The 69850-nt window shown below is 34.3% G+C and overlaps 10 protein-coding genes and 1 pseudogene across 13 annotated transcripts in view; 3 read left to right on the top strand and 8 right to left on the bottom strand.

The window, feature by feature from the left end:
* The window catches only part of LOC123199394 (protein NARROW LEAF 1-like), a 9691-nt gene extending 4995 nt beyond the window's left edge, over window positions 1-4696 (bottom strand). Inside the window, exons 1-3 of the mRNA XM_044614365.1 lie at window positions 4429-4696; window positions 2970-3476; window positions 2510-2653 (exon numbers count right to left, since the gene is read on the bottom strand). Of these exons, the coding sequence (XP_044470300.1) occupies window positions 2510-2653; window positions 2970-3464 (639 nt within the window). The 5' untranslated portion in view covers window positions 3465-3476; window positions 4429-4696. The remainder of the gene's footprint in view (window positions 1-2509; window positions 2654-2969; window positions 3477-4428) is intronic.
* Window positions 4697-6454: 1758 nt separating this feature from the next.
* LOC123199030 lies at window positions 6455-14862 on the bottom strand (annotated as a pseudogene).
* Window positions 14863-15584: 722 nt separating this feature from the next.
* Window positions 15585-16805, bottom strand: LOC123199785 (glutathionyl-hydroquinone reductase YqjG-like). The gene is made up of 2 exons (XM_044614841.1): window positions 16031-16805; window positions 15585-15950 (listed from the first exon to the last, which is right to left on the bottom strand). The coding sequence occupies exons 1-2, from the start codon at window positions 16205-16207 to the stop codon at window positions 15717-15719; spliced, it is 411 nt and encodes a 136-aa protein (XP_044470776.1). The 5' UTR covers window positions 16208-16805; the 3' UTR covers window positions 15585-15716.
* A 13588-nt stretch (window positions 16806-30393) lies between these two features.
* On the bottom strand, window positions 30394-33137 carry LOC123199392 (glutathionyl-hydroquinone reductase YqjG-like). Its single transcript, XM_044614362.1, has 6 exons — window positions 32980-33137; window positions 32549-32773; window positions 32278-32454; window positions 31968-32192; window positions 31730-31858; window positions 30394-30807 (listed from the first exon to the last, which is right to left on the bottom strand). Exons 1-6 carry the CDS (start codon window positions 33049-33051, stop codon window positions 30574-30576), a joined length of 1062 nt encoding a protein of 353 aa, XP_044470297.1. The 5' UTR covers window positions 33052-33137; the 3' UTR covers window positions 30394-30573.
* A 2833-nt stretch (window positions 33138-35970) lies between these two features.
* On the bottom strand, window positions 35971-38662 carry LOC123199393 (glutathionyl-hydroquinone reductase YqjG-like). Its single transcript, XM_044614364.1, has 6 exons — window positions 38503-38662; window positions 38075-38299; window positions 37796-37972; window positions 37484-37708; window positions 37246-37374; window positions 35971-36401 (listed from the first exon to the last, which is right to left on the bottom strand). Exons 1-6 carry the CDS (start codon window positions 38566-38568, stop codon window positions 36168-36170), a joined length of 1056 nt encoding a protein of 351 aa, XP_044470299.1. The 5' UTR covers window positions 38569-38662; the 3' UTR covers window positions 35971-36167.
* Window positions 38663-42374: 3712 nt separating this feature from the next.
* LOC123198587 (protein EXORDIUM-like 7) lies at window positions 42375-43666 on the top strand. Its single transcript, XM_044613298.1, has one exon. It carries the CDS (start codon window positions 42403-42405, stop codon window positions 43414-43416), a length of 1014 nt encoding a protein of 337 aa, XP_044469233.1. The 5' UTR covers window positions 42375-42402; the 3' UTR covers window positions 43417-43666.
* On the bottom strand, window positions 43641-46984 carry LOC123198586 (uncharacterized protein At4g19900). Its single transcript, XM_044613297.1, has 5 exons — window positions 45547-46984; window positions 45313-45462; window positions 45025-45159; window positions 44455-44649; window positions 43641-44103 (listed from the first exon to the last, which is right to left on the bottom strand). The coding sequence occupies exons 1-5, from the start codon at window positions 46842-46844 to the stop codon at window positions 43917-43919; spliced, it is 1965 nt and encodes a 654-aa protein (XP_044469232.1). The 5' UTR covers window positions 46845-46984; the 3' UTR covers window positions 43641-43916.
* Window positions 46985-47074: 90 nt separating this feature from the next.
* Window positions 47075-52224, bottom strand: LOC123198585. Its single transcript, XM_044613296.1, has 5 exons — window positions 52031-52224; window positions 51790-51931; window positions 50595-50886; window positions 50377-50493; window positions 47075-50293 (listed from the first exon to the last, which is right to left on the bottom strand). The coding sequence occupies exons 3-5, from the start codon at window positions 50877-50879 to the stop codon at window positions 47336-47338; spliced, it is 3360 nt and encodes a 1119-aa protein (XP_044469231.1). The 5' UTR covers window positions 50880-50886; window positions 51790-51931; window positions 52031-52224; the 3' UTR covers window positions 47075-47335.
* Window positions 52225-53893: 1669 nt separating this feature from the next.
* LOC123198737 (pentatricopeptide repeat-containing protein At2g35130) lies at window positions 53894-57840 on the top strand. 2 transcript variants are annotated; one of them, XM_044613495.1, is made up of 8 exons: window positions 53894-54032; window positions 54528-54715; window positions 54822-55054; window positions 55255-55504; window positions 55749-55894; window positions 56270-56475; window positions 56636-56760; window positions 57119-57840. In XM_044613495.1, coding segments are annotated over exons 1-8 (1734 nt in total). In that variant the 5' UTR covers window positions 53894-54030; the 3' UTR covers window positions 57703-57840. The 2 variants fall into 2 exon arrangements, with proteins under 2 accessions (XP_044469430.1, XP_044469429.1); XM_044613494.1 differs by lacking the exon at window positions 53894-54032 and adding an exon at window positions 54065-54200.
* A 698-nt stretch (window positions 57841-58538) lies between these two features.
* LOC123198579 (glycine cleavage system H protein 2, mitochondrial-like) lies at window positions 58539-61029 on the bottom strand. 2 transcript variants are annotated; one of them, XM_044613288.1, is made up of 4 exons: window positions 60869-61029; window positions 59598-59648; window positions 59389-59522; window positions 58539-59005 (listed from the first exon to the last, which is right to left on the bottom strand). In XM_044613288.1, exons 1-4 carry the CDS (start codon window positions 60948-60950, stop codon window positions 58877-58879), a joined length of 396 nt encoding a protein of 131 aa, XP_044469223.1. In that variant the 5' UTR covers window positions 60951-61029; the 3' UTR covers window positions 58539-58876. The 2 variants fall into 2 exon arrangements, with proteins under 2 accessions (XP_044469223.1, XP_044469222.1); XM_044613287.1 differs by having other exon boundaries at window positions 59389-59648; window positions 60869-61027.
* Window positions 61030-64158: 3129 nt separating this feature from the next.
* The window catches only part of LOC123199059 (protein NAP1), an 11703-nt gene continuing 6011 nt past the window's right edge, over window positions 64159-69850 (top strand). Inside the window, exons 1-14 of one of the 2 annotated variants that reach the window (XM_044613873.1) lie at window positions 64159-64324; window positions 65039-65519; window positions 65623-65697; window positions 66013-66093; window positions 66367-66447; window positions 66539-66621; window positions 66939-67023; window positions 67736-67861; window positions 68002-68109; window positions 68304-68348; window positions 68433-68575; window positions 68688-68820; window positions 69358-69468; window positions 69571-69649. In XM_044613873.1, the coding sequence (XP_044469808.1) occupies window positions 65103-65519; window positions 65623-65697; window positions 66013-66093; window positions 66367-66447; window positions 66539-66621; window positions 66939-67023; window positions 67736-67861; window positions 68002-68109; window positions 68304-68348; window positions 68433-68575; window positions 68688-68820; window positions 69358-69468; window positions 69571-69649 (1567 nt within the window). In that variant the 5' untranslated portion in view covers window positions 64159-64324; window positions 65039-65102. Of the gene's footprint in view, window positions 64325-65038; window positions 65520-65622; window positions 65698-66012; window positions 66094-66356; window positions 66448-66538; window positions 66622-66938; window positions 67024-67735; window positions 67862-68001; window positions 68110-68303; window positions 68349-68432; window positions 68576-68687; window positions 68821-69357; window positions 69469-69570; window positions 69650-69850 lie in introns of those variants that run through there. The other variant, XM_044613874.1, reaches the window with a different exon arrangement.

Genomic DNA, 69850 nt, shown 5'->3' with positions numbered 1-69850 from the left:
GGCAAACCAATACGCAATTAATATTATTAAGAAAGCAACACTACAAACATTGCAGTTAAAACTTGATATATTAATTCTTACAGGTCATCTCACATAGATCTGGACAGGTCCTCAACAAATAAAAGATGAGATTACTATCCTGAATACAGTATGGTGCATGAAAGTGACAGTTATCTAAAACAATGCAGCTCCAACAGATCCAAATTGGATGAAGGAATTTCATAGTTAAGCAAAATGATGGTAATTTCCACCATTAACAAAAATCACTATGACAATGAGCAAGGATCGGAGTGCATGTTAGATGTGCGTATAGTCTTTTCAGTTCACATATACTCTCAATTTTACTGGGTATCTCCAGATAACATAAGCATAGGCTGCTCCTGAATATTAGAAAAGAGTGGAATACAAAATTTCCTTGGACTCTAAAATGATGGTCTGTATTATGTCAGCTTCAAAATTCAGAAACAAATTCAAATGATAAAAAAGTAGTAATGTAAACATGATTGCTGTCATAACCTAATAGTACTTCTTCAGAAATGCTTTAATGTTAGGTTAGATCATGGCCACAGTATTGCCGGAAAATTTTCACAAACCAACCACAACCACAAATAATGGTGTACAATGTACCACAAAACCATAACATATGTTGGTAACCACCAATAGAATAAGATTCACCAGAGGAAATAAGTTACTGATTTCATACTAAGAGAAGTAAACCAAAGAAATGAAAATATATGAAACAGAATCCAAAGAAGCCATCTGTCCAAACAGCACATGAAAAACAAAGCCTTTTGATGACACTATCGGATGTTTCAGCAATCTTAAGGCAGAGTAGCTTTTCGTCGTGCTTATAGCATGATAGTGCAGATGTCATAACAGCACAGTCCTACAATAAACCAGCCCTCCAGTTGCCTCTCACAGCGACTAGAGCCATACAACTAGAAGAGAGTACATCCAGGAGATATAAAACTCCCTTACCAGAATATTATACAATTGCCAAGCAAATGAGCAGTGCAGAGAAAACATGTACAGGACTTTTAATTAATTCTTACACAAAATGCACCTGTTTGGGAATAAGTACATAAAAAATGGTCTCCCATTTAAAAAATAGATAAAGCTCATGTCATGCCAACTACCATGTTAAACAATTAGTATCCTGACTTTTCACCAAACAATGCCCAAATCTGGATGCCATATCGCATGCATGCGGGCAAATCTTCTTCTATCCATAAACAAGATGTTCCAGAAGAGAAATTCCAAGCAATGTGACAAACAGTGCAGTATTACTAATATGTCAGTATTACACAAGGTATTAATTAATTCTGAATGACAAGTTTTACAAGGAATTGATCAATCTTATAAAACATTTTGCAAATAACTTTCCAGTTATTTCAAAAATCAAAAGATATATCTTTAATTTAGCCTGGATGCCTTTTGCTTTCCCACCACCAGAAAAATGCTGAGTTATTGTTTGTAAGAATAAAATTCGATCACTGATAGTAAATTTTAAAAAGCAGTGATTCACTTTTTTATGGATATATACTCACAGCCTCAAGGCTTCAACCACGGGAAATTATGAACACATTTTGACATTCAAGACATATTTCATATACACCCCTATTAAATGGTTCACTCTTTCTTAACCTATACGTACTTTCTAATAAAGGATGCTATTTTAATACTCTCTGGACAGATCTCCCAGCTAATTACCTTTTTTCTATCAAGAAATGCAATGCAAAACATGGAGTGCAAAAGCCCTGAAATAACATATTGACTGTCTTCAAACTCATACATCATTAGCAACAAAGACACAAGATTTCCAGAAAGATAAAAATCTTGAAGTAGATTTGGCCTCTAGTAGATTAGAGTTGTTTTTTCTCTTATTTTTACCTCCATAAACCCAAAAGATTAAATAATAAATGGATAAATTTTTTAACTATGTTAGACCTCCCATACACCAAGTCTACCAGAGTAGAGGTACGTGTGAGCACAGGGAAAATTCCCCATTGCTCCTTGATTATGTTACAGCTGATATGATTCTATGACAACTGAATAAATGGAAGAGATCACGGGACGTCTGCGGGAGGATTTTTGAAGGCATCTGGGAGGTCACTGGCTCCTCTAATTGCCCGGGGTCTGGTTGGTATTTACATATTCACTCTGCTATTTTTTATGCAATTTCTACGCAAGAGCTGCTGTTTTTCTGTTATCTGCATTTTCTGGGTTTGAGTCTCATCAAACTATCCCTGTAACAACACTTATTAATTATCCAAGTCGAAGCACCTCAAACTAGAAATTCAATTGCAAGGGAACATCCTCATAATTAGAATTATCAATTACCCAATTGTTAAATGGTACATCTGAAATTCAGCACTTACAAGACTGTTCTACGCTACAATTAACTTGCAATCAGAACACGGATAAAGTGTCCCTTTACAAATCGTGCAGACAATTCCCTACCATTCAGTCGGTATGCAACATATAAATATTGCTAGGAGAAGAGAGATACCTGAGAACCAGAACCAATACATAGGTCACTTCCCCTCAAGCCATCTACAAGCTCAGTATATAGTTCTTCCTTAGGAGTTGGAGCTGGTGCACCATAATATGAGAATTCCACAACATCTACATCACACCATACTCCTCCTGGGCCCTGCTCCAAATAATAAATACAAATTTTAACATCACATGCAAAACAAGGTCAGCCACAACAAAATACTACAAGAGAATAAATTTGAACTATCAACATCAAACTATGTTCATTTTCTTTATAAGTTTACAGGATTTCACCCAAAAAAATAACGCACCGTCCTTTCAAGATTTGAAAATTTTCCAACATTTGTAGAATTTAAAAATGAAAATTCAAACACCTTCCCCCCATCCATAAATGCAAAACACTGAAAAGATAGATATATATAACAAAATTCATGAAGAACAAGAAACTGTGCAGAAGCACTGTTATTACTCACCTCAAGGGCAGCAGGTAGACACTGTACAGGGCTAAGCCATTGCCTGTGAACTTTCCGAGCAACAAATACAAGAATAGCTGGTATGTCAGTCAAAACACCCCTTCGAATGCGAAACCCAACTGCTGTCCCAAGGCTAAACCGACGTAAGATTTTGCTATGAAATGCTCTAATAGTCATCAGTTCAAGCAATGTGGTAGCTTGCTGCCCTGTTGGCAACCGTCCATGAGTTTCAGGGAGAACTCCTTTTTGGAGGTTTCCAAAATAATTAGCTCTATCTTCTGCTGCGTCATGTAATCGACTTAATGTAGGCCAGGAGAAGTAGGCTGCATTACTCTCAGAATGCTGACCAGACGATGCAAAAGGTTGAAGCGGTGATGGACTCGATGAAGGCAGATTAGGAATATTACAATAGTTTCTTTCCAAATCTAAAACAGATTCCTCAGACTGGGATGATCCTGAGTGCTGAAATCTTAAATCCAATCTGGCCTTGTCCATCTTTCAGACCTCCTGCATGTTATAAATTTAATTGCTCTTAAATTTTCAACTTCATTAAAATTTCCAACTCTGTAATACAAACCAGAACATCAACATATCGTTACTTTCATACATCATAAGCGTCATTGGTGGGACCAGGATAACCTTGGAAGCAACTCAAAAGTTTTTTAATAGAATAGTAAGCAACAGATTGAAGATGAAAACTACAACCCAATAACATGGAAATGAAAACTTGATTACACAATCAAAACTAGAAGAAACTCACACATCAGACAAGAACGAATCACAATTACAGAATATTGACAAAATAAAAATTAAGAAGACAACATACAAAGCATCAGAGAAGCAAGCAGAGTCAATAAAATAACAGTAAAACAAATACTGTCTAATTCAAAAAGCCCAACAAATTGCACAGACATAAGAGCTAAATTTAGCCCCAAAAAAATGATTTCAAGTTTTATCTGATATTTTCAGTCAGATACAATACCAATTATTACAGTTTCATTGCAACCATTTATATAAAAAATTGACATAACTACTAAGCTCAAAACTCGAAAAGCAAAGAAGCAATTTGTTTCTCTAGAGAAGTGAAACAATTAAAGAAATGAAGTAAAAATGAAAACTTTAATACAAAGAGGCATAACAAAGACAGAAGAACAACACCGGCTTCACTGTGATGTTTGTTGAGGACAGATGGAACAGCTTAGAAGCGGAAAAGATAGAGAAAGAAAATAAAGTAAACCAAGTACGTACATACTGAATCTAGAATGTTGAAACGTGCTCCAAAATAATAACAAGCCAAAAACTTGAAATGGGAACTTAAAAACAGTCCAAAGAGACCAAACCCAGAAAGCCAAAACACATTAAATGAACAAAGCTACCGAAACCCAGATAGCAAATTGACAGAATAAGCAAAACCCAGCTACAAAAGTTAACAAAAATACAATCTTTGGTAAAAACTCACCGATCAGAAATGGTGGAGGCGTGTTGGAGGACTTAATGAAAAGTACTGAAGAGTTTCATTTATTAATTCATTCATACCCTGTTAAACTACCAGTATGTAAACTGAAAGACGATGATACCAGCAAGATTGCCAGCAACTTTGTAAAGAGATTAGAAAAAGAAAAAGATTATAATTAGAATAGAAAGTGAAAGCTAATAAATTTTCTAATCTGGTGAAAGAGAAAGAGAGAGAGGAGGCTACTAAATATCTGATGTTGTAGTGTTTTATGTGTTTGTATTATTAAATCAAATTAATAATAATACTACAAATTGTTATTTTGTATTTTAATTGTATATTCCTTTTCTTTGCAAAAACATTTTTTTTCTTTTTTTATGAGTTTAGTTGATCAAAATTATATGGTGGAAAGGAAAACAAGTGCAGGATGAAAGGAATGAGAAGAGATTTAATGGAGGAGATGAAATTGTTTCTTGGATCCCACCGATATTTTTATTTTGGTGGGGAAATTAGGGACCCATCCATATTTGCTCCCCAAAAGTAGCACACTCTTCACCCAAATAATTCAATTCCCACATATCCATTTTGGGTTTTTGTATCTTCAAATACAAATGTAGTATTTTATCATATAATTCTTGCTCTAAAAAATTAGAATAGTTATAATTATCATCTTATAAATGACATTATTAATTCAATATGTGAATAATTCTATTCTTTGAAATGAGCTTATAGTAGCACCAATGTTTACTATAAGTGTCACTAATTTAAGTTAAATTGGAAATCCGAAAGTGGAAATTGGTTTGTTGGTCATATATAAATACATGTGTTTGTCTAAATGAGATCGATTAGTACAGGAATTTGAGGCTCTGAATTAAAGTAGATTGAAAAGTAGGATAAAATAAGTAAAAAGTGGTCAATTAGATGTGGGGCATAAAGAAGTAAACATATTGGAGAAAGAAGGAAGAAGAAGCCCTCAATCATCTTTTAAATATCATTGCCACTTTTACTAGCTTCTTTCTTTTAATGGGTTTTATCTCAATAGTGAAATTTCAAGCCAAACTTTTTTTGTCTTTTTTATCTTCTCTCTCATCTCATGCATGAGGTCGCCTATACTGCATCTATTATTTATTTATTTTCATACAAAGCCTATCTCAATAATAATAATAATAATAATAATAGGCTTTTCTTTCTTTGCCCCTTCGTGCAAGTAGAAGTAAAATAAATAAATTTATTTCTCTCTCTCTCTCTCTCATTTCAACAATGACAAGTTATCCCTTACATTATCTTCACCTTATGTCACTCACATTATCTTCATCCACATTTCAATTATCCAATCATCATCAGTTGACTCTGTTTAATTATTTAATATTATGAAGCTATCTTATTCAATATGGCACTCACACCCTAATAACAATAGTTATAGTCCTTTAATTTTCTATATCAAACATTTCGAGTTCATAACTTCCTTCATCATCGTCCAATCTTATAATTCCCAATTCAATGATTGTTACTATTTGGTAGTATTCAGATTTTGAATGTGAAACCAAGAAGAACGACACAAAATTAAAAATCCTGCTTTAGAAAAAAGGAAAAAAGTTTCAACTATGCAATTATTGGAAGAGAATATCAAAAAATGGGTTCCACCATAAGCAAAAGGTCTTTCTTTAAAAGAAAATTGCAAAAATGTCACTCATAATTGATGCCCTTTTGATTTAAAATAAATATAGTAAGAAAGCAATACAAAGATGTGTAATCAAAAGCTATTTCAAATATTATCTCCAAATTGTAAACATATTCACATCTCTCCCAACTCCCATCTCCTCTATATTTGTCGGTTGAGAGTGCGGTTCAATTATGCAATTATTGGAAGAATGTTAAATATGAATAAATGGGTTCCACCACAATCAAGCTCATTTATAAGAGTTGTTCAAATTCAGTGATAGATATTGTATATTATGATGAGGGTGGTGGCTCCTGAGTTGATGTATGCGTTGACAATGGGTGGTTCCAGGTGAACAAAGGGGAATAGAGATGAAGAACAAACTGAGTCGTCATGGATTCTTAGAGAGATACATAAGATGATTTAATGAGAAAGACAGGCTAATTTGATGATTTATTTGGAAAACACATAAAAATAAAGTAATAATCATCTACCTTTTAAGCCACAGCATGATGCAATTCAATAGAAAACCTCGTTTTGTTATAAGGAGAAGAGTAATCAATGTTAGGGCCAACAGCAATAATCCCCAATGGATCCATTAAAGGATGGCTTCCATAATAATGCCTCTTGACTCAAGATTTTCCTGTTTGTTGTTTTGGTGCATCGGAGATTTACCTGTAAAACTGGGAATGAACTGATGTTCCACCTTGGGAGACGTTTCAATCCCATCTATATGAAAATGCCGGTTAATGAATGATGGGTGCTGAGTTTCACCATCAACCAAAACTGGCTGGATGTTTAAATTAAGAGGCTCAAAGTTTTCCTCATCTTTGGGTGGAACCCGTTCAGGGTGGGGTGACTCCCCAATAGTATAGTCAATAGCGTTTCTTTGATCTTGCACTGCAGCTACATTAAACAGAAAAAACCAGAAATAATCAGGAGTGCGGCGGATAGAGAAGCATGCGCTAAATTTCCAAACGCAGGCCTACTCAACACTAACGCACTAGGCCTTTAAAACCTTTATTGGCCTCAGATAATCTTCAGACAATTTAACATCAATATGAAAATATCCTAGATGCAAATAAAAATGACAAGTTGCGAGAAGACTCAAATTGTAATATTTTAAAGGCCACCCAAGGTTAGGTGCGTTCTCAAAGTCACATCTGTGAGATTTGAAAAGTCAAAAGTCTCATTCATCCGTTAAAAATCTCAGTTAGAGTTAAAGGTAAAACCGTCATTTAACAAAAAAACTAAAGTTTTTTTCTTTTACTCCCTACAATTCCCCTAACCTGAAATTTAAAAAATCAAAATTTTTCTTTTGGGGTTTGCAAATCGTCGTAGGAGACAGCGTCCCTCCCGGCTTAATTCTCTCTACTGATCACATTCTAACCACTAGCAAAGCCTATATTGGAGGTTTCAGACAACCACATCGTCATCGTCTGAGACCTCTAACGAACATCTTCGTCTCAAACGAAGACGATTTCATCTTCGTCGAAAGAAATAAGCTTCACCGGTGGTTGAGATGTGATCAATAGAGAAATCTAAGCCAAAAAGGAAAGCCAACGCTGCCGGAGACAACCCTCTCCGATGACGGTTTGCAAACCCTAAAAGAGAAATTTTGATTTTTCAAACTGAAGAAGACAAACGTAATAAAACCTTAACTTTTTAAAATTTTTTATTAAATAACGATTTTACCCCTGACCATAGCTAAAATTTTCAATAGATAGATAAAATTTTTAACTTTTCAAACCTCACAAGTGTGACTTTAAAACGCACCTAAACTTGAGTGGGAAATATTCCTTTGGCCTCTTTTAAACAACTGTTACAGCCTTTTGATCTTCTACTAGCATATAACAAGCCACTGCCATCCAAACATTAGCCAATGAAGGCTGACTGTCCAAACGTTCAATGTTTTATTTCGTTCAATGTAAAACTTCAGCTGGACAATAATTCATACGTATTGCCTGGACACTCTTGCTCTTTATAAAATTGACCAGAACACCATATGCTATGAAAAAGGTTTCTAATTTGATTCAAAAACACACCTTGAAACTTTCATTGGTGGTGATGAGATCAAGTTCAAGGTGGTCAAGAAGGCGCCCAAGATCAACTCCACTGGTCCAATTCACTGGAGGTTGACCAACTTTTAGTTTCAACAGACCACGATTAGCTGTCCCACCCCAAATGATCCCGACAGGCTGTGGCTTCTCTGCATTCTGACCCTTCAAGAGAATGAGACTTCCACTATCACCTTCAACGTCAAAAGTCTGCTGGTTCTCACCCACAAGGAGAAAATCCATGAAAAAATAAATCCTTCTCTCATCATTATATTCAAGAGCATAGGCCATTATTTGTCCCAGTTGTCAGACCAGAACTTCTTCCCACTTTGATCACTTTCTTGCCGATGAGACTGTTAATTGGAGATTGCAAATCTATGTTATGACCATCATTGATCTCACCCACAACTTTTATGGATGTAACTATGTTGCTGAGATTAAAATCATCCGCAAAAGGAATGAAGGCTCCATCTGCTCGGACAAATGTTTCAGCAGGGACACCAAACTGTAATGGGTATGTGTGGGGATCAGGACTTAATGTGTAGCACAAACATGAAGTTACAGATAGTCAATTTCAGTAAACCATCCAAAGAGAGAGAGAGAAACAACTATTTGACAACAAAGTTAACCAAGCCAACACATTATGAACCCTAAAATTGAGCGTACCTGCTTGAACTAAGCATTAAGCTCAATAACTGAAAGGATAGAAGGTTTACTCAAAATTTTATATTGGTAGCCAAAGGTTACGTTCCTCTTCAGTTTTTCAAATTTTAATCTACAAATAGTTTAACCTAGTATATTTTAATGATACATGAAGAGATAATTCTAGCCCCAACACTTTAAAAGTCCACACCCTCGTTCTGCAGTCTCAAGGAAATTAAAAAAAGTTCAAAAAGATTACACGGTTTGCCAATGTTAGAAAGGAAAAAGTCACCAAGTTTGGGTTGGTTTATAGACCAAGTTTACTGTAAGCACATAAGCTTCAGGTTGCAATTTGGGATTCCAGTTCGAGTAATGGATCCAAAAATGTCTTATATCAACATGACTGCTGCTACACTGTAGTATAAACCACATTACAGGCTATCATGAATATATTAATAGTAGATGGATTAGAAAAAGGGTTAAGTTCCTCTAAAAAACAGGAGAGTTTCTTTCCTTTTCTAGTCAGCACTTGGGCTATTTTTATAGGCAGCCAGATGACTTAAGTCTGTTTTGATCCCTGATCAATTTTAACTTGGAGAAAAAATGGCCCTTTCTCTTCCCACGACTGATTGAGCTATCAATGTGAAATTTATTAATGCTAGTCATAGTGCAAAGTACATTGTCCTAAATAGTTTCTAACATTATTTTTGTCATTTCTTTCTATTTCTAGGATATGATTCATGACATGAAAACAAGCAGACAAATGAGGAGCTGAGATGGTTTGCCATAATATCTGTTGTTAGTACATTAATGATGACTATTATCTGGAACTGCTTTACCTGGATTTGTTCCTGCAAAGATACCATGCCAAAGCTCATCTGTGATGAAGGACGTTGCCCTCTCCACAGCACCAAGATATACCCCAGGTCCAAGGCTGAGCGGCAAAGGATGAAACATTTTCTGATTTGGGTAGTCTAAATCAACAGCAACATGTCTATTTGTAAGAAAACTGACCTGTCGATTTTCTGTTCGGCTTCTAACAATAGCACCCATGGTTCCATATGTTTCTTGGCTAGCAACCTACAAATGGGACAAGCCGTGTGATTCCAAGGGAAACATAAAAATTGAACTAGTATTCAAATAAGATAAATAAACCTCATCTAAAACTATATCTAGGCGATAAAAAAGTACAAAGAACAAAAAAAAAAGCATGAGAAAAATTTCCAGAAAATAGTACACCTGCACATGCCCAAACAAAAATTCATGATAAAATAGAAAAGCAAAGAAAAAAATATAAAACTATATACTAGTAAAATATCCAAAATTTGAAATTGAATATTTACCCAACTGTAGCTAATGTTTTTAGAACTTTTTTTGGTATAAGGCTAATAAGAAATCTTTGACTGAAAACATGATGACAAGGAAACCAACTCTACAAAGTTAGTGCAACAGAGGCTTGCAAGCTAACAAAAAATACATGCCATAGATACTATCATCAACAATTAGATCCTGAACATTCTATGAACAGACTTGCTACACGGCAATATTATACAACATAAGTTAGACAGCTTCAAAAATATAAAGTAATAACAGTTCGCCTCCTAAAGAGAAGTACATATAACTCCAAAGTGCTGGCAATGGTGGGTTCGTTACACAGTGCTCGTAAGCATAGCAAGTGAGTATCCAAGCCCAAGATCTAAGTTATAACTGCCAAATGTTTGGAGGTAGAAACTCTGGTTGAACCCATCTGTTAGAGCCAAAGATTTAGGTGACCTGCAGGATAAGGGAACAGGGAGCACAAGTGGCACACAGGGCAGTCATGAAAGCATGAGCAGTTCTGAAAAATATGGAAACATAGATAGAATAAGAGTGGTGAGAGAAGCAAGGAAACATGAAACACAGTGAAAACATGCATGACAATTATGAAATGAGAAAGCATAAAATAGAGATTCAGGGAGGAAAGAAGGGAGAAGAAATTGGGTTTTGGTTGGGCAACCATTGGTTTATTGAGGCAGGAAGCTGGCCTCTCAAAAGCCAGTTGAAGTGGAGAGAGTCTAGCCTCTCAAATGCCAGACAAGTGCAGGGTCGTTTTCTGTATTTTGTTTTGGGCATTCTGCATTTCTGGTTTTTCATTTCTGTTGGTTGGTTTCATTTCTGTGTTGGCTGGGTGTGTGGATTCAATTGGTTATTGGTTTAAAATTAGGGGTTCCTAACACCACCAAATTTGCATTATCTTCATCCGCAAACACTAACATGTACAAAGAGTTCCCCACCTATGTTAAAAGAAAAAGTTTCAAGGAGAATGAGTAAAGTTTTAGAAAATATTGAAAAGATGGAGAAAAGACTATTATTTTCTCTCTATATATTCAACTGATATACAACACTTATATTTATAGGCGATACAAGCTATAAAATTAGGAATAAATAAATTATTTGTTATTCTATAAATTTTGAATTTACAACTAATATATCCCTAAAATCTTGATCATATCTCCAAGCTGGCTTGAAAATATCTTCCATTGCTAGCTTGCTAGTCAAGTAATCAAATTGCTTTTTGTGTAGTCCCTAGGTAAGTATATATGCAATCTACTCGGTGATTGGTAGATATGGCATGCGTATCAATCCCTTTTCAAGTTTTTCTTTAATAAAATACTTGTCAACTTCCACAGGTTTTGTTCGGTCATGAAGAACAGGATTATGAGCAATTGTAATAGCAACCTTTTTGTCACAATAAACCTTCATTGGCGAAGCACATAGAATTCTCAATCCTTCTAGCAGCCTTCTAATCCACAAAACTTCACAAATCTCATGAGCAATTACTGTGAACTCAGTTTCAGCACTACTTCTAGCCACCACGTTCTGTTTTTTACTCCACCAAGTGACTAAATTTCCTCCAACAAAAATATAGTAACCTGATGTAGATTTTCAATCAGTAATGCTCCCTGCCCAGTCTGCATCAGTATAGACTTCAACAAGTAGATTTCCATGTCTTTTAAACAACAAACTTTTACCAAGTGTTCCCTTTAGATATCTCAGGATTTTATACATTGCTTCAAAATGTTCTTACCCTGCTGAATGCATAAATTGGCTCACTCTACTTACAGCGAATGCTATGTAGGACGTGTATGAGACAAGTAAATTAGTCTCCCAACAAGCCTTTGAAACTTATCTATATAAACCACATTTTCAGTTTTAGAATGTCGTAAGTTTCAGGTTGGGTTCAACTAGAGTTTCAACTGCTTTACAATCAAGTAAACCTATTTCATTGAGCAAGTCAAGTACATATTTGCGTTGAAAAACAAAGATTCCTTTTTTAGAACTTGCAAGCTCCATTCCAGGGAAGTATTTTAGTGCTCCCAAATTTTTAATTTCAAAATCTTTGTCAAGTCATTTCTTCAATTTTTCTAGTTCAATATGATTATCACCTATCAAAATTATATCATCCACATAAACAATCAAGATAGTTATTTTCCCTTCTTTTGAATGTTTGTAAAACATAGCATAATCTGCTTGACTTTGGCAATAACCATAGCCTTTGACCGCCTTCCCAAAGCATTCAAACCAAGCACTTGGGGATTGTTTAAGACCATACATGGACTTCTTCATTTAAGAAGGGAAAATAACTAAAACAGATTAGGAATATTACAATAGTTTTTTTCCAAATCTAAAACAGATTCCTCAGACTGGGATAATCCTGAGTGCTGAAATCTTAAATCCAATCTGGCCTTGCCCATCTTTCAGACCTCCTACATGTTATTAATTTAATTGCTCTTAAATTTTCAACTTCTTTAAAATTTCCAACTCTGTAATAGACAAACCAGACCATCAATATATTGTTACTTTCATACATCATAAGCATCATTGGTGGGACCAAGATAACCTTGGAAGCAACTTGAAAGTTTTTTAATAGAATAATGAGCAACAGATTGAAGGTGAAAACCACAACCCAATAACATGGAAATGAAAACTTGATTACACAATCAAAACTGGATGAAAGTCGCACATCAGACAAGAACGAATCACAATTACAAAATACTGACAAATAAAAATTAATAAGACAACATACAAAGCATCAGAGAAGCAAGCAGAGTCAGTAAAGTACCAGTAAAACAAATACTGTCTAATTCAAAAAGCCCAACAAATTGCCCAAACATAAGAGCTAAATTTAGCCCCAAAAAAAAATGATTTCAAGTTTTATCTGATATTTTCAGTCAGATACTATACCAATTATAACAATTTCATTGCAACCATATATAGAAAAAATTGACATAACTACTAAGCTCAAAACTCGGATAGCAAAGAAGTAATTTGTTTCTCCAGAGAAATGAAGCAAAAATGAAAACTTTAATGCAGAGAGGCATAACAAAGACAGAAGAACAATACCGGCTTCACTCGGATGTTTGTAGAGGACAGATGGAACGGCTTAGAAGCGGAAAAGATAGAGAAAGAAGATAAAGTAAACCAAGTACATACATACTGAATCTAGAATGTTGAGAAGTGCTCCAAAATAATAACAAGCCAAAAACTTGACATGGGAACTTAAAAAACAGTCCAAAGAGACCAAACCCAGAAAGCCAAAACACATTAAATGAACAAAGCAACCGAAACCCAGATAGTAAATTGACAGAATAAGCAAAATCCAGATATAAAAGTTAACAAAAATACAATCTTTGTTAAAAACTCACCGATCAGAAATGGTGGAGGCGTGACGGAGGACTAAAAGTACAGAAGAGTTTCAGTTATTAATTCCAAAAGATGATGATACAAGTAAGATTGCCAGCAACTTTGCAAGAGAGTAGAAAAAGAAAAAGATTATAATTAGAAAGTGAAAGCTAATAAATTTTCCGGTGAAAGAGAGAGAGAGAGAGGAGGCCACTAAATATCTGATGTTGTAGTGTTATTTGTGTTTGTATTATTAAATCAAATTAATAATAATACTACAAATTTTTGTTTTGTATTTTAATTTTATATTTCTTTCCCTTCCAAAAACATTTTTTTTTTTTTATGAGTTTAGTTCATCAAAATTATATAATGGAAAGGAAAACAAGTGCAGGATGAGAGGAATGAGAAGAGATTTAATGGAGGAGATGAAATTGTTTAATGGATCTCACTGATATTTTTATTTTGGTGGGGAAATTATGGACCCGTCCATATTTGCTACCCAAAAGTAGCGCGCTCTTCGCCCAGATAATTCAATTCCCACGTATCCATTGTGGTTTTTGTATCTTCAAATACAAATGCAGTATTGTATCATATAATTAGAATGGTTATAATTATCATCTCATGACTGACATGATTAATTCATTATGTGAATAATTCCATTCTTTGAAATGATCTTATAGAAACCTCACTCGATTTCAGTCGGATTCATGCCAACGACATCTCAAGGGCCTCAACTTTTTTGTCTATATTGTTCTTTTGATGTGCTCTATTCTCGTCGTTGATGCAAATGCTAAACCCTAATTAAGCAAATAGAGTGAGATATCTAGCTTCATTTTGGCTAGATTTTTGCATCGACTATGAGAGAAATGGGATAGATATTGATGCCAATGGCTTGGACTAGGTAGGGAAGACCTCAAAGACAAAGGGAGTAGGTCCTCAGAGCTTCTATGAAAAATGAAATCAAAGATGGGGTGAAATAAGAATTTTTACAAGGTGAGGGGTGAAATGGAAATAGAAAAAATATAAAAGTCGCATAAAACCTAGACTTGGGAGAAAAATTTTGTTATTAAACCTGAAAATTTGAGGTTAGAAGAAAATAGTTAATTTTTAAAATTTAGTGAAAAAACGATTTTTATTAAATAAAATTTTTAAATGATAAATTTACTTTAATAATAACAGTTAAAATTAATAAAATGATGGATATTTAAATTTTTGAAAATTAGTAAGTGGGAGATGGCATTTCCATCAAACCTTGGGTGGGAACTAGTCGTTTGGCCTAATAATAACAGGCTTTTCGTTCTTTGCCCCTTTGTGTAAGTAGAAGTAAAACAAATTTCTTTCTCTCCCTCTCATTTCAACAGTGACATATTATCCCTTACATTATCTTCACCCAATGTCGCTCACATGACCTTCATTCATATTTCAATTATGAAATCATCATCAGTTGACTTTGTTTAATAATTTAATATTGTCAAGCTATCTTGTTCAATGTCACACTCACACACCCTAATAACAATAGTCCTTTAATTTTCTATATCAAACATTATGAGTTCAGAACTTCCTTCATCATCCTCTAATCTTACAATTCTCAATTCAGTGATTGTTACTCTTTCGTAGTACTTAGATTTTCAATGTGAAACCAAGAAGAAAGACAAAAAATTAAAAATCCTGCTTTAGGGGAAAAAAAAAGTTTCAACTATGCAATTATTGGAAGAGAATATCAAAAAATGGGTTCCACCATAAGCAAAAGGTCTTTCTTTAAAAGAAAATTGCAAAAATGTCACTCATATTTGATGCCCTTTTGATTTAAAATAAATATAGTAAGGAAGCAATACAAAGATGTGTAATCAAAAGTTATTTCAAATTTTTTCTCCAAATTGTAAATGTATTCAGATCTCTCTCAACTCCCATCTCCTCTGTATTTGTCAGTCGGGTTACTGTTAAATTATGCAATTATTGGAAGAATGTTAAATATGAATAAATGGGTTCCACCACAATCAAACTCATTTATAAGAGTTGTTCAAATTCAATGATAGATATTGCATGTGATGATGAGGGTGGTGGCTCGTGACTTGATGTATGCGTTGACAATGGGTGGTTCCAGTTAAACAAGGTGGAGTAGAGATGAAAAACGAATTGAGTAGTCGTGGATTCTTATGGAGATACATAAGATGATTTAATGAGAAAGGCAGGCTAATTAGATGATCTAATTTGGAAAACACATAAAAATAAAGTAATTATCTTCTACCTTTGAAGTCACAGGATGAGGCAATTCAAATAGAAAACCTCTCTCTGTTATGAGGAGAAGGGTAGTCAATGTTAGGGCCAACAGGAATAATCCCCAATGGATCCATGGAAGGACGGCTTCCATAATAATGCCTTTTGATGTGTTCCATGCTCACAGTGCTGCTCATCCCTGGAATTTGAAAAATGTCTTTCGTGTAATTGAACAGATTCTGGTACTCTCGGATCAGCTTCTGGTTGCACTTGAAGTGAACCGCATAAACCTGAAGTATACAGTTAAACAATGTTATGTTTTTGGATATTATATTGAACACAATCTCACTTGGAAAGTTAGTGTTTATACCTCATCAAATCTCACTTGGATGTCAGACTCAGTCAGAGAGCTTCCACATATATATCGCTGCTTGCCGAGAATCTCCTCGCATTTGTCCAAGGTATCATACAAGTTTTTCACAGCCTGCAAGAGGAAGATTATCTCTGTTTCTGCAGTTAGCACAAGCATAATTTGTTCCTTAGACATGGAAGCAGTAGGACCAGTACCTCCTCATAAGGGCCTTGCTTCATAGCAAAACCACATTTATAAACACCATTGTTTGTTCCAGTATATATCCTTTCATTAACGTCATCAATTTGGAATTGCAAGGCAGGAGGATAAAGGTCAAGGACTGCATTCTCTGCTATGTCATTGAATTCAGCATTGAACATCCGGATTATATCTGAACTCTCATTGTTAACAATCGTTTTGAGTTTTTTATCCCATAGAACCTGATAGAAAACAGGAATCTATCAGTTAAATTTTGTGATTCAAACATGTTGACAACTTCAAATGAATGATATATACAGGAACTGAATATTTTCCACTGTAGTTCTCGCTGGCAATCTCATAGAGTTCCCTTGTGCTTCTTGCTCCATTCAAAGGATCAGGCTGGGCTCCAGTTCTTCAGCTTCTGAAACTGGGAATACCCATCCAATATGCTCATCATTCTTGCTCGTTCTTTCCCATTTGGATTTGACTACCTTGCAATAGATGGAAAAATATGAGCAAACTGAAATAGTTTAAAACAACATAAAATTGAGAGTCAAAAAACTTACTGAGAAAGAGATTGCTCTGCCAAGGTCTTTGATTTTCAAGATTGAAAGGCACCTGCAGGCCCATGGACAACCGTATGCAATGTACAGATGATATCTTCCAGATTCCAACGGGAAGGGGGAACGTGGATCTCTTGAAATGGCTCTACGAAATGTTGAGGAAGATCTGGCAAAAGCACCAGACTCAGAAATCTCTTCTATTGAAGACCGAGCCATTCAAATAGTCTGCTGAAGATTCATTGCAGAACTAGTATATCTTCTTACCATCACTGGTTTGTTATTACTAAAAAAAACAAAATCACACATTCTAGCGGCCAAGCAATTTCTAACCATCAGTGCAGGAAAGTCTAGCAGACAAAACGCTAAGTAATATTAGGATACAGACAGACCATAAGATAACTACAGGTACTAAAATAAACAAAAGAAAATTGAACCTACAGAAGGTTACGAGAGACTTCAAGAGAGTCATCAGGGGAGCAAAGAATCGCAAGGGTGAAATACTAAAATTTATATTGTAAGCTACGTAAGTGTATCTAATTATGAAAGAGTTTCATGGAGACCATATAATCAATCAAATGCAGAAGAAACTTTGCATTCCAGGTTGAACGCCTTATGATTGTACTGGTACAAGGATGCAACTAATCCTGCATTCCCTCATATTGGTCAACCATTTGTCATAAAGACACTGCTTGTAATTCAAACATCAATTTTTTACTGCTTCTAAGAGCTAATAGCCTACTGATGAGTACATCTACATTTGTGGCAATTGCCTAACTACTATTTAAAAGAGTGAGAAACTAGAGGCATATTAACAAGCACCTCATCAAATGAGATTTCCAATATGCGTATTAGAGGGCAACATCAGCAGGTTCTATTCAGAAATAGCTTCAAAAAATATCACTTCTGAGTATTTAGCATGTAACTTGCTCAATTTTTAAATATCCATGTGCAGCCACAGAGTTTCACTCAAAGATCACTAAATGCACATATTTATATATTGGAACTCAACTGAGAGAAACCCAACAAATAATTAAGAGCCAACCCACTAAGCAAAAAAACAAACAATGAATTGCGAAGAGAAACATATTGAAAATCTATCAGGATTCAAACAAGGGATAACATGAAAGATCAAATAACACAGAGCCCACCAGAGAGTATGATAAATATTGCGAATAGAAAGAAACCCAGAAACATGGAGAGAGTAATAAGAGAGTGTAATAAAATTTACCTGGAAAGGATATTACAAATGAGTTGCAAAGCTTTTTTCTGGAGTAAAAGGAAAAGTTGTGTATGTCTTGTGAAGTGAAAGCATTAGAAATCCTTTCACTATAATGTTAAGCTGTTTGAGTTCAAATTGTATACTAACTAAATAATCAGGATAATTCACTACGTATATATTGGTAACAAAAACTTTTCTTCGCAAACAACTGCTCTGAATAATCCTAACAAATAACATCTATCAATTAAGCACCATCTGGTGCCATGTTTTGAAGGCCAAAAGCCTTACTCCCACCAAAGGTATAGTGGAAACCGAAACTCACATCCATTAATTTTTTTAAAATCTAAATTTTCACATATTTGTTAATTTATATTATTACTGTCAGAGATAAAATCGTTATTTAATAAGAATATTAAAAAAAAACTAAAATTTTATCATATTTTTTCTCATAGTTTTAAAATCTAACAATTTTTCTCCACTCAAAATTTGAAAAGTAATCATTTCCCCCCTAGAGTTCTTTTCTCCTCTCTGGCGACAGTTTGCTACCTTTGGCCGTTAGCTTTCTCCCTCCGTTCTTCTCTTTCCCTCCCAGTCATCCCTTTCCTCTTCGACTGTCTTTGTTAGAGATGAAAAACATTCGTCTTCGTCTAAGACAAAAATGTTTTCGTCTTGGTCAAATGGAAAGGGAAAGGAGAGCAACCACGAGAAAGAAAGCCAACGCCTAAACACGACAAATGATCACTAGAGAGGAGAAGAATTGGAAATTGAAGGAGAAAGAAGGGGTGAAATTAAAATTTTATTAAAAAGTCGGGCGTAATGTATATGGAAAAAATACAAGAGTTTACAACCCTAGCTTAGGAAGAGGGGGGGGGGGGGGGGGGGGGCCGAGTTAGTTTTTAAACATGAAAAATATGAGGTTAAGGAGTATAAATAAAAATTTCAAAACTTAAAGGTGATCCTATAATATAAGTTTAAATAAAATTTATAAGTTTAAATAAAATTTATAAATGACAATTTTACCCTTGACTATAACGGCAAAAATTAACAAACGGATGTGTATTTAGGTTTTTAAAAACTAGTGAATATGAGTTTTAGTTTACACTAAACCTTGGGTGGGGATAAGTCTTTTCACCTATTTTGAATATACAAATGAAAAAAAAATAAAGGGAAATTAAAATTTTTAGTCTTATTTTAATTCGTGTATACATATATATCACTCATTTCAAAACTTAAATAAATATACCACAACAGTAATCTACTTTTCCAAAATACCCTTCTTAAAATGACCTATATAGAGATTCTCTTTTTTTCTCTGCAACTTTTTCTCTTTTATTTCTCAGCTTTCAAGTGAGGAAGGAATCCCTGCAGCATGAAAAAAATAAATTATTAATGGAAAAAAAACACATGATTAAACAATAAAACCTGTGAGAAAACTATTATAAAATATTCAACTTGGACACAAGGGAGGGAGAGGCAAAAATTGCTAAATTTATTAAGAGAATTAACATCTGCTGCAAAGACTTCATAACAAAATCATTCACATTCAGGTTATTTCAATTTAGCATTAACGCCAAGGCTAACCCTTGGTGTTAACGCCAACCCCCTGGGCCCTAGTGAATTTATTTTTTTTGTTTTGTTTTCTTCCATTGCACTCAATTCTTTTATTTTTTATGCTTGTTTATTTCAATTTAGTGCTCATGTGTGTATTGTTTTCCTTGTCTTGGCAGAAAATTACATAAAAAATTACAAAATTGCCATTGTCATTTTCTTATGTTTTTTATTGTCTTGCCTTGATCAATTTTTGTACATCACTTGATGATATGATAGTTTAATATGTTGTAAATACGTATGTATGAAACTTGGTTACATTGGTATTGCATTTGGGGCTTAATTTGAAAAAATGGTAAAGTAGTGTAATTTGGAGTTTTTATGTTTTTTAGGTTTATTTTTAGTCAGGATGGAAAAAGCTACATTTAAGATTTGCTATAGAGGTCAATGGGTTGAAGGTGATGATAACGTGGCAAGATATGTTGGTGGGAATGAGAGAGGGATGTGTATTGACACAAATGTTAATTTTGAAAGATTTATTGCAAGAATCAGCTATCGTCTAAGACTAGATCGAAGTTAATCAAATGTGCGCTTATTTACATTAGGTGATGTGGGTTTGATGAGGATATGTACAATGCTCCGAGCCAAGACATTGGCAAAATTCAAAGTCATGCTTATAACGAGGGGGCTAAATGTAGTAGAAGACGTCATGGTTTTATGAATATTGGAGCATATCCAAGTCACATCCATAATCCAAATCCATTTCAATGGGTTCCTGAATCTGCTGTTAATGTTGAAAATGTATATATTAGTAATCGGGCAACACAAAGGGGTAACCATTTACAAGTGATGGGTTCTTATAACTCCAATGCAGAATTGAAAATATTATTTCAAACATATGTCTTAGAGACAAGAATTCAATGGAAGGTTAGTCATTCCAATAACATACGGTATGAGCTTAAATATGTACACCCACAATGTAAATGACGGACACGAGCAACAAGAGAGCAAGATGGAGACTATTAAGTCTTACGGCGTATGAACAAGGTCCACACTTGTCCACGGGATCAAATATTGTTGCCCCATAGATAAGCTGATGCAGAATCATTAGGGAACATACTTAAGTCAATGTTTATGGTTGATCGCATTTATCAACCAAAGGAAATTATTTCAGACATGACAGATAGGTACATAATGGACATATCTTACACACAAGTATGACGTGCCAAAACATATGCAATAAATGCATTACAAGGATCTCCGAAAAAGTCTTTCAGTCTATTACGTGAGTATTGTCATAATTTGCAGCTTAAGAACCCAAAAATTGTGACACGTATTGATATCGATCCAAAAAATAGGTTCAAGTTTTTTTTCATGTGTATAGGGTGTTTTATAAGAAGGTTCCAATAATTCTGCCGCCTAATGATATGCATTGATCCTTTACACTTAAAGTGAAAGTATCTTGGATCTCTTTTTATTGCTGTTACGAAAGATGGTAATAATCAAATTTATCCACTCGCATTCGGTATTGGGCACAAAGAGGGAATAGATACATGGATGCCCTTTTTAACATATCTTAGCATATGCATTGGTGATTTATCGAATTTGGCCATTATTTCTAATCATCATCATTCAATAATTACGTCGGTCGTGAATGTAATGCCTCATGCCCGTCCTGGGTTTTGTAATTTCCACATAAAGGGTAACATGCATTCGTAGTTCAAAAAAACTAAACATATTGAAGGATTATTTTGGAAAGCTACTAAGGCATATCGCCTCACGGACTTTCAAGCTGCTATGAATAGAATTGTCTGAGTAAATCCCACTGTAGCAGCCTATTTGACCGACATTGGATATGAAAGATAGGCGCGTGCCCACTTTAGAGGATAGCAGTACAATATTATGATGACCAATATTGTTGAGTCCTTCAATGTTTTGACACAGACTACTCACGCTTTGCCTATCACCATATTGGTTGAGTTTCTTTGAAGCACAATGCAATATTGGTTTTTCAATAGGCGAAACATAGTTGGTTTATATGACTAAAATTTTAATGATGTTTCTGTTTTTTCATCGCATTTATTTTAGTTGTTTTTTGCAGATGAGAGATCTCACCCGTTAACACCATGGGTTAAGAACAAGCTTGATCGATATGTATTCAAATCTGTCAGCATGGTTGTTAAACCAATCAATATGCAATAATACGAAGTTCATGATTCACAACAACAAGTGTTCATCGTGAATCTTCTATATCAAACATGTGATTATAGGAAATTTCAACTTTCCCAGATTTCGTGTGCACACATTGCAGCTATAATAAGGTATAATAACATGTCAGACTATGTAGGTTGAGTCAGTACATATTACTCTACTGAATATTTACGTAAGGTGTACGAAAAAAATATTAATCCACTAGGGGATCAATCAACTTGGACACCATCAAATATGTCTACGATTTATCCTCTAGTGATGAAGCAACGAAGGTCCGGTTATCCTTCCGATCATGCAAGAAGACCTTCACAAGGAAAGGAAGTTCGACAATAAAACTTCAGTCGATGTCATCAACTTGGTCATACTCGCTTGAAATGTCAGAGTCCAACTCCAGTGCCCATGGTTGGCTCGTCCCGCACACCAAATAACACACGAAACCGAGGTCGTTATAGTCACGATGTAACCCATACGGTCGAATAGGTTATCATGGTTAATGTTCTGATTGTGTTTGATATTATAATTTCAATTGTATATTGCATGTTTAATTTTATGTAATTTATCTGTTAGGTTTTGTACATATTTTAATGTATTGATTTTTTATGTTCAGACTCCTACATGTACGCGATGGCAATGGATCAAAATAGTATAATGGAATTACCACAACATTTATTTGTTAGTCTATCATTTTATATATATATTTGATTTTTTGCCTATACCATACATCAATAAAACAATAATAAAATATATCATTCAAACAATAATAAAATGGCATCATTCAAACAATAATAAAATGACATTCAATTCATATGCATGCCCACCCACCTATGCCTTAATCGAATTCCTCGAAGCTTGCATTTTCACAATCCAATTAAATTTAATAAATACAACCAATTAAGTAAAGTTTGCTAACATATAATTAAACTCATAAACACTAAATACTTACTGAGGAGCCTTCCATGAAATATGGTTGTAACCACGTGCTTTCATAACCTCTTGGAATGTTTCGATGTGAAATTTAATGGTCGATCTCGGGCAAAGTATTTCATAAACATAAGTTAAAAAAAGTCACAGTCTCCACTTCCTACATTTTGTTTTGGCACATCACGAACACACCTGTATTGTAATGTCGGCGGAGTATCTGACAGTTGAATTCCCTTTGATGTATAAAAATTACTTGCATTCATTAGGTGTGTTAGTGTCCTATATAGCATCATTAACTTTTTTACCCTCTCTAAGCTAGTGGTATATTGGGTAGAGTTGTATACATACAACTTCTAATTGTTGATATCCAATACGCCACGCACCAAATGTTGGTTGTCGATGTTGAGGGGAATGAATAACAGCCAACCAATGAAGAGAAATAAGTAACAATAATCAAATATATCGTAAACAACTTACAGTTGTACACCACCTTGTCAACACTACTCAACGGTCAAAAGAATTCAATTGACTGTTGACGTGAGATGTTATTGATTTGATCTAGGAAAAATGTGAGTCACTCTATATTTGCAACCAACCATTTAAACTTATCGTAGCACTGTGGAGAAGTCCAACAAACTGGGTCGAAATAGTCGTCCAGTTCCCGCCAAGCCTTGGTATTTCCACCAACCATGGTACGCCACTTACTCAATTTCAATTTTCAAATTAATTTGAACAATTTCATATTATTTTAATTTCAATTTCAAATTAATACAATTTTTTCAAATTAATTTAAATTTGGACCAAATTTCAAATTAATTTAAATTCGGACTAAATTAAAATTCAATTTACATTGAATTTGGATCAAAATTAAATTTGATATGATATATTTCTACTTCCATTTGATATAACGAAACCTAACATGTCTTTCTGTCATTACATTGATATTATCGATGATCAATGAAGCTGTTTGCTAAAATTTCTTCGTGAATGAGAAAACAATCCGATGATCTATGTGGAAACAAATACTTTTAGGGGAGAAGGACTATTTCCCACCCAAATTTTGATGCGTTTTCAAAATGTCACCCACGCTAGATGAAAATCCAGTTTTTCCACCCATGAGCCATTAATGTGGATAATTTCTGTTTGCATAAGGGTAAGATGAAATGATAAAAATACCCCTCTACAAAATTCATCCCAAAATTGATGTGAGGGTTTTCCTTCACCCCCCTTGGGTTTTAGAAACTAACATTTCACATTACCTAAAGTTTTTAAACTTTGAAAACTAACATTTTCACCCCCAAACCTAGGGTTTCCAAATTTTTCAAAAAACAACCGCCCCCCATAACTTTTAAAACTAGCAGTTTCACCCCCATTCTTCAACTTCATCTCCCGATGTCATCTCTGGCGTAGTCACCTGCCTCCTCCTTCTCCTGGTGCGACGGCGGTGGTGGTCGAAGAAGGAAGAGACGGAGATCTCCTTCTCCTGGTGCACGGTGCGACGAAGAGACAGAGATCTCTTCGTCGCACCACCGTGCGACGAAGAGGTCTCTCTTCGTCGCTCCACCCAGACGATGAAGGACGACTCTTCGTCATCCTTCGTTGCTCGCCGCGTCATCCAGACGCTACGACGAAGGACGACGAAGCGTCGTCCTTCGTCTGTTCTTCCAGATCTGGGCGACGCTTCGTCGTCCAGATCTGGGCGACAAAGGGTCGTCCTTTGTCATCCTTTGTAGTCGGAGATCTCCCATCGATCGATTGCAGCGGCCGTCGGTGGTGGCCGGAGAAGGAAGCAAACCCTAGGGGGTGAAATTAAATTTTTCAAACTTTGAGGATGGGTTAGTTATTACTTTTTAAAACCTGGAGGGGGAAACGGTAAAATTTTAAAGTTTTAATGTTTTAAATAGTAAATGACGATTTTGCCCCTGTCCCTAACTGAAAAAATGGATGACAGTTTGGTCATGGGTGGGAAAACTGGATTTTCATCTGGCGTGGGTGGCATTTTGAAAACGCATCAAAATATGGGTGGGAAATGGTCCTTCTCCCTACTTTTAGAGAAAATATGGAAGCGAGCAACCAAACACTTTTGGCAAAAAATATTTGCCAAAACTTGCACATATATATGGAAGCAAGCAAAACTGCCACGTAAAAGGTAAGAAGGCGCAAACAAGAGCATGAGGAATATATTCTCCTCTTGTTGTTAGTGAATCATTAAAGTAAATGCACTATTTATGTCAATGAATTATTCATATATATTCATTATAACATTTCATATTGATGCATTCCTTATTCATATATATTCTGAATAAGGGTTTAGGGTTTAGTGAATTATTAAATAATATTTTCACTTTTCACTTTTTTCCTTCTTTCTTTTGTTTTTGAAGCACTGGCTCCATTCTGAAGCACTTGTTCTATTTTTGATAGTACAGTTTCAAAGTTGCAGAGAAAAAGAGAGAAGATCTTTCTGTATGGGTCCTTACTTGAAAGTTGAGGAAGAAGAGAGAAAAAGAAAGAATCTCTGCATGGTCCATTTCAAGTGGGATATTTTGAAAAAGTAGATTATTGTTGTGGTATATTTGTTTAAATTTTAAAATGAGTGGTATATATATATACACGAATTAAAATAACGCTAAAAATTTCAATTTCAATTTCCCTAAAATAAAATATTTAATGTTAAGAGTGTCATGAGTATGGAAGTATGTGTGTCATTCAGTAGTGTAGAACTTTGACGGTATGAAATATTATAATAAAGGGAAATTAAAATAATTGCCCCAAAGATTAGGGGTCAAAGAAAATTACCCCTAAATCTTAACATTAAACGAAAATGCCCCAAAATTATGAAGAGACGAAAATGACCCTCCACTCAAAATCGTCCATAACCACGCGTACCACCGCCAAACACATAAAAACAGAAAATTTTGAACACACGTTTAGCGCACTCGGCAACTCCGATTTCATCCGACGATTTTTTCGACGTTTCCGGTAACGACAATGGACAAAAAGGTTAATAAAACAACCCTTGTCATCTCTTTATGCATTTCGTTTCACGATTTGAGTGATTTGATATGGAATTTGGGTGTTTAGCGTTAGGGTTCGGATTTGAAATTTTCGAAGAAAATGCTTGATTGTTTACTGATTTTGATGAATTATGTTAGGGTTTTTATGTTAGATTAGGTGTAGAGTTGATTGTTGTTGAAATGGAGTTTGAAAAACGAAGTTTGGAAGGTGAAATGTGGCCACACGAATTCGGCAGTCACCACACGAATTTGTGTGGTAAGAATTCGTGTAGACGGGGTGGCGTTTTGCACTTTTCAAACTTCGTGGACTATATGTAAACATGTGGTTAGGGGTGAAACTGCACGTTTTCATAATGTGGTGGGGTATAGTAAAAATTCGAAAATTTGTGGACTCGCATAATTGTGGTCAACCCCCCGAATTCGTGTGGTTGACGCACGAATTCGCTTGGTTGATGCGCGAATTCGCGTGGTTGACACGCGAATTCGCATGGTGGGGCAATATGCGCTTTTCCAGAGTTATCTAGCATGCGTTTCTCTATGATAGAATCAGGGGGGCAGAATGTGATTATATTAAATTTTACGGCTTTTTTGATATTTTTCATATGGGATCAAATTGAAATTTATCCATCTTAAGGTTTTTTTACGTGTAGAATTCAAATTTGATATCTGTTTTTTTGAATAAGGCCTCTATGTATAGAATTGAATAATTTATTCCCTAAAATTTATATAAATTTAATATAATTGTAATTTAATTTTCATATAGGGAGATGTACAAAAGAGAAAAATGGACAAAAACAGAGATGAACTGCGATTTCCTCTCGAAAAACACTTCAAGGCTCAAGTTACTACACGTGGATATAGAGATGTGGAAGCCGTGATCAAAAAATTATTAATAGAAAGGCAATTACAAATGTTTCGACGTACCTATTTCGGACACTTCCTAGACTTAAAAGATAGTGGATTTAGTAGGGTCCTAATACATTCTTTCATCTTTCGAGCGGTAAATAAGATGACCTCGGGAGAGGAGTTATGGTTTCGGGTTAATGACGTGGATGTCAGATTCAGTGCATATGAGTTTGCTATTATGACAGGCCTTCGATTTAGTCATCTGGTAGATATCGACCTCTACATTTCATCGAAGGCCACAGATCGGATCCTCCAGACATATTTTCACGAGTGTAAATCAGTTATATATGTTGATCAAGAGACATATTTTCACGGGTGTAAATCAGTTACATATACTATTTATAGATGTCTATTACACAATTATACCTATTCCATAATTCAATTTGACAAAATAATATTATTAAACATAGCCTACTAATTTTTATTATTTTACTTATTACACATAACTATAATTTATTATATAAAATATCACATATAATTGCATTATTAATAAAATAATAACGATTGAAATAATATCATGTTATCCTATACTACTATAATATTTACAACATAACCTATCTAATTTTTATTATTTTACATATTACACACAACTATAATTTATTATATAAAATATCACATATAATTGCATTATTAATAAAATAATAACGATTGAAGTAATGACAGGGATAAATACCTCGAAATGACGAACTTTCTCTTCACGCCCGAAATCTTGAACACGAACTTATTTTCTCTTTTCAGAAATCTCTCTCAGATATGTTAAAAATGAAGGAAGATATATGTTTTATATAGAAACGGAGAAAGAGTAGTTTTGGTATTATTTTGGAGCATTTTTGTTTAAATGTTTTAGATTAGGGGTATTTTTGTTTAAACCCCAACATTAGGGGTAAATTTGTTTATTACCCTTAAATAAAATAATAATTTAATTTAGAAGGGTAGTTTTGGTATTTAAAGGGATATTTGAGGTATTTTTGTTTAAATACTTTAATTTAAGGGTATTTTCGCTTTAACCTCAAAATTTAAGGTAAATTTTTTATTACCCCAATAAAAAGGGTATTTATTTTAATTTCCCTATAATAAAAGTAGTTTGGTTTATGGCGAATTTCGTGACAGACAAGACAATACTCCCCAGAAGTAGGAGAATCATTGTCCTTTAAAGATGACAATGTCCAAGTTATTCAAACTTCCCCACACTTTTAATCTGGAAGGTAAAAAAATGCCAAGGCAGAGCCATTCTGTTCATAAAGATTGGAGAAAACGCCAGTTGACCTCTCTCCTCATTGATACAGATCATGGTTAGAGCATCTCTGAATCATCATTTTTGGTTACTTATTTTTTGAGTTACATAGTTGTTCCACAATATTGTGTACTTGGGGAAGCAAAAGACTATGATACTCTATTCAATCTGTCAATATTGACACCTGTGTGCTGATCTTGGCTACTCTGCAAAAAGAAATAGAATATTTACAACCATGACTAGCTAGTGAAAATCAAAGCTTCAGAAATATAAGCTACCCTTTACATTTATTTGATACAAACTTAACTGATGTAAATTGGTCACAGATACACATTTACACATTAATTCTTTACCACTCCAAATATGATCGATGTCTCAAGTTGGGTTCTGCAGCTTGAGAGAAACTTGGTTCATGTTTCAACCCTTAATTGGAATCACTAGCAGTTAACTCGCGCATGTATTCTTTTCTAATAATCACCAACTCACTGTAGATTACCCACTCTGGCTCTGCAAGGAAAAGGGCACTGCCTGGATGAATGAAAACAATTCCATTTAAAGTTCTGTATCCCTCTTTACGATCTTTTCTTGGAGCCTGGAAAAAGAATCCTGCCTTAATGGCCTGTTGTATCTTTCTGAATTCCTTGCCTGCACTCAAAACTCTGAATTCATACTTGGTCCATTATTGTAACATCCAAGTCCGTCAGGTGTCAACGTACACATAATTTCCACCCTCTCCCTCCAGAAAAATAAACAGCGTGAGTTTTTAAGGAAGTAGAGAATTGACCACAGTTTTAACAAGCCAAAAGAAAACCTGTCTTTGCTAGAAAAACGCATACATCACTGCCTATCATCAACCATATATATTACAAATTTATTAATGGAAAATACTACAAGATAATCCTCTCATTTTATTATTAAAAATAAATTCGTTAAATTATTTCGGATTGAGAGGCAGTTTTTTTGCTTGAAATATATATATATATATATATATATATATATATATATATATATATATATATATCAACTGCTTTTGTGTGACACGTAGGCCTGGCAACGGGTCAGCCGGGTCTACTCCGATGTGGCCTATCAGGCTTATGGGTCAAGTCCAAGGTCTATACAGTAATAGACAAAGCCCGGCCTAATATATAGTGCCACCCGTTAAACAATTTTTAAAATTTTTAATTAAAATTTTTAAATATAAATTATTTTTCAATTATTAAAACCGAGGACAATACCTCAAACATTTTATTTATAATCTCTCATTGTGACAAAAGAATATTGTGGTTACATGATAAAAAATATTATAAGTTTATAATAGAGTACAAATAAATTAATTTACATATTATATGAATTACAAATATAAATAAAATATATATATATATATATATATATATATATATATATATACTATACCATTTATCTACTCATTTTTAACATTCAAATCTTTAAATTCTTTTGCATTAGAGTCATTTGTAATATTTTGTAATAATAAAATTAAAATGAAATTATATACATAAAAAATTATTATTTATAAATTAAGATAATTTTTGAAAGAGAATTGACAAAAAAAAACGAGACTGAAATTATAATGGAAGAATTAAGATTAAAAGAAATTAAAATTAAAGAATAGTTAGACTGGTTTGTACAAAGATAAATAAATAAATTTAAAAAATAAACTTAAAGGCTTCTGCCTTTATGGCAGAAGCCAGATTATTCTGCTGCAAAGGCAGAAGGCTTCTGCTTTGGCAGAAGGGCGAAAGCCCTTTGGTCATCCACCCTCTAATATATATATATATATATATTTTTTCTTTTAAATAGTAATAAGTTGTGTCAAATCGACCTATGAACTTAACATTAAAGTTTATGATCTGATTTAAAAGGCCCATGAACCATGCTTGATATGTTATAGTGTCGGATTGGGCCTTATCGAACTAGGTTTCAAATTCGTGCTTTAGGTCGAGCCTCTATTTGGCACGGTCCAATTGACATGTCTAGTGACACGTATGGTAGATACAAAATGACTTACCAAATATGAGTGACACCTCCACACATGATTCCATATGTTCATTTTTAGTTTAAGAGCCATTGAAACCCAAGTAAAAGTGGTTTTGAGCTCGAGCTAGCAATGAGTTGTCAAATTATTTGTCAGAAAGCCACTAGAGAGGAAGAATAAAAGTCACCTAAGATGATGAAAAAGAGAAATCATTGAAGAAGAAACTTAAGAAGATAGATTAGCAACCATTGTCAATGAAAAATTGTTGAAAAAAATAAACCAGCTAATAAGTTTCCGATGACTCGACAAACTCGAGCTTGCTCGACTTAAACTTGAGCTAGGGCTACCCTAGCTCGAGTTAAGGCTTGTTTAAGCTAGTATCCATGCTAGCCCAAGTAATTTACAGGGCTACTGATACAAATAATCACATTTTACCTAAATATAGGAATCATAGAACCTTTCATCCATGAGCTAAAAAGAATTTGTACGGATTTACTTAGCCCAGTCTGTCTTAGATCCAGCATCATGATTATTAAAAATAGAATTGACAATCTCTTTCCTAACTACATGCTAAAATAAAATTCATCAGGAAAGTTTTATTATGGATAGACAAGATAGATGTTTATTTTTGTCTTGCACAAAGCGACTTAAAGTACACAATAAACAGAATGTACACACCCCAACTTTTCCAAGACACATAAATATGTTCACAGATGCTATATCTCATCCTGGATTCTTTAGTGCATAGAAATTATGCAGAAAACTTCTCTCTGTCATGAGGGAATGAATAATCAATATCGGGGCCACGAGGAATGATCCCATAAGGATTGATAGTAGGATGGCTTCCATAGTAATGTCGCTTGATATGTTGCATATTGACTGTGCTTGACATGCCAGAGATTTGATATATGTCCTTCATGTAATTGAACAAATTTGGATACTCTCGTAACAGTTTCTTGTTGCACTTGAAGTGTACTGCATAAACCTGTGATTATAACCAAAAAAAAACAGTTAAGATTACAAGACAGTTCTACTATGTAATGCTTGAAAGCACTCAACCAATCCTAAGTGAATCAATAAGATAGTGGCTAAAAATTCCTGACTTGGCGTTCAATATTACATGGTTGTACATTTTCTGAACTAAGGAAATGTAAAATGTTAGCAGCTACCACATATATGGATGTCAACCCATTCCACTCTCTACATCTAGAAATATAAACTGTCATGTTTATCACATTCGGTGAAATAAAAATCACAACTGTTTAACAAGGCAACCCAAAAAAAAGAGGATGCCAGTTACCTCATGTTCCATCTTTGCCAGAAAAACACAAAAATTACAGCCCAAACTACTCTTGACATTTTGGGCATATCATCGGACGGCAAGGGATGAGCTAGATAAATATAACATATAATTCCCCGCAAGCCTTCACATATGCTCTCTAAGTAGTTAAGAGGAAAAAGAGAGAACAAAGTTTGGAAAAACCATCTACAACCATTTATTCCAAGTTGCAAAATTGGGAATATTAATAATCCAAAGACTATAAAACAAGGAGAAGCATAAGTAGGGAGTTATCATTACATAACAATGCACAGACAATTCCAAAGTATTAGTAATGACCATTAATCAAAACGATATATCATGAGTTATCTTGATATGTACCATAATGCTGTTGCACTTATTAGAAGAGCTAGACTTTGCTACAAATCCTATTTCGAACACCAACACTGAAAAATTCAGCTTTAATATTAGATTATACAACTGTTAGAAAATATCTTCAATAACACTAGCCAGAGTTCATAGCGATTACTGTACCTCTTAGCTGTCTAAAAAATAATGTGCTGAAAAGGTCAAACGAAAAAACAAAATTGAAACTGTTTTATTACACGCTGAAATCTAATATGTATACCTCATCAAATCTTATAAGTGTGACAAATAACCGGATATCTGCTTCAGTCAGTCTATTTCCACATATGTATCGCTGCTTGTCAAGTATCGCTTCACATTTGTCCAGGTCATCATATAATTGTTTCACAGCCTACAGAACAGATCAAATAAAATTCTTAGACACCATAACAATTTATAAGGAAATAAATAGTAAATTGGTTGTGAGACCTGTATATTATTGTAGGATGAAAATTCCTTACTTTGTCATAGGGCTCTTGCTTTGTTGCAAACCCACATTTGTAAACACCATTGTTTATCCCATAATATATCCATTTGTTAGTCTCATCAATTTGATCTCGCAGGTCAGCAGGATACAAATCCAGGGCAGGTTTTTGCGCTATATCATTGAATTCAGTGTTAAGCATGCGAATTATCTCCGAACTCTCATTATTAACAATTGTCTTCATCTTCTTATCCCATAGAACCTATTATGAAACAAAATCATTCACAAAAATTGAATAGTTCAAACATCGAGAACAAAAACCAAGAGAATGGAAAGAGTCCACATACAGGCACCGTGAACTTCCCAGAGTAGTTTGTACTTGCAAGCTCATACAGCTCTCTTATACTTTTGGCTCCATTCAAAGGGTCAGGTCCAGCTCCTGGTTCCTCCGAATTAGTTGCTGGAAAGACCCATCCTCTATGCTCATCACCATCCTTTGTTTTCTCCCATATGGGTTTAACGGACTGTGAAAACAAATCAACAATCTTTACATGATCATAACATAGAGTTGTACTAATATACAAACTTGTTAAAATTAACATTATATGATTCACCAACCGTGAAAGTAATGGCTTTCTCAAGCCCTTTAATCTTCACGAATGCAAGGCACCTAGAGGCCCAAGGACAAGCATATGAAATATACAAATGGTACCTCCCGGATTCAGCAGGAAACTGCGAACTGGGGTCTCTTGAAATAAAGTTACGAAACGTTGAAGCAGTTCTAATGAAAGACCCAGAATCTGAAACTTCATCTAGTGCAGAACGAGCCATTTGTAGAGTATGCTGAAGAACATTAATTTATAACAAAAATCAATAAAGTTTTGATTTTTCATGGACAAATAAAAAATTTCCGCTGAATTAGCTCATATAGAGAGCAAAGACTAGCCCACTAAAACACAATCCAGATCAAGAAATCAGTTGCTTCTAAGGAGTAAACAGTCAAACAAAGCAAATATTGGGAAAACAAAAGTCTGAAAATGGTATTTTACCTTGAAAGAGAATGGAGAAAGAGTAAAGGAAGTTCTGACACAGTAGGGTTTTATATTACAGAAAGTGATCATAAGTTGTCAAACTGTGTTGGGTTTGTTATTTAATAGGTTGTCATTTTTAGCTTGCTGAGTCTGCTCCGTAACAAAATGGGCAAGGGCAACTTGGTTTGGTCAGAAGGCAACGTCAGAAGTATGCCATTTAGATGTCATCGTCTCTGTACATTTAGCCCATCAATAATATTACAAATGAATTTAATTGTGAATTTATTATAAAACATGAAGATTTATAATTCATATGATGACTTGACAGTTTAATCCATTTAGATTTTTATATTATAAAAAAAAAGTCCTTAATAGAATCTTTATCATAAAGGTGAAAGAAAAACTTTTTCCCACCCTGGTTTAGTTCATTTCTTAGTCCGGTAGATGAGATTTTAAAAAGGCCAAACGACTATTTCCCACCCAAGGTATGCTGTAATGACGAGTTTCCACCCTTTAACTATGAAAACACCAAACACCCACCCATGGCCGGTTAGATTTAACCAAACCCTAACGGTGACAAGGGTAAAATTGTCATTTTCTCTAGAATATTAAAAATAAACTAAAATAGAATATATTTTGCCCCCCTAAACTTTAAAAACTAAAATTCCCCCCCAGCCTAAGTTTTCAAAAATCGCAGTTTCACCCTCCCGAAGCATTGCCGACGGTCTCCGGCTCCACTGCCGACGGTCTCTCCCTCCCGAAGCATCCTCACCTTCCAGAGAACTCTTTCCTCCCATTTGGACTTCCAATCGGAGTCGGAGAAGCTGTGGAAGACGAAGAACTTCGTCGGGGAAGACGAAGTTCTTCGTCTTCCCAGTCGTCGTCGTCGTCTGGGAAGACGACGTCTTCCCAGACGAAGACGAGACGACGAGACGACTCGTCGTCCTCTGGGAAGACGAGTCGTCTTCATCTGGGAAGACAATCGTCTTCCCAGACGACGAAGACGAGATCGATCGATCTCGTCTTCGTCGTCTGGGAAGACGATTTCTCTTCCCAGACGGCTTATCTCTGCGTCGGATACGTTGAGGTCGAGTTGAGAGGCGCCGTCGGTGGAAGAGAAACCGTCGGGAGGGGAAGACGGCCGGTGATGGCGCCGGAGAAAGCGACGGAAAAGGGTTTGGAAATTGGAAGGGTTTGGAAATAAACCCTAGGGGGGAAATGCAATATTTTCAAACTTAGCTTAGGGAAAAAATGTTAGTTTTTAAACTTTTAGGGGGGGAAATGCAATTAAATTTACCACCGTTAGGGTTTGGTTAAATCTAACCGGCCATGGGTGGGTGTTTGGTGTTTCCATAGTTAAAGGGTGGAAACTCGTCATTACAGCATACCTTGGGTGGGAAATAGTCGTTTGGCCTTTTAAAAATTTAAACAACTATTTGTTATCTAATTTTTATTAAATTTTTTAATTAGTTAAAAATAAAATTATTATTTTATTATTAATATTAAAATAAATAAAATTATATCTAATTTTACTCTTTTAATTTAAAAAATTAATAATTTTTTTCATATAAAAATTTAAAAAAATTATTTTTCCTCTAAAATTTAATTTTTCTAAATCCAGTAATCACTCCAAGAAATTCGTCAGTTGATCTTCCCACCACCTTCTCTTTGATAGTTTCCCAACATGAAAACCACCATAAATCCAAACGAAATACTCAAATCACACAAATTCATATATATCACATGGATCTATGCATTAGCTGACCATCTGTGCTTTAGTTGAATGACACAGAAACATGAGTATCATGTTTGTGCGTCATCCAATTGACACATAGATCCGTGTAACATGCATGAATATGTGTGATTTGACCATTTCAATCAAATTTATGGTAGTTTTCATGTCAAAAAACTACTAGAGAAGGAGATGATGGGAAAGTTGGTTGATGGCTTTCCAAAATAGTCATTGGATTTGGAAAAATCAAATCATATAACTTTTTAAATTTTTGAATAAAAAAATTATTATATTTTAAATTAAGTAAATAAAATATTTTATTTATTTTAATATTAATAATAAAATAATAATTTTATCTTTATAATTAATTAAAGATTTGATAATAAATAAATATTTAAAATTTTAAAATTCTATAAATAAAACTTTGAAAATAAATTATATCTTTTGACGATAAGTCTTTTGGCCTATTATGAATAGAGAAATAGCCAATGTAGGTACGTGCATCATGACTTTTCTGATAAGCTTATCCTTAAACTTTATCTTGTATTAAATTCAAATTGAGCTCAAATTGCAGTAAACTTGGCTCGAACCAATTCTCTCCTCTCCTAGTCTCCTCAGTCTGACCAAATGTATTTATATTCAACGTGAAGAGTTAAAAGTTAAAGTCCTTTCTTTTTTCAGTTTTTAAGAAATATAGTATTAGAAGATCATTCAATGGTAATAGTAAATAAATGATTAAATATTAGTAATGTAACATAATTTTATTTAAAATTACATTGGTGAATGATAGATTAGAGTTAAGAGGGATGTATAAATCTCCTTCAGCCTTCTCACCCCATGCAAAATGCCTAAAAATTACTGCCACACCACAGTCCAGAAGGAGGCTGGCTCTTTATTTCTTGCTTCCACAAACCGAATTATGAGGAATGAGTGATGCATGTTCCTGCCTTTGCTATTTCCTGGATTTGTACTAAGATGACTTCTATAATAATTAATGTTGTTTATGTGCTGCATATCAACTTTAATCGAGCCTAAGTCTCAAAATTTAATGTGTCAGCCTAGCCATTGGATCACTTTGAAGTGCAGTTCAACGAGGAAGACCCGGGTAGTTTTCCACCATCCAGTCGTTCAGTCATACTTTGCTAATTACATAAATCAAAGAATCACTCTTCCACGAGTTAAACAGTTTATCAAAATTCTCTTATCATAGCCTGTCTCAAATTTTGCACCAAGTTTATTGAAAAGAATTATACTCCTTCCCATACTTGGCTACAAACTAAAACAAAGCTCATCAATAACATTATATTATGGAGAAACAAGATAGCTGTTTATTTCTGTCTTGCACAAAGCAATTTAATAAGCACACAATATGACAACATCACAAACAGAATGTTCACACCTCAACTTTTCCAAGACACATGAAATATTCCTCATCGATGCAATATAACTCATCTGGTTTCGTAGCATATAGAAATTATGCAGAAAACTTCTCTCTGTCATGAGGGCATGAATAATCAATATCAGGGCCATGGGGAATGATCCCAAAGGGATTGATAAAAGGATGGCTTCCATAGTAGTGTCGCTTGATGTGTTGCATATTGACTGTGCCTGACATGCCTGGGATCTGATATATGTCCTTCACATAATTGAACAAATTTGGATACTCTCGTACCAGTTTCTTGTTGCACTTGAAGTGTACCGCATAAACCTGTGCTCACAACAATCTCAAACATTTAAGATATAAGAACAATTTAACTGCATAATGTTTTAAAGCTTTCAACCAGGCATAAGTGAAAGCATTGAGATACTAGCTAAAAAAACATGATTCAGTGTAGGTTTTCTGAACTTAGGAGACGTAAGATGTTAGCAGCTGCCTCATTTTCAGCTGTCAACTTTTTCCACTATTCAATCCAGAAATACAAACGGTCCTTTTCATGTATTTGCATGTTTGGGGAAGTAGAAATGTCACTGTTTAACAGGCCAAAAAACAGAAGAGATGCCAGTTACCTCATGTCTCGTCTTTGCCACAATAACACACAAACCACATCCCAAATTAGCGACTCTAGACATTTCAGGCATATCATTGGAGGAAAAGAGGTGAGCCAGATAACACAAACTTTAATAATTTACAGCAAGCTTTCACATATGCTCCTTTAAGTGCTACAGTACATGGGAAAGGACAGAGAATAAACTTTGAAGAAACCTTCTACAGAAGTCAATTACAAATTGCAAATCAGGGAATTCAAGAATATTGTAAGGACCATATAAAATGATTTCTCATGAGTCATGGTTATCTTGATGTGTACCATGATGTTGTTGCACTATTTTGAACAAGTAGCTTTTGCTACAAACCCTATTCCAAACACCAACTCTGACCAATTCAACTCTAAAATTAGACCGTACAATTGTTAGAATATATATTCAATGACACTAGCCAGGCTTCAAAGCTATTACTATACCTATAAGCTGTCTGAAAAATCAAGTGGTGAAAAGGCAGAACAGGTGAAAAACTATAAACTGCTATATTACTTGCAAAAATCTAAAATGAATACCTCATCAAATCTTATGAGGGTGACAAATAGCCGAATGTCAGCTTCAGTCAGTCTATTTCCACATATGTATCGCTGCTTGCCAAGTATTGCTTCGCATTTGTCCAGGGCATCATATAATTGTTTCACAGCCTACAGAACAGATCAAAGAAGATTCTTAGACACCATAACAAATGATAAGGATATCAATAATAAATTCGTTTTAAGACCTGAATACCACTGTAGGATGAAACTTCCTTACTTCATTATAGGGCTGTTGCTTCGTTGCAAACCCACATTTGTAAACACCATTGTTTATCCCATTATATATCCATCCATTAGTCTCATCAATTTGATTTCGAAGGTCAGCAGGATACAAATCTAGAGCAGGGTTTTCTGCTATCTCATTGAATTCAGCGTTAAACATGAGAATTATCTCCGAACTCTCATTATTAACAATTGTCTTCATCTTCTTATCCCATATAACCTATTGTAAAGGAACAATCATTCACAAAACTTGAACAACTCAAACATAAAAGAAAAAAAACCAGAAGAATGGAAACAGTATGCATACAGGAACTGTGAACCTTCCAGAGTAGTTTGTACTTGCAAGCTCATACAACTCTCTTATACTTTTGGTTCCATTCAAAGGGTCAGGTTCAGCTCCTGGTTCCTCCAAATTAGTAGCCGGAAAAACCCACCCTCCATGCTCATCACCTTCCCTTGTCTTCTTCCATATCGGTTTAACCGACTGCAAAGACAAATCAACAAATAATCTTTACCGGATCATAATACAGAATTTTTTTTTCCTAATGAACACACTTGTTAAAATAACATTACATGTAAAACCAACCGTGAAAGTAATGGCTTTCTCAAGTCCTTTCATCTTCAAGAATGCAAGGCACCTACAGGCCCAAGGACAAGCATATGAAATATACAAATGATACCTCCCGGATTCAGCAGGAAACTGAGAACTGGGATCTCTTGAAATAGAGTTACGAAATGTTGAAGGCGGTCTAACAAAAGACCCAGAATCTGAAACTTCATCTAGTGCAGAACGAGCCATTTGTAGAGTATGCTAAAGAACATAAATTAAGTGCAGAGATTAGTACAGTTCTGGTTTTTCATGCATAAACATAAGTCTTTCATAAACATAAATTTATAGAGAGCACAGACTAATCAAACAAAACACAACCCTGATCAAGAAATCAGTTTATTCAAAGAACTAACAATTAAACAAAGCAAAAATTAGTAAAAATGAATCTGAAAATGGTTAATTACCTTGAAGGAGAACTGAGGAGTAAAGAGTAATCTGGCTGATAGAGTTTTATTACAGAAAATAATCATTAAACATATTATCGAGAATCAAGAACATTATCAAGTCTCAAACGTTTTTCATATATTGCAACAATTTTGTGTAATAATTCAATTGTTTAACATATGTTTTGCGTCTGAGTTAGCCTTCTAGTAAAAAATTAAAAAGCGGCATCTGGTTGAGAGGCAAACGTCATTGTGAACGTAATTTAAATCAATAAAATTATATTTTTTTAATATATAATTTAAATAAATAAATAATATATTATTTTATAATTAAATAATTTTTAATTAAAACTAAAATAATATATAATATAATAACATATAATTTATATATCTAAATTATATTAAAAATATATATACACAAATAATATTGTTCCATTTATATTAGTCAACTTGCACCATACTCAAATAGTATAATAAAATATATATACACATTAAATTTGAAAGAAATGATACTCTGTAACACGTCTTTATTTGTTACACAATGGCTCATTTAAGGTCAAATTATAAGTTAAAATCATTGTACAAATTGAATCCTGATGTTAAAAAAAAACATCATTGAAGAGAACCCCATTAGCAATTTGAACTTTTTTACTTTCATCAAAAACAACTCTTTGGATGGTTAAAATTTAAATAGAGAATTCAATAAAGTTATGTATATTTATTTTAAATATATAAATATATATATATTTATGTACATTATCATAAAATTGAATAATTTTAAATTAAAGATAAATAACTAACACTTAATTATGTGATGAGATATAAAATATATACATAATTATATTTTCAAAATAGATACACATAGTATTATTTTAAAAAATTTGTCCAATAATTTTAAGGCCAAAGGATTTATTCTCACTCAAAGATTACTCTTTTCCCAAATTTTCACCTATTAACTTTCAAACACTCACTCATTTGTTAAAATTTGTTATTATTGTCTAGGGTAAAATCATTTTTTTATATTTTATTTAAAAAATAAATAATTTATACTTATTTCCCACCTTATTTTTGAAAACTAACAATTTCTCTTCTGTCTTAATTTTAAAAAATTATTTTTTCACTCCTATCACATAGAGTTTCTTTATTTTAGGGTTAACAACTACTTTCTCAAAATTTAAAACATTGCACTTACACTCTAAAATTTTATTTCCTTTTATCGATGATCATTCTTCTAGATAATTCACTGTAGTGACATTTGCTCTCCCTCTTTGGTGGTTTTTCCATTCCCCAAGACTAACACAAATCATCACACAAATATATGTGATTTACACAAATTTGTGTGACAAAAACTGACCATTTTGGTCAGTTTTTTGTGGTTTTTACTTCAGAAAACCACTAGAGAGGGTGGGGAAAGGAGGTGTTGTTTGTGGGGTTGAAAGGTGTTGGAGTGAATCATTGAAGGGAGGTAATAAATTTTTTAGAATGGAAATGTAATATTTTAAATTTTGAGAAAATGAATGTTAATCTTAAAATATGAAAACTCTAAAAACCCTAAATATTGAAGGTAAAAATGTAACTTTTTAAAATTAAGTTAGAGAAAAAAATCATTAATTTTTAAAATTAAAATAAAAAAGGGTATGAATTATTTTTTTAAATAAAATTTTAAAATAACAATTTTATGTATTATATTAATAATAAAATTTATTGAATAAGGTAATATTTAAATTTTTAAAAATTAATAAATAAAAGTACAGAAAATAAGTAATTTATGGTTGGAATAAGCCCTTTCACCTCATTTAAATGCTAAAATGTTGAACTCACTTCGTGGTTCATACCTGATAATATTACAGGTAGGGTTGGATTCGAATCAAGTCAGTTCGAGCTTGAGCTCGGCTCGGTCAAGCTCGAAACGAGCTGGCCTTATCCGAACTCGAGCTACTCGTCAGATTTTCTAATTAAAATTTTTTATATAAAACGATATCATTTTGATTAATATGTATTAAAACGACGTCGTTTTGATCAATATGTATTAAAACGATGTCTTTTTGATAACGAAAATAAACTGAGCTTGAGCTCGACTCGGTTAAACCCAAAACAAACCGGTCTTAACTGAGCTCGATCGAACTCAAACTCGAGCCAACTCTATGTGAACCTAACGGAGCTCAAACTCGACTTAAATCTAACCTTAATTACAAGCCTAAAAGGTCATGTTCTAATGGGCCGATTTAGGTGTCTGCCTTTAGGACATTGTAGGTTTTGGAGGCTACACCTGCACCCCCGATATTTACGATAATATTTGAACAATCCTTAATATAAATTCTCAGGCAGGTCATACGTCATCTGATGAATAGAAGTGCCTATCACAAGGAAAGGAATAATAATATTTGATGATTAAGGCATTTCTTTTGGAGAATAAATTATTTATAGTACGTAGTAACAACCACTGAATATCTCTGATAATAGATAACATCAACAACCATTAGGTTAGGGCACTGTGAGATTGAATATGCATTAAGTCTCACATGGGCCTTCTTTACCTTGCATGATTGCAAGATATTTTGCTCACAATTAATCAATAATTAAAGACTAATACAACCACCGAGAATTTTTTGAGTTTAAGGGATATTCTCTTCCTTTATTAATATTTATATAAAGAAAATGAATCATTTATTATAAAATACAATTTTGATATTTAAAATACTGTACGTTTGTTTTGATCACAAAATGAATCACAAATATGTATTACAATTTTATTTTTTGGGTTTTATAAGTTTTGAAAAAAAAAAAATCACATGTTATTTAATTAATTTTCCCTTATTATTCCAAAAAAAAAAAGGTAGTATAACATATATATAATTAATATCTATCTTATATTTTATTGATGTAAAACTTATCTAAGGGTGTTAGATTCACTCTTTTGCAAGACTTAACATTGTTGTTAATAGTTGTTTAATTAATTATTTAAAAGAATATGTTGAATAACTTTAATACCATTTATTACATTCTTGTTCAATAACTTATCCGATTGTTAATAATATTGGTGTAAGTTATCTAATGTTTCTCTCTTATATTATACATGTTGGCACTTGTGTCTTAAGCAAATGACATGAGACTATAAATGAATGGCCGCGGCAGGACTTGTGGGAAAGGAGACATTGATAATCAAAGATATCGAAAGGGAAGAAATGTGTAGTGTAAAAGGGAGAAATTTTGGTGAAGGTATCACATGCTTGCTTTAATTAAGGCGACACCCATAATTTATTTTTAACTTCCTTTGACTCTCTCTTCAATTACATTTCAATCTAACTCCTTTATTCTAATTAATCACACCTTGGTCAATTCAATTTGCCAAAGAATAAATAGCACAACATTAAATATTAGCATTATGATTGAATGAAATTAACCTTTAAATTGATATGTAAGAAACACAATCAAAAGAATATATAGATGACAATGTGAAATATGAAAAAGGAGAATAAGAATCTTTGAAGAGCAGTAAGACATAGGTAATTTGGCGATCCCTATATGCTTTGACAGTCGGGTGGCACAAAATACAAAATATATACAATAAATAATCTCAAAACTTACTTATAATATGATCTAATCTCTCATAAATTGAAATCATAATTTAAAGCAAAAGAAAACAATAACTTAATCTACTGATTGGAATCAAAAAGTCAAAAAAACAAAGGGGATGCAACAGAGTAATCATTAAAAGTAGACAAATTATACACAATTGAATTATGTGTAAACATATGCTAACCACTGCCCACTGCCACCATCAAATTTATAAGAATAAAAATTAATAAATAAGAATCTTCAACTACCCTCTTCACATAATTATTCAACCTTCTTCTTCTTCTACTTCTTCTCTCTATATATAACAGCTTTCTCTAACTGTCATTCATTCATCTTCACACAATGTACAAGCTTCCAGCTTTTTATTATTTTCTTTTGCTTTCTCTATTTTATGCTTCTTCCTTGGCCTTTTCACGGAGCCAAGACAAATTATTCAACCAGGCTAAGAATTATGAAGGTTCTTCTGACCTTGTCAATCTTGAATACCACATGGGGCCTGTTCTTGCTTCTCCTATAAACTTGTACATTATCTGGTATGGCCTTTGGGAACCAACCCAACAAGCCATTATCAGAGACTTTATCCATTCAATCTCTAGTTCTTCAGTTTCCTACCCTTCTGTTGCTGATTGGTGGAAAACCGCCAGGCTCTACACCGACCAAACGGGCTCAAACATTACAGGAAATATTATTCTCTCACAAGAGTTTTATGACTCGAGATACTCCCATGGCGGTTATCTTAGTCGTTTAGATATGCAAAAGATCATCAAAAACGCTGTCACTTCACCTTCAAGAGCATTGCCTCTCAATCCCCACAATGGTCTCTACTTAATCCTCACCTCTTATGATGTTCAAGTTCAGGATTTTTGCAGAGCAGTGTGTGGCTTCCACTACTTCACATTTCCAACGATTGTAGGCGTCACTATGCCTTACGCTTGGGTTGGATATAGTGGCAGTCAGTGTCCAGGGATGTGCGCATATCCATTTGCGCTGCCAAACTACCCAGGGAAGCCGCCTCCGAGAACAAACGGCTACAGCCTCATGATGCATGCGCCGAATGGGGATGTGGGTGCCGATGGGATGATCAGTGTGATTGCTCATGAGCTAGCAGAAGTGTCCAGCAACCCTCTGGTGAACGCATGGTATGCAGGAGATGATCCAACTGCACCAAATGAAATTGCAGATTTGTGTTTGGGTGTTTATGGGTCAGGAGCTGGAGGTGGGTATGTAGGAAAAATTTACAAAGATTCTTGGGGTAATGGTTTCAATGTGAATGGAGAGAATAAAAGGAAGTTCCTGGTTCAATGGATATGGAACCCTTTGAAAAGGAGATGTTATGGGCCTAATTCCATGGATTAGAAGGGTAATTGACTTATTATTGTGCATAATTTTCACAGTATAAAAAGAGAAGGGAATCATTTCAAGCCAGTTGCCTGGTCGGTCAGGAGTGTACTTGCTTTGCTTGTGCTTTTCAGCCTGACTTGATGCTTGTTTAGTCATGACAGTTTCATAGTTACCTTTTGTGTACGCAACACACCTTACTGTAAACTGGAAAAGAATGACAATGGCGTGCAGCACAGAGCTTGAATAAACAAAATTGAAGAAGAAACTATTACAAATTGCCTCTACAGTACACAATGAATAAAAAAAATTGTCAGCAATTGATTGATATTCTGACATCAATGAATGAACAACACTTTTCCTTTCTAATACAATCTCGCATATTGATGTACAAAACTGTACAGCTGAATGTATTAGTCTGCTTCTCATGTTACAATAGATGAATAAAGCTCTGAAAATGAAATATTTTTATATCCTACTTTGAGTGGTTCCAGAAGAGATTGGAGGATACAGGAAACTCACAACACATCCGTGCAATGGATACAGGAATTGTCAATGAGCCTGCTTACAAGGCTCTCTGGCTCAGGAATGATCGCAGAAGTCATGCTGTTCCAAAAATGAAAGGTCAAAGATCCACTCACGATCTTCCTTAGTAGAGCATCTTGTTCAGCTCTTTCATTCTCTGTTGTTGGAGCGGTGAAGTATCTGATTGCAGTACAAATGAATTGCATCAAAAAGTGAGGCGGCATACAAGAGTTAGTTGAATCTAAGGCAAGCAGGTATTGGTTTGATACTTAAAATGGATTTTGACGAAAGGATTTGAACACAACAGAAACCAGATAGATAAATATAATACAAACAAAACCACATTTCATGAAATTTGATTTTAATTTTGATCATCGGTTAAAATAATATTATAGAAAATTTGTCTTATAGTGGTTAATGAAACACAAAGTAAGAAAAAAATTTGATTTCCCATGCTCAATATGTTGAATTTTGAATATCCGAGTTGATTTAGGTTATAAGCAGGAGATAATAAAGAACTCATAACATTACCTTGTAATATTCTGTGAACTGATAGGGAAGAATATAAAAGAGGGTTGTACTTTCAACTCCAGTTGTTTGAGAGATTTACTCTCTTTACTCGAAAACTTTCTTCCAACTCTAGTCAAAAGATCAGCTCCATTCCATCTCAAACGAGTATCATCATATGTCATATAAAATTCGTTCAAGCACTCCAATATGAACAGGCTAAATGGAAAGCAGAAGCAGATATAAATATGAGTAGTGCAGTATATGCAAAGAAAGATAAAGTTTTACATGCCATTCTCCTCCCAACGAAGTTATGACAGAACTAATAATCCCAATCATACACCCCCCATACCAGAAAATAAGTAAAAGCTTTCCATCATAGTTTTCTCAGTTCAGTGAATTTCCCCAATACTGGTTATATATATATAAGAAAGGCAGCAATGATACCCAAATTCCCAGAAGTTTATGTCATCAGAACAAAGCATTAAGAAGATTGAGCTTTAAAAAGCAGAAGAAATCATAACACACAGAACAAAGGTCAAAAAAGCTTTAAAAAGATGCCAAACTTATTTCATCCAAGTAAAAAATGAGTACCTGTGTTTCCTAAATGTCATCACAGCACCATTCACAGGACTATCAGCAAGTTGATCCTCCAGACCAACAGTGTTGTTAAGTTGAGACAACTTATTCAGAACTATAATATCAGAATCAAGGTAGATACCACCATATCTGCAAAATCCAAAATATATTTTTGAACTCAGGGAACATTGATATTGAGTAGTAACCAACCAAATATTTCAGTAAATGGCCAAGAGTAACGACAAATTTTCGAAACATGAACAAATAATCCATTAAATATGCATTTGTAAATAAAAGGCTTACTTATACAGAGCAGCAAGCCGAACAAGCTCACTATAGTGGGTACTGTAAAACTTTGTCTTTCTCCATTCAAACCAGACAGAAGCAAATATATGGGCAGGTGTATCCATAAGCAGTTCATCAAGATTTGGCATGACTACCGCAACTTTGTAACTAAAGAAGGAATTATTCAATCATCAACAAATTATAAATCAACAAAAAAATGTAACAAATACAAGGAATATTTTGAATTCTTACCCATCCTTCACAAAGCTGTCTTTAAAAAAGTCAAGCTCAATTGTCTCAGAAAACACCACAACACAAGCATCTCGATGATGGAAAAGCAAACTCTCAAGCCCTCGTTGGTGCCTGACACTATACATCCAAGGAGGTGAATTCCACACCATAAAAACCCTCATATCGCACTTCCCCTTCCTAAAGAATGCTTCCATAAAACCTGAAAAAGACAACCTAGAATGCAAACCAGGATAGTAACCCCATATTGTTCCATCAGCGTATACATGACTCGCAAACTCATCCTTCTTCTCATAACCTTCAGAACTTCCCACTACCTTATCATTCTTACTACTCTCATTGCTCAATTTCTCATAAGACTTATTTACCTTATTGCTAGTACTCTCGTTCACTAACCTCACGTTTGCAATTAAGCTTAAATTCTCATTGCCATCATCATTCACTCCCCCACTATGTGTTCCATTACTTGCATTATCCTTCAAAGTCCTGCGATCCGCCCGCTTAATCTCACTCTTCCTACCATCTCCAACTCCTGGAGGCTTCTTCCCAGAAAATGGAACACGCTTAAACTCATTGAACAACCCCTTCAGCACAAGTCTATCACCTCTAGTGAGTCCACTAACACCAACCCCATCCGGATCCTGCAACAACGGATTATTCATTGGATTCAAAACCTCCAAATGTGACTTAAACATCTTATCCCTCCTCAAAAACTCACTCTTCTTATCGAACCACTCGCCCCATTTCTCTCTCAACGGTGAAACCCTCTTCCCTGCCTTCAACAACAAAGCATCTTCAATTCCAATAACTTCAATCATCTTCCTCCTCACCTCATCATCTACCGGTACATCATCTGATCCAAACACGCCCTTAATATTATCATCTACGCTAAAATCACTAACACTATTAAAACTTAAGCGATCAAAATCCCACTCATCAATTGATCTTTTATTAAACGCAAGCTTGATTGATCCCGTCACGTGATCAAAGTAATAGCCATTTGAAGAAACCTTACGTTGGTCGCGAACTTGATCTTGAGTTTCAGAATCTACTGCTTCGTTTTCTTGTCCTTCATCGGAGTTGTCAAGTTCATCGTTCTTGTCCTCGATGGAAAAACTGGAAGCATCGGAATCGAAGGCACCGTCAATCAGTAGAGGCTTGGGGCGGTCAAGAAGATGTTGCGGTTGAGAAAGGCGCGTGTGGAGGAGAGAAACTGAGAGAAGGAGGAGAAGCGCGGCGATAATGGCGCAGATGTGTGCGCCGTAGCGGGGCCGGCGACGAGATCTGAGAGTTCGTAGCATTTCCGCCGTTAAAGATGGCGGAAAAAGGTGAGAGAAAATAAAAGGCGAGCTCAGATTTAGGGCTCACCATTTTAACTTGTCGGAAACGAATTTTATTTAACATTTAACTTCAGAAAATGTATATTAATTAATGTTTTATTTATTTTATCATTAATATTAAGGTTTTCTTTCATCGATGATTTATTGGATTGGTTGGATGAGAAAATAAAATAAGGTAAAATACAGTATAATTGGTATCAATATAGTTACCATATCCTTTCTAACTGTCTATTCCCCAGCAATGGGATAATCCTCGCATGTCAACATGTTTTTGAAAAACAGAAAATATTAAACCATTGCGTAATTTTTTGAATGATCAAAAAACAAAACCCTGATGAAATTCACGCACCTAATGCAAAAAGTTCCAAATCATACACTTTCATTTGTAATACGAAGACATTTCAAGTCATATTTAGCATGCCCTCGCATTTGCTTGACCAAAATACTTGATTTCACTGAAGCTTGTCATTTTCATGTTCAACATTTTGCCCCAACCCCATTTTGCCGTCTTTGCATCCATCATGCTCCTGTGACTTTGGATTCCCATTACTTGAGTCAGTCACCTTATCAATACCGATCTTACTGTCAACATCAGGATTTGGGTCCACCTTCTCATCACCTGCTGCTCTACAGCAAGCAGTTTCACCAGAAGTAATCCCATTAACATCTCTTTTGAAAGGTTCATGAGATGATTCCTGCCCAACACAATGGCTAATATTACAGAGATTTTCAGACAATTCATCCACCATGGAATTCTTAATATGCGGACCCACCTCAATATTGCTCGTGTCTTCACAAGAGACTGAAGATGGTGGCATGCTTTGGATGTTAACATTTTGTGTCAATTCTTTTCCGTTTTCATCAATATCTCCCGGGGGTGCAGCTTCCCCTATTTCCACTTTTTTGCAATCTGAGTCCAATTCAGCTTCAATGATCTTCTTTTCTTCATGACTCATTTGACTCACTACATCTAGCAATAGAACACCTGGAGTCTCAGTATTGATGCTTTTGCTCGTGTCTTCACAAGAGACTGAAGATGGTGGCATGCTTTGGATGTTAACATTTTGTGTCAATTCTTTTCCATTTTCATCAATATCTCCCGGGGGTGCAGCTTCCCCTATTTCCACTTTTTTGCAGTCTGAGTCCAATTCAGCTTCAATGATCTTCTTTTCTTCATGACTCATTTGACTCACTACATCTAGCAATAAAACACCTGGAGTCTCAGTATTGATGCTTTTGCTCGAGTCCTCACAAGAGACTGAAGATGGTGGCATGCTTTGGATGTTAACATTTTGTGTCAATTCTTTTCCATTTTCATCAATATCTCCTGGGGGTGCAGCTTCCCCTATTTCTACTTTTTTGCAGTCTGAATCCAATTCAGCTTCAATGATCTTCTTCTCTTCATGACTCATTTGACTCACTACATCTGGCAATAAAACACCTGGAGTCTCAGTATTGATGCTTTTGACATCAGACAACTCATTCCTACTGAAATCTGGCCTAATCAACTTCCTCCTTTTATGCAGCCCACTCAAAATGCACTCACTTTCTGCATTCCCACTACAGCTAGCAGTCTCAGTATCAGTATTATGAGTTTTCCGCACTTCACTACGACGCCTGAAATCCACCAAAGATGTCTTCTCGACAAACTGCTCACTGTTTTCTTTACTAACTCGAATGTCACTCCTTTTCATTTCCTTTGAAATCTTTTGGATCTCATCATCCTTTGATGATTGAGTCACTTTCACTTCTTTTGAAATCTTCTGGAAGTTATTCTTTGACAATGGAGAATTGACAGCAGTCTGCATCTTCTTCCAATCATTTGCAGCTTTATCTTCAATTAATTGTCTTTTTCTCATTTTCAACCATTTGTGGCGACTCTTGTAAAGCATGGACATGACTTCATTTATTGAGGTATCCCTACTGTCTTCTTTGTCACCAAGAAGGGTATCATTTTCTTCAACCCTTGCTTTTGAAGCCACACCTAACCGTGAAAACACACTTTCCCTTTTCTTTCCATAAAGAGAATACAGGCTTCCAGAAGTTTTGTTGACGTCCAGCTTCGATGAAGAATTAACCTGGAAGTCTGGGCTTTTAATTTTGACAGAACAAGGATGATTCTGTGGCTGGCTCTGACTCTCTTTTAAAATAGGAACATTAGTGACAGGAGATTCATTGATTCCACAATGCAGCATTTCATAATCATGTTTCTCTCGTGATGCCACATGAGACTTATCATCTAACACAAAAGAAGGAATGTGGCTGGGACTAAAAGCATGAATAGGAGCCTCACTAATCCGGTCAATATATCCACTTTCTGAAGCCATGCTTTCAGAATAAGTAGCCTCCAACATAGGCATCCTGGCTCTCCTTGAGAGCTCATAATAGTTGGAGGAAAACACTTGAACACAGCAACCTAAGCCAGAATCACGAGGGGCAACAAAGTCATGAGATGATGAAGGTCTAGAGTCAATAACGGGGGCAATGAAGTCATGAGATGACAAGCATCCAGTGTCAATATCAGTGGGAATAAAGTCGTCAGATGATGAGTGTCTAGTGTCAATACTCAGGCCACCAAAGTCGTGAGATGATGAGCATCTACCGTCAATACCCCGGCCAACAAAGTCATGAGAAGATGAGTTTCTAGTGTCAATACCCAGGCCAACGAAGTCGTGAGATGATGAGCATCTGGTGTCAATACCCAGGTCAATAAAGTTGTGAGATGATGAGCATCTAGTGTCCATACCCGGGCCAACAAAATCGTGAGATGACAAGCATCTCGTGTCTATACCCCGCCCAACAAAATCGCCAGATGATGAGTGTCTAGTGTTGATGCCAAGGCCAATAAAGTCTTGAGATTGTGAGCGTCGAGTGTCAATACTAGGGGCAACAAAGTCACGAGATGATGAGCGTCTAGAGTCAATACCGTGAGATGATGAGCATTTAGAGTCAATACCAGGGGCGACAAAGTCGCTAGATGATGAGCGTCTAGTGTCAATACCAGGGGCAACAATGTCACTAGATGATGAGCGTCTAGTGTCAATACCAGGGGCAACAAAATCATAAGATGATGAATGCTTAGTGTCAATACCAGGAGCAACAAAGTCGCGAGATGGTGAGTGTCTAGCGTCGATACCAGGGGCAACAAAATCATGAGATGATGAATGCCTAGTGTCAATACCAGTGGTATCTGGATCATAGGGGACAGCAAAACTGCTTGATCTTGACCTAGAAAGAGTTTCAACCTGTGGCTCTATTGAGTAAGGGAATGCTGAAGATGGCTTAAGTTGATTGTAAACAGAAGATTTTGCTGGTAGGATGCCGGAATCATTAGCTAATGCAATTGTATCAGACAAATGCCTCTGTGGCTTCAACTTTCTCAAACTGAATAGATGCAAAAGCCTGTAAACCTACGACACCAAGTAGAAAGATAAGTTAATAATCACCCCTGCTTTCACTTAATAAAAGTCTAACTTTTTATGAAGCAGCAAACCTGATCCTCTGATAGTCCAAAATTGAACTTTTTTGCTGCATAGTAATTTTCTTGAATAGCATCTCTGAATTCATATTCTGAAAGTGGACCACAGTGCCACAAAGGGGTGAATTTTACCTTCAAAGAAAATAAAAATTACTATGCATGAAGAATCAATTAAAACATAAAATAATTATTCCAAAATAAAAATTGCAGAAAGTAGATACAAATATTCATACTTGTGCTGGGAATTGCTTCCCTGATGAACAATATGCATCAGGCACAATATTCATTGCACCATTTGAGCTAGCTTGAAAAACACCATGCAATTCTCTTCTTTCAAATTCAAACAGAAACAACAGCATTCCAGCTTTAACCCGTCTTACAAAGTTTGCTTGTGAAGAAGGAAGGCCTAGAAGCTTCCGTCTAAAGCATTCCTTCTTGGTTGCCTTATTTGACATGAAGATAGCTCCAAATTCCGGAACACATCCAGGAACACCATTATGCTCGTTCTCAAACTCCATTGGCACCCTTATCAGTCAAATTCAACAATGCTACCAAAATGATTCAGCAATTTTCAAGTGTAATAACTTCACAGGTGTCAGAAAAGAAATCCAATTTAACTGGTTATACATTCAGGAATCCAACACATTACAAGACACCCTACACAGTCAAATTCAATATTGCTATTAAAATAACCACCTGTGACTTCATAAATATCAGAAGAGAAACACAACGGAACTGATGAGACATACAAGACACCAATACGTTATGAGGACACAACCAACTTTGATGATTTCATTGGCAATAGTGTTTTCATGAAGCCGATGCTAAATGTATTTTATTATCTTTATTTTCAAAATACTATTTTCAAACAATGAAGTTCTTTGGGTTCTCAGTTTTTTTCTTTCTCAAATACTGTTGTAAGTCAATGATATCAAACGTATTCATAATTAGTAAAAATACATTATTTGAATTCACTTTCATTTTTTACTATTTTCTATTTTCCCATAAAACACAAAATGAAAACAAACTCACATTTTTCAATAATATCCAGAAATGTATGCTAAAATACACTAAATTACAATGCAAATAGCAGTAACAAGCCACATTCTAACAAGAAACCAGCATGATAATAATAATGATAATCATTGGATAACAAATCTCAGAAATCAAGAGTATTCTCAGTCTACCACTCTCTACATTATAAATCCAAAGCATGTACACACGCAACAAAGCGACAACAATACAAATAGTATCAAAATCGTAAACAAATCATCAACGGAATGAAAAATCATAAAAAGAACAAATATTTATTTTTACGCACAAACTGTATCGAAATTATAAACCAGATATTGAAAACCCTCAGTCAAAGACGAAGGTGACAATATATCATCAACAAAGGGCTGTGAAAAACAATAGCAAGTGATTCACCGTAACGGACCGCGAATGGCGACGGCAGACGTTAGCCAAGAATCGGTGGTTCGAAAGAGGAGTAAGCGTAGCGGAGACAAAAGAAAACGGAGTTCTTCTCTCTTGCGCTCGTATTCAGTAACTAAAATCGCCGTAGGAATAACTGAGATTAAAAAAGGCTTAGTATGGTAACAACAAATAATATACAGTTGCAAAAAACAATGAGGCTGAACCGAAAATTTCACCGTCAAGGACCGCACACGATCACTGTAGACGATGGGGGGCCAACTGAGGATGGATGGCGGCCAACAATGACAGCGTGACAGTAGAAACGGCGACCTGGTGCAAATTAATCGGAGAGGTGGAGACAGATGCCGTGAGAGGCTGACGTTGGTGAAAATGGCAAAAGATGATTTAACAACACCTAAGCGGCGACGTTTCTGGATTCTAGGAGAGTGTGACTAAAATAAATAGATGGGTACTGCCAGTTTTGAATCAATTAATATTTTATTATTTGACTTTATTTGATTTATTTAAGACTTCATTCAAGATAGTAAATACGTGAAAAAAAAACACTTCAAGTATAATAAAATAAAAAATGAAAAATATATTTATAAAAAAATTGTTACAAAATTTAAATATAAAAAAGATATAAAATATATATATATATAGATTTAATATAATATATTATTAATAATATGTTTCTAAAAATACGATAATATCAATTATAATTTTATTACTTTATATATATATTTTTTGTTAAAATCAATATAATTATTCAAATTTAAAATATCTAATTAATCATTAAATTTAATATAATATAATATATAATAAAAATTCAATTATAACTAATAATTATCACTTCATTAATTTTTTATCAAATCATCACTAAAATATTATGAGTCATTGATGTTAGACTTAAGAAAATTAAATATATATGAGATATTATAAGATACATTCATCATACCATTGAAAATGTAAAATACACATTTGGAATATAGATGATAAAAAATTAAATTTTCTTTGTTTTATATAGTTATTGTATTATGATAATTAATTAGATATATAGGAGATATTTTTGTACTTTAAAAATTCATAAAAAAATATAAAAAATAAAAATACACATTTAATATGAGAAAAATATAAAATACGTATTTAATATATTTTAAATTTAAAAATTTAGAATGAAATATTTAAAATGTGAATAATTCGTATTTTTATTAACTAAACACTCTATTGACCGTTGAAGGAAAGTTGATTTAATTAGGATTTTAATGATTTTTTAAAATAAATTTTAAGTGTAATAATTTAAAGGTGATTATGAAACCAAAACATTATACATTTTGGACAATTTATTAGATAGACTCAAACCAAGTAGCTTGACTCAAAGTAGTAAAGTTTTAATTTGTCAATTTGAAATTTGAATATTTTTTTATAATATTATTTATCTCATTGTTAAAATTATTTATTTTGTTAATAATTTTCTAATAATATTTCTAATAAACTTGAATTTAATTTGAAATTATTATAATAAATTCAAACCAAATTCAAATCGACTTATTTTGGACTCACTTGTATCCAAATTTAATCCCTGACATTCATTGCAATACCTTATAAGTTTTAAAGTTAGGTTATCTCAATGACATTTCTATTATCACATTAGAAATGTGTAACATCTTATTATATATGGATACTAAATATTTTGTACAACATTTTTTTATGTCAAATAACTACTTTCCATGTGGATTTTGATATAATGGTGATTTTTTACCTTTTAAATTAAAAAAATCTATTTATTCAAACACTGTTCATATAAATTAATAAAAACTGTTTAGTTTTATAATAAATTATTAATTTAAAAACCGTCGTAAATATTAATTATTTCTCTAAAAGCTAACATATTTTTTAGTACTAGTACAATTTCATTAAACATTGGTTGCTTTCCAATTGGCCTGGTTGAATGGGATACTGAATCCAAAACCATGGTTATATGTGAATCCTCTAACCTTGGAGAATAGTTAATTTCTCATATTTTACCTTTACTGTGCACAACTCATCAAATAAAACAAAGGCAAGGAAAGAAATCCCAATTTTGAAAATAAATTATCGAAGTATTTCATTGGAAAGATATTCCTACAAAGTGAAGGTCGTATGAGGAAAGTTAACCGTCATTTCTAGATATTTTTGAGTTCGTTATCTTCATCTTCAACTGAACCTTCTCTCTCACACACTCAATATTGCCCATTAAATTTCTATTCCTTCATGTAATCCTCCCTTTCACTTCTTCTTCATTTACTTGTACTCTTACTCATCTTCGTTTTGCACTTCATGGGATCTGGGGTTTGACTTCATTGAATCTATAAATTAAGCGTTTGTCTTTTTTGAGCTTTGCTGTATTTTTGTGCTTTGTCTTGAACATCAATGCTCGAGAGGTTACTAAAAAAGGGTTCTTTTGTACATTTCACAACATTTTACTATATTGGAATTCTGTTCACTGCAGAAGCTTATGCTCTATTTTTTTGGTTACTTTTTTGGCATTGCTTCAAAACTTTTCTCAGTCTTCAATTTTAAGTAACAGTTATACTTATAATACACGTTACTGCAGTTTTAGCTTGTTCTGGTTTTGGATTTTCTGTTCCATGAGATTGCTTTTTGTATCAGAGCCATCCCTCATATGTGTATAGATGACACATATGGGAAACTAAGCAATGATGATGGAACTTTATATTAACTGTGAATTTCTTATTGAACTTGTTCAGGTCAATTGTTGGGAACACACTGAATCGCATATTGATAGAACCAAGAAGCTGTAGGAGTGATTTTAGATGGAGAGCAAACAGCAGCTCCAATGGTATTTCTATTCACAAGTACAACCGAGATGGCTTTTTCATTGACAAAAATGGCAAATTGAGAAGTTTTAATCACAAAAAGCTATCTAGAAAACGATGTAATGAAAAACTTTACACTCTTTTAATACATCTAATCGTTTTGTATGTGTCTTAATTATGTATGCCTTTCTCTGTCAATGCGTATATGCCATTATTTCTGCTTAGGTGGTTCATTGAGGGGAAAGGGGTGGAAATATGGCTCCGGGTTTGTGGATGGAATTTTCCCAGTGCTGAGCCCCATTGCTCAGCAAATCCTACACTTTGTACAGAAGGAAGTGGATTTTAACAATATATGTGAGTCTTTTGATAGTCTTCCTCCCTCTCATGCCACTTGGGATGATCTTATCAATGTATCTGTTCAACTTCGCTTGAATAAGAAATGGGATCCAATCATCTTGGTAAGAAACTTGTGCTTCTTTGCCTCTTATTTTAGTGTTAAAATTGACAAGAATATTGTGATTGTTTCCAAATTTCAATACTATGAAAGAACATAATTTTTTAGCCTTGCCTATGCTGTTCCATGGCATTGATGTTCCTTTGTGTCTTTTAATATTTTGAATATGACTATCAACAAGTGTAACCCTATAAGCATCTCCAGATATGTGAATGGATATTGCACAGGAGCTCCTTCCAGCCAGATGTCATATGTTTCAATTTGCTTATAGATGCTTATGGGCAGAAATCTCTCCACAAGAAGGCAGAATTCTTGTATTTAGAACTTCTTGAAGCCGGATGTATCCCTACCGAAGATACTTACGCCCTTCTTATAAAGGCCTATTGCAAATCTGGGTTGCTAGAGAAAGCTGAAGCGGTCTTTTCTGAGATGCGGAAGTATGGCGTTCGTCCAAGTATGTTTCTATATTAATTAATCAACACTCCCTTAATTCTTTGTTTCTTCAATTTCCTTCTATGGAGACTTATTGCTCAGAGGAAAACCAAGAATTGAATGAATGATTTTGAACTTTGTTGTTCATGTACCGATTTGTTATGTTAGATTGCAAATTGTTACTTCGTGATTCACATTTTATATACTTTGAAATGAACTTTATTTATAATGTTAGTTTACAAAATAATCTTATTAGTTTTGTACAGGTGCAATTGTGTATAATGCTTTCATAGATGGACTAATGAAGGGAAGCAACCCAGAGAAGGCTATAGAGATCTTTCAGAGAATGAAGCGAGATTGCTGCCAGCCAAATACTGAAACTTACACAATGATGATCAACTTATATGGGAAGGTAGACAAAAGCAATAAAGGATAAAATGTAAAAGTTCAAGTGGCAAAGATTTCCAAATGAGATATACCATTTTTGGCCTTGGTCTTACACATTTTTATGTTAACTATAAGAATGTGATTATAGAGAGCCTCAGCTGAGTCAATTATCTCTTAGGAAAAAGAAAAAGACAGAAAGAGAGCAGGAAAATGAAACAGAGTTAATTGTTAAGCCATAAGAGAATCAATGAATATATGGAAGGGAGGATATATGAATATGCATGTGTGTGTATACCGAGTAAATCAACTATAATATGATTCTTCTAACTGCTGCTATTTTACATTATAATTGAATTTCACCAAGGATTTGAGGTTCATGTATGCACATTCTACTTTGCAGGCAAGCAAATCCTATATGGCCTTCAAGTTGTTTACTGAAATGAGTGGTCAAAAGTGTAAACCCAATATCTGCACATATACTGCTTTAGTGAATGCATTTGCAAGGGAGGGACTGTGCGAGAAGGCAGAGGAAGTATTTGAGCAGCTGCAAAAAGCTGGGCTTGAGCCTGATGTTTATGTCTATAATGCACTTATGGAAGCTTACAGGTCAATAACTTTACAGTCCGGTTCTTCTTGCTTGGTTAAATCTATTGTTAATTAGTGATTGCACACACATCTGGCCTTTTGCAAAAATTAGTATGTTCACAAACGCTTACGAATACCGTTAATATAATTCTACAAAGTTTTTTGACTCTCTTCTGAACAGTCGTGCAGGTTATCCTAATGGCGCTGCAGAAATATTTTCACTGATGCAGCACATGGGTTGCGAACCAGATAGAGCTTCATATAATATCATGGTAGATGCATATGCTAGAGCTGGTCTTCATGAGGGCAAGTACTCTTAACTGAAAAGTGATTATCATATATTTGAATTGGTTGTCAAACACTGCTCTTCATATATAAAATTTATGTGCATTGTTAATGCTCCGGTTCTTAAAAAAGGAAATATTAATGAGACAAAACAAACCTTTTTCTGTTTTACAAGAAAAATGCAACATTATTCTGACTGTACTTTCATTCTTGTAAGAGAACAACTGGCATTATTACCTGCATGATATTTTTCAGCAGCAATCAGGCACATCAATGTCATTTATTTCTGATCAATTTCTTTTGCTTTAACAGGTTCTAATCTCATTTTTACTTAAGTTATCTCTCCCTTTTTATTTTCAATTTTTGTTATGTGTTTTAGATGCACAAGCAGTATTTGAAGATATGAAGCGACTAGGAATAACCCCAACAATGAAATCCCACCTGCTATTATTATGTGCCTATTCAAAAACAGGCAATGTTGCTAAATGTGAAAACATCTTAAACCAGATGCACAAAGCCGGGCTCAAGCCAGACACTTTTGTAATCAATAGTATGCTGAACCTGTATGGCCGGTTAGGCCAATTTGAAAAAATGGAAGAAGTCTTAAATGTAATGGAGAAAGGAGCATATGCAACCGATATCAGCACATACAACATCTTGATCAACGTATATGGACGTGCAGGATTCATCGAGAGAATGGAAAGGCTGTTCCAGTCTCTTCCTGCCAAAAGATTAACACCTGATGTGGTGACTTGGACTTCACGGCTTGGGGCCTACTCAAGAAAAAAATTGTACAGAAGATGCTTAGAAATTTTTGAAGAAATGATTGACGCTGGTTGTTACCCAGATGGTGGAACTTCCAAAGTGCTTCTCTCGGCTTGTTCAAATGAAGATCAAATTGAGCAGGTTACTACTCTGGTTAGAACAATGCACAAACATATGAAAACAACCCTGCCAACCTGATAGATGTTGTAACTTATACTGGTTGTTACCCCTGCATATTGTGATTTCTGTACATACAAAATGCACACTTTTCCTTTCTTCAAAACTTAATCCAAATCACCGTGAACACAAAATATTCACGTATTCCTTATAAATTAACTTCCTCATTTGAAGGATCCTGTCGTATGCAAGAATTACTCTGAAATTAACTAAAAGAATATGAACCTATACACTTTTCAAGCATGTATATGTTGCTTTTGAATAGTTCACCACTTACTATTTGTCAAAACACAAACCCATTCATATTATAAACACAAATTCGTTTTGTTTTATTTCCTCTGTCTCAACTTTGGATTGAGGTGGTCTAACTTGTACTTAACGAAAGGTGTAACATTACTATAACAGTACTTCTCATATGAAAGTTAATATAGATAACACTTCCTTTGTAATGTAGTATCACTAGGGTTACAATTGAGCCAATATTGCTTGACTCAAGCTCAATTCATTGTATTTAGGCAAAACTCGAGCTTCAACTAACTAATTGAGTTAGAAAGTTCTAGGATACTTGAAGGTATATCAAGAAAGATAATAGAGATAACATTACATATATAATGTGGTTTCATTAGAGCTACAATAGAGTCCAAGTATTCTTTGACTCAAGCTCAATTCAATTGTGACTAGGCAAAGATCAAAGATCAAAGATCAAGCTGCGAGGGCCAAGTTAGAATTGACAATATTCAAATCTTTCACTTATTGTCAAAAAAACCCTGGAAAGGTTTCAATTTTTGTCTGTCAAAATGAGATATTTCCACTCCTGCTTATGAATGTTTCATTCACCAAAAAGAAAACAGTTAACATTAGTCCCAAAACAGCATTAAGGAGTGGGTACATCCATTTTCATATCTTCTACGATGATACTTGAAAAAATTGTACAAACTGCAATTACCAAGCCATTCCAGAATTTTTTGGATATCAAATTTGCTGCAAATGACTAAATCATTTGCTAAACTCAATTGATTATCCTTAGTCTAAAGAAAAATATTCCATCAAATTCATCGCAAGAAAGTAAAAGAGCCATGGAAATACATAGTTGAATGAAAAACATCAAGAAAAATATGCACTTTCAGCTTTCCAGACGGCACGAGTTCAACCCATGCACAACATAAGCTGTTTCTACATGACCAGAGTGGTCCAATTAGTGCTTTGAATTTTCTTCTTCACAGAACTTGGAGTACTGATCTGCATCCATTAAGCTCTTCAATTCACTGGCATCATTCATCTCCACCTTAATAATCCATCCAATATCATATGGGCTTGAGTTAACCTATATTAACAAATGTCATGAAATAATAAACAAAAATCAAATAAATGAGGAAAGAATTTATTACTAGTGTGAAATATAATTGTGAAGCAAACCTTACTAGTAGAAAAAGGGAAGCAAGGTAGACAAAGCAATGTTATATATGAAATGCTTAGCCAATGCATACTTTATGTTTAACAAAAAAAAGATGCTACCTTTGGACTCCATATTCCAAAATGTCAATTCAGTGGACAAATGACACAGCAACTGACAACACACACAACTGCACACAACAAATCTTTGCAAAAGGCACAACTCAAAACCATGGAACCAATTCCCAAATAAATGACAATGATGCGCAAATATATGAAACAAGAACTGAGGTTGCACTTCACAGGCAAACTCACCAAAGCAGGGGAGTTGCTCAGCTCTTCATTCACCTCAACCACTTTTCCAGAAACAGGAGAATTAACATCACTAGTAGCCTTAACACTTTCAACCGCACCAAAACTGCCACCTTGTGATACACTGGTCCCTACTTCTGGTAATTCAACATACACAACATCACCTAGATGATCTTGAGCATGATCTGTTATACCAATTGTAGCAGAATTACCATCAACCTTCACCCATTCATGAGAATCAGCATATCTTAGATCCTTTATAACTGCAAGAAAATTTGAGAAGTGTAAGTTGAAGCAAAATGAAGCCCAAGTTGCAAAAAAATGCTTCATCCTACAGAGAGCAGGTGTCCTGACTTGCAGTGGAAATTAAGATAAATTATGTAGATTATCTTCTTTAATAAAGGGGGATACACAGAACACATTCTAAAACATAATAAACAGGAGAAATGCCAATAACTTTTCATTGGAAAACATTCGTCTCTTATTTTTGTTTGTTAAGCATGGGAAATCATTCCAAAATCTAAAAATAATCCTGTCCCACCCTCACTCTAGCATCAAATAACTTCTGACAGTTACTTTATGTTATCTGTACCAACATGCCACCACAACATTACCCTGACACCATGCCAATACATTACATATCAATATCATCCTGCCATTTTTCATCATCACCCCTCTAACCACTGCTGTCTTCTACACCATAAGCTGGCTAAGTCCACCATCATTACAACCAATAATTGTAATTTAAGTGCCCATCACCCATTTTAACAACCAAAAAAAAAACCAGTTAGCTGATAAACCTAACGTTTTAACAGCCAAAAGCAATAAATCCTAAAAGAAAAACACTAGCACCATACCACCAATCATTGCCAAACCTAATATTTTAACAACCAAAACAAATAAATCCTAAAAGAAATATACTACCACCAATCATTGCCATTTAACTGGAAACCAAACATTTTAACAACCAAAAACAATAAATCCTAAAAGAAAAGCACCACCACCATACCACCAACCATTGCCACTTAGGTGGCCACTGAACATGTTAACAACCGACAAAATAAAGATACCCCTTTCCTTTCAGCAAGTACGAAAGAAAACAAAACAGAAAACTGGCAGGAAAACGAGAGGAAAAGAAAAGGCGAAGTACCCTGAATGAGTCCTAGTACATAGCAACACAATCAAGAACCCTTCCAAATGATCAGCAGCCATAAACAAACAAACAAACAAATATAGCAAAGGAAAACAAATCCTAGCAGAGAAAATCAAATGAATGCACAGATTCAACCTCCTATAAACCAAAACCATTCAACAAATACAAAACTTGAATGAATAGCATCACACCTATCCAAAAATTAAATCTTTGTTCAAAGAGAATGACAGATCAAACATTTTAACAAAGAAATAAACATGATTAAATTGGATCACCCATTTTCTCCTATTCACCCCACATGATTAAGAAGAAAGTGAACGAGTTGTTTACTAGAAGAGAAGCCTCTGTGGAAGACTGAGATCCTGAGATAAGATGCAGCCCTTGAAGCCCACAACAACCGTGAAGAAGCCATTGGCTGAGGTGTGTGTTTTTCACTATCAAGACACCAGAAACTCAACTCTCTCACTTTATATTGTAATACAATGTTGGAGGGTTGGCGGTGGGTTGGTGGCTTTTTTGTTTTTATTAATTGTTATATAAATTATTTTTATAAATAAAAAATATAAATTTTAAATTTTAAAGTCAAAAATATATATTAACTTTCTAAAATTATCCATAAATTTTGATAAATATATGAAAAAAATTTAATTTAAATAGAAAAACCTTACAATGGTAAATACTCTTTATAAAAAGACTAAACATTCATGGTTTGATAGGAAAACCTTATTAAAATACATAATTTGATCTAAAGTAAATAGATTTGTTTGAAAATAAGTTGTTTAAAGAGTTACATAGAATCTAATAGATTTTTCCATATAAAGAAGAACAAAAATAGGGAAAAAGAGACAAGTTCTTTATGGCATTATCATATGAAGTCACATATATTTGAAATCTTTATATTTGTATCATAATATTTTTTAATATATATAAATATATCTGTGACATTTAATTTAAAAATTATGTTAAATTTTAGGTAAATTAATAATAATATTATATTTAATATGAATATGGTAGTGTGTCAACGTGTCAACAAAACCCACTTAACGCAGAAGTTGGTGAGTGGTGACTCCTGTTTGCCAATATTTTATTCTTCATAAGATTATTGAAAAATGGAGATGTCTTCAACTTGGCTAGTTTTGTAGAAAGGGTCTGATTTTTAATAATAATTTATAGCCCATTGTCTTTTTTGTTACTGCTATGCCAAAGCCCATCTACTGGAATGGCCCTCTCCTTAGTAAAAAGCCGCATTATTAAGGAGACAGGATTCTAAAATGGGAGAAGGACTATTTCCCACCCAACTTTTGATGCATGCTCAAATTGGCACCCACGGCAGATGAAAATCCAGTTTTCCCACCCGTGACCAAACTACCGTCCAATTTTTCCGTTAGGGACAGGGCTAAAATCGTCATTTGCTTTTAAAACCTTAAAACTTTTAAATTTAACTGTTTCCCCCCTCCAGGTTTTAAAAACTAATAACTAACCCATCCTCAAAGTTTGAAAAGTTTAGATTTCACCCCTGGGGTTTGCTCCTTCTCCGGCCACCATCGACGGCCGACGCATTCGACCGATCTCTCATCTCCGACTACAAGGACGACGAAGGACGACCCTTCGTCGCCCAGATCTGGACGACGAAGCGTCGTCCAGATCTGGAAGAACAGACATCGTCCTTCGTCGTCGCGTCTTCCAGATGCGACAGCGTCCAGATGCGACGAGCGACGAAGAGAGACCTTCGTCGAGCGATCTCCCAGATCTGGACGACGAGCGACGAAGAGATCTCCGTCTCTTCGTCGCACCACGACCGTCGCACCAGGAGAAGGAGGAGGCCGGTGACGACGCCGGAGAAGATATCGGGAGATGAAGTTGAAGAATGGGGGTGAAATGCTAGTTTTGAAAGTTATGGGGGGCATCTGTAGTTTGAAAAATATGAAAACCCTAGGTTTGGGGGTGAAAATGTTAGTTTTTAAAGTTTAAAAACTTTAGGGAAGGTGAAAATGTTAGTTTCTAAAACCTAAGGGGGGTGAATGGTAAAACCCTCACATCAATTTTAAAAAATTAAATTGAGGGGTATTTTGGTCATTTCATCTAACAAGGGTAAAATGGACATTTTACCCTTATGCAAATAGATATCATCCATTTTAACAGCTCATGGGTGGGAAAACTGGATTTTCATCTGCCGTGGGTGCCAATTTGAGAATGCATCAAAAGTTGGGTGGGAAATAGTCCTTCTCCCTTCTAAAATTTAAATCAAAATTTCACTGGTTAGTCATGTTTGTAAAATTTTCATCAAAAATTCAGTGGCTTTCTTGTTTCTTCAGTGTAAAACTGAACTTCACTAGCCTATATGCTCATGAAGAGTAGCTTACAACTGAAGCTGTGTTGGTAGAGAAAACAAAGAAGCACCTTAAGGAAAGAAGGCAGTGGGAATCCAAGATAGTCACAATTAAAGAATTAAATGAGGCATTGGCTGCATGATGGAGGTTTCCTTTGTAAGTCACGTTTGTCCTCGTCATAATCTAAAGCTAAACCCACAACATTTCCCTTCTACTATACGCACCGCATCTTATTATATAAATCTCCCATTCCACTAATTATTTCACAACTCAACTTTATTATAATTTTATTACACTTCTTATTATTATAGCCTATTTCATTATACATTATTGCCCTATTGTATTGCATCATGCCCTCCACCATTCTTACAACTCCATTTTCTAATTTATAAAATCACTCATTAATACATCCATGTTTATGGTATATTTATACCACTGTAACAAATTTTTCTTTCCACCTCATTAGTCGCCTCTTAAAAAGGTAATGAGACAAACATCATATCCTGAAAAATAAACCATCACTATGTGGTACGCTAAGTTTCTGCAGATTACTATTAAGTACAAAAAAAAAAATAAACTAGGTTTGGTCTCGGACTCTCGGTGGTGGGTTTGTTTGTCCCAATTACAACAAGAGTTGGTGGGAATCATTCTTAGAAAAATCATCAATTTTATCTTACGGCATATATTATTCATATATGTTGAATTTAAATAAGCCCAATTTGAATTGGAGCTTGATCACTTGGTTTTAATTTAAGGTTTATTAGTGTTATTACACCGAATTTTTTAAAAAATAATTTTCTTTTATTTTTTTTGTAATTCTTCTTTTATTTTTTCTATAATTTGAATGATTTTTCCAACTTCTTCTCAAATTATATATTTTTTTCAATATAATTGTTCACTGATTAATTAAACTAAATTGAAACTCAAATTGATTATTCATAATAAAAATGAATTTAAATTGATTTTTGCCTGAGCTCACCAAGCTTAATTAAAAAAAGCTTAAAAAAGAAAAAAAAATCATATTTAAAATATAAATTTATTAAGTGGATTTATTACGTGAAAATGACAAGAATAGAAGTAATCTTATGAATATGTATATATTTTTTGAAATAAAAGAATCTGTATTCGGTACAATAGTAATAATAAAGGCAGTTGCCATGTCGTGAGTAAAAATTATATTAAAAATAAATAAATTAAATAGATAAAAGAAATATCGGCCCATCTGTCTGATCTGACTCAGATCAAAAAAACAAAAACGAGTTATTTATTTATTTATTTTTGTTACATATAAATAAGGAAAATCCAGCTCTGGACTTTCTGCTAATAACTAGACCAACTACTCTCATCTTTCCTTCTGATTCTTACTTATTGCTTTCACAGCCTCAGATCTGAGCTTCATGCTTTCACTCAAACTCACGCGCCTTCTTCTCTTCAGCTTCAACCTCTGAATACTAAGGTATTAGCTCTTTTCATCTGTTTCTTGCCCGTTTGATTTCCGAGAAAATGAGGCTAATTTTTCTACTTTTTTAATTAATGTGTTAGGTATTTATTTTTGTGCTCTGAGTTATTAGTTATTTTGTGCTCAATTTTTTTCTGTGTTTAGTTGATGAGAAAATGAGGCAAAGTTTTGTTCATTATTTTCTTCACTGTCTGTCTTTTGTAATTTGCTCTGAATTTTACGTTTTTATTTATTTATTTTATTTTATTAAGCTGATTGTCGTCTGTTAGGTTGATGAGAAGATGAGGCTAAGTTTTGTTCCTTTTTTGACTGTCTTTTTGTTTTTGTGTTTTGCTCTGAAATTTTAAGGAGGATTACTACTAATTTTGGATGGTTTTAGTGCTAGTGATTTCTTGTTTTGATGTTAATTTTATATAGTGTTTAGTTTGGTGGCTTTAAAGCTGAGAGACATGAGGTTTTACTTTATTTTAGTTAAAATGAGAACTCAGTAGATCAATGATAATGTTTCTTAGAAGCTGAAAAGATGGAGAGAAGGTAGTTTGAGGTTTTCTGTTTTATTTTTTATTCTATATTCTATATTTTTTTTTTTGTTGTTCTTTGATTCCTTCAAGTTGCTAACAGCTGTATATTTGTCATGCTTATATGGTAGTGAATAAATCTGGAAATATAGTACAAAAGGCTTAGGTGGGGTAACATTTTTAAGCTTTGCAGGATTTTGACCATAAATCCAACTTCTGATTGTAGAAATTAAGAGAGGATTGATATCATTTTTTTCATGGCAAAATCAAGGCAACATTTTTCTTCCCAAGATGCATCATTGTCACCTCCTGCTGTAAGGTCCAGAGAATGGGAGGGTCCATCGAGATGGACAGAGTACTTAGGTCCTGACATGACTTCTCCAATGTCATCAAGAACCTCTAGAAATGGTAGTCTTGATGGACAAAGCCAGGGTAGTTCAGGTGGATCCCACAAGGGTTTGAACTTGCAGTGGGTGGTCCAACTTATTGAAGTGGCCGATGGATTAATGGCCAAGATGTATCGATTTAACCAAATACTGGACTACCCTGATCCAGTAGGTCATGTGTTTTCTGAAGCATTCTGGAAATCAGGGGTGTTCCCAATCCATCCAAGGATATGTTTATTACTATCAAAAAAGTTTCCAGAGCACTTTAGCAAGTTGCAACTTGACCGAGTAAGATTGGAATTCTTCTGTTTTGAATTTGTGGTCATTTATTCTTTGTTGCTTGAGAATATGGGATTAGGTGATTGTCTAATTTTTTCAACCAATAGTACAGGTGGATAAAGCTGCTTTGGATGCCATGCATGACAGTGCAGAAGTTCATTTACAGAGCTTGGAACCATGGATTCAGGTATTTGATGCAAAAAATTTTCCTTCTCATTCTCTGTAAACACAAAAACATTCAAAAATTGAAAGGCTATGATTATATGTCATCTAGTTTGCTTGGTTCCAATTTTTACTCATATATTTCATGCAAAAACCTGAAATTGACCTTGGGATGCTGTTAGTCTGGCAGTTCATGTTTAATCATTGCTACTGCTCGCTCAGATTTCTTTTCATGTTAGATAATGAAATCCAAATTTCATATAAGCTGATTTCTCCTTATATGTCACAAATCAATTATTTGCACGTTTAACTGGTAATAGCTTTCTTTCGTGTGAATTAGTTGCTTCTTGACTTGCTGGCATTTCGGGAACAAGCTCTTCGACTTATATTGGATCTAAGTAGTACTGTTATTACTCTCTTGGTGAGTATAAAAAATTAGTTAATTTTTTAACCTTTTTTTTTCTTTTTCTAATTGTTAAAATGATAATCACCTGGGAGTTGAGGATTGAATTGAAATGAGGTGCCAATTAATGATGCTAGAAACAAAGAGTTCAATGTTACTAAGGCTTGCTGATAAGTTTTTGTCATACCTTGTTGATAGGCATGATTGTGTATGCAAAAGTTATGGCTGTATTTATGTTGATGAATGTAAACACAATAGGTGGGTTTCTTATGATGTCACAGTAATTTGCAGCCTCATCAGAACTCACTTATACTACATGCTTTTATGGATGTCTTCTGTTCCTTTGTCCGCGTTAACCTTTTCTCTGAGAAGGCAAGTCAACTTCCAGATATCTTTTTATTTTGATCTCTATAAATGTATTCGGAATTGTTCTGATATGATGCAATCAATTCTTTTGTGACAGATGCCGAGAAAAATGATGCTGCAAGTGTATAATCTTTTGCATGCCATGTCAAGAAATGACCGAGACTTTGATTATTATCATCGGTAAGAAATGTTTCTGATCGATGTCTTATCTTTCATGATTTGGATAAATTTTTCAGTAATCATGAACTTTGATACATGTTGTGTTTTACTGCCTTTTAACTGTAGAATTTTGTTATAGTTATGCAGTGACATGAATCATAGATTTCTATTCCTGGTTCTGTTTGAATTTTCCTGACATGTAATTTCACTCACAAAGCTACATTAAGATGTGTTCTTATCTGCCTGTGTAATTATCCAGTTTTTCAATGTCTTATAACATATTCTTTCATGATTCAATATCCCATTATGTATATATCATATCATTCTTTGCATTTCAGGTTGATTATGTTTATAGACTCATATGATCCACCATTGAAAGGGTTACAAGAAGACTTAAATTTTGTTAGCCCACGTATTGGGGAGGTAATTTATGTTCTTTATTCAGCATTGCAGGATATTATAATAAAAATTTTTTTTTTTTTTGGTTCTTAATTATATTACTAGTGTCTAACTTTGCTATGCTTGATTGTCTCTTGGAATTTTCATATTTACTTATTTAATTGCTGGTCTGTGGCCATTGGATTTAAGAAATATTCAATAAATATAGATATTGTTTTAAAATGCTGCCTATCACAAAATGATCAGGAGTTTTCCTCCTCTGCTTGTAAAGTTGTACCCTGCCGTAAGTTGTATTTTATCTAAATCTGTCTCTTCCTCCCTTCCTTTTACTACTTTACGTCCTTGCAGATAATAAGGAGAAGTTAAACTGTTGGATGAAAGGTTGTAAATGAAAAAGAGTTCTCTCCGTATCTTAATATTTAATTTTGCAGTAAATATGTGTACGTAAATAAGCAATTTTTTTAGTGAGGAAGCTCAGTTGGTATATCTGTTCACAACTTCCTCACAAGACCTTATGATTGTAGTGCAGGTGTAGCTGCCAGTTTCCATATTAAATTTCTAAATAGTATTGCCTGGTTATGCACGTCATATGGGGATTTGAATAATAATGTAAATGTCAGTTACTTTGACAAGTTTGGTGGCGCATTTGAATCTATGAATTGGAGTTGTATAATTTTTTCCTTATCATTTCCTGTTTAAAAGGCATGTTGACATTATTTTGATTTCTTATTTCCAGGTATTGGAGGCTGTTGGTCCTATTATTTTCTTATCTACAGATACAAGGAAGCTGAGGAATGAGGGATTTTTGAGTCCATATCATCCTCGATACCCAGACATACTCACAAATAGTGCTCATCCCATGGTATTTATTATTAATTTGGACTATTTTAGATGGATTATATCTGTATGGTTTCAGCTTGCTAAGCTGTTACTCTAGTTGGCTTATTTTTTCAGTTGATTGAGGTGTTCATCATTCACCAAGTATAAATTTTATATCTGCAGAGAGCCCAAGATCTTGCAAATGTTACTTCTTATCGAGAATGGGTATTACTTGGATATCTTGTTTGCCCTGATGAGCTGCTTCGCGTTACTAGCATTGATATTGCCCTGGTAACACTTAATTTTATTTAATTTCTTCTTTTGAGTTTCAGAATCCTAGTTATGCCCATTGTTAACTGTGTCTCTGTCTCTCATGTTTTGAAAACCTTTAAAAATTGTAGCTATTTGTCTTAGTCAGAAATGCTTATGAGAATTTATTTTGCGGAGTTTCTTCTCTAACTTAATCAGTTCTTTATGGTTGCTAGGTTGTACTGAAGGAAAATTTAGTTCTTACACTGTTCAGAGATGAGGTGAGTTTCTGGTATGATTTGAATTTTATTTTGCATTCCTTATTCTTTTGTGGTGGTTTATACTGTTGCTATTGTTAAATGCAGTATATACCATTGCATGAGGATTATCAGTTATATGTTTTGCCACGAATATTAGAATCGAAAAAGATGGCAAAATCTGGACGGACAAAGCAAAAGGAAGCAGATTTGGAGTATAGTGTGGCAAAACAGGTTGAGAAAATGCTAAGGTATGTTATTTTCAAAAGCAAAGAGGTGGCCAAGTTGGTGTGCTGAGTACTTTCTAATTTTTTTTTATGCAAGTCAGAATTAAGTATGAGATGGTAAGGTCGTTGATTGCAGTGAGGTTCATGAGCAAGCAATTTTATCATGTGATGTGATACACCGTGAGAGGAGAATATTGTTAAAGCAAGAAATTGGAAGGATGGTAATATTTTTCACTGATCAGCCAAGTTTATTGGCTCCAAACATCCAGGTAAGACTGTAATTAGAATTTCTACAGATTTCTTCAAATGTGCTGTAGACAAGTCCTGAGAAAGGGGAAAAATAAATGATTGCTATTTTAAATAAGAACTGCATCATCTGTCATATTTATCACATACGCATATGCTTGGATGCCTGATATGTTTTTTTTAAAAGCTAAATTGAAATTCTTGAGGAAGAGGCAAAAGTTTTTTCTATTTTTATTCTTGACCTGTCTGGTAGGATTTTTAGAGAATTAGGAGGGAGGAATGGATATTTGGAGTTGTCACTGGTAGCAGAGTAGTAACAGAAGCTTAGGATATTACTGCCAACTTCGTAAAGCTGTCAGGGAACTGCTTCAATTGGAAATACATGTCTACTCAAATTTTGTTCTTGTACAAAATAAATTAGACTTTATATGTTGTAATATCTTACTCTTTAAGCAGGATATATCTTAACATTTTAAAATTTAATAAAAACCTAATTTGCATGAAAAGGGTAATACTTGGTGCATCAATGTCTTTTCTAATGATTTAGTGTTTTCCTGCAGATGGTGTTTTCTGCTTTGGCTTTAGCTCAATATGAGGTGATCTGGTACTTCCAACATATTGGAGTTGCAACATCAAAATCTAAAGCTGCTCGAATTGTACCAGTGGACATAGTAAGTCAGCTTTTCTCTTGAATTAGTTGAATCAATTGACATGAAATAGGCTTACCGATGAGTCGAAGTGCTAATTTTGAACTGGTGTGATTTTGCTTACAGGATCCAAATGATCCAACTATTGGATTCTTGTTAGATGGAATGGATCATCTATGCTGTCTAGTGCGCAAATATATTGCAGGTTAGTTTATTATTATACAAATTTATTTGCAGTGGTGAACTATGATTTTGATTTCCATGTAAGGAATTGTGACTTTTAAGCACTCGGCCTATCCAAATTATATCCAAATCTTTGACTGTGCACTCAAATATTTCACTTTTTGAGGACAGACAATTGCTTTGTCGTTGCTGGCAATTTTGGCTTATTTCTGCATTCTAGGTG

Source organism: Mangifera indica, chromosome 16, assembly GCF_011075055.1.
Source record: "Mangifera indica cultivar Alphonso chromosome 16, CATAS_Mindica_2.1, whole genome shotgun sequence".
Taxonomy (NCBI): Eukaryota; Viridiplantae; Streptophyta; class Magnoliopsida; order Sapindales; family Anacardiaceae; genus Mangifera; species Mangifera indica.
The sequence above is the reverse complement of the archived record's forward strand: the minus strand, read 5'-3'. Positions and strand labels throughout refer to the sequence as shown.

Excerpts from the sequence above, each read along its gene's own strand:
- LOC123199785 (XM_044614841.1), bottom strand. The coding sequence starts at position 16,207 with ATGTCTAAGGAACAAATTATGCTTGTGCTAACTGCAGAAACAGAGATA. Across the intron at positions 15,951-16,030 it reads TCCAAGTGAGATTTGATGAG|GTTTATGCGGTTCACTTCAA; the intron begins GTATAAACACTA and ends TGTATACTTCAG.
- LOC123199392 (XM_044614362.1), bottom strand. The coding sequence starts at position 33,051 with ATGATCACTTTCTGTAATATAAAACCCTACTGTGTCAGAACTTCCTTT. Across the intron at positions 32,774-32,979 it reads TTTCTCCATTCTCTTTCAAG|CATACTCTACAAATGGCTCG; the intron begins GTAAAATACCAT and ends AATGTTCTTCAG. Across the intron at positions 32,455-32,548 it reads AGAAAGCCATTACTTTCACG|TCCGTTAAACCCATATGGGA; the intron begins GTTGGTGAATCA and ends TTGTTTTCACAG.
- LOC123199393 (XM_044614364.1), bottom strand. The coding sequence starts at position 38,568 with ATGATTATTTTCTGTAATAAAACTCTATCAGCCAGATTACTCTTTACT. Across the intron at positions 37,709-37,795 it reads CTGGAAGGTTCACAGTTCCT|GTTATATGGGATAAGAAGAT; the intron begins GTATGCATACTG and ends CCTTTACAATAG. Across the intron at positions 36,402-37,245 it reads CCCTCATAAGATTTGATGAG|GTTTATGCGGTACACTTCAA; the intron begins GTATTCATTTTA and ends TTGTGAGCACAG.
- LOC123198587 (XM_044613298.1), top strand. The coding sequence starts at position 42,403 with ATGTACAAGCTTCCAGCTTTTTATTATTTTCTTTTGCTTTCTCTATTT.
- LOC123198586 (XM_044613297.1), bottom strand. The coding sequence starts at position 46,844 with ATGCTACGAACTCTCAGATCTCGTCGCCGGCCCCGCTACGGCGCACAC. Across the intron at positions 45,463-45,546 it reads GACAGCTTTGTGAAGGATGG|TTACAAAGTTGCGGTAGTCA; the intron begins GTAAGAATTCAA and ends TTCCTTCTTTAG. Across the intron at positions 45,160-45,312 it reads CGGCTTGCTGCTCTGTATAA|ATATGGTGGTATCTACCTTG; the intron begins GTAAGCCTTTTA and ends TGGATTTTGCAG.
- LOC123198585 (XM_044613296.1), bottom strand. The coding sequence starts at position 50,879 with ATGGAGTTTGAGAACGAGCATAATGGTGTTCCTGGATGTGTTCCGGAA. Across the intron at positions 50,494-50,594 it reads GGAAGCAATTCCCAGCACAA|GTAAAATTCACCCCTTTGTG; the intron begins GTATGAATATTT and ends TTTTCTTTGAAG. Across the intron at positions 50,294-50,376 it reads TTGGACTATCAGAGGATCAG|GTTTACAGGCTTTTGCATCT; the intron begins GTTTGCTGCTTC and ends TTGGTGTCGTAG.
- LOC123198737 (XM_044613494.1), top strand. Across the intron at positions 55,505-55,748 it reads GAAGTATGGCGTTCGTCCAA|GTGCAATTGTGTATAATGCT; the intron begins GTATGTTTCTAT and ends AGTTTTGTACAG. Across the intron at positions 56,761-57,118 it reads TAGAGCTGGTCTTCATGAGG|ATGCACAAGCAGTATTTGAA; the intron begins GCAAGTACTCTT and ends TATGTGTTTTAG.
- LOC123198579 (XM_044613287.1), bottom strand. The coding sequence starts at position 60,950 with ATGGCTTCTTCACGGTTGTTGTGGGCTTCAAGGGCTGCATCTTATCTC. Across the intron at positions 59,649-60,868 it reads CCACAGAGGCTTCTCTTCTA|TTATAAAGGATCTAAGATAT; the intron begins GTAAACAACTCG and ends ATTTTCTTGCAG. Across the intron at positions 59,006-59,388 it reads TGAGCAACTCCCCTGCTTTG|GTTAACTCAAGCCCATATGA; the intron begins GTGAGTTTGCCT and ends TTGTTAATATAG.